Genomic DNA, 72,089 nt, shown 5'->3' with positions numbered 1-72,089 from the left:
TCCTCAGCAATTCTGTATGTTAGCCTATAATATGTTACAAATAAAGACCCCTCAGCTCTTAAAATAACATTTCTCCTGCTATCTCCCATCATAAATACTCAGTTATAAATCATGCACTGCACAAACTGAGCCTCATGTTTGTGTATACTTGTCCCTGTCCTTAGTATTGAGTTACTGATTTCAGCACTAGTGGCTGCAGCTGTGATACTGAGGGAGCAGCAGGAATGAACCTTCAAGGCACAGTCTGTTCTCCCCTTCGTGTTGCACAGAGCAGATAAAGCACACTCCTGTGCTAGCTGTGCAGGAGGAGGGGCAGCTCCTCCAGCCACTCTGTTTGCATTCAGGATAAATGGCAAGGATTCACTCACTCATGGGCCATCACAGTCTATCCTGCTTATCTAGCCTGCATCTTTGAATGCAGAGTATTTACTGGAAAACAATGGATTATAGGTTTTTTGAAACCTTGTTGCCTCATTTTAGAGACTCCAGGTGACACTGCTGCTGCCTTGGGAACTTACCGATATTTAAATGCCACTGTTGTAAGGAAATGGCCTTTTCCATATGTCAAACTGTCCCTTCTAAGCCACTTGGATTGTGATCCTTCCTGGGTAGCCAGGCAGATAAGCTGCCTTCTGCCACACACACCTTTTCAATGTCTAAACATGTAAGAAAGCGATCAAATTACTGCTCAGCTTTCTTCTTGGGTAATCAAATATCTTGAATCCTTGAGACATGCAATATGTTTTTCTAGCCCCTGGATACTCTTTTGTGAAATTTAGACTGCAGCAGAAAGCAATTCACATATTTTAAAAATTGGCATGCATGTAAGATTTTATCATACAAAACAACCAGCAGAGAGATGCTTCTCTCCTAGTGTGGGCTCATCTGTGCTTCACTACTAATAAATTTATATTTCTCTTCACTGATGTATTGCCAAAATGTTGTAAGTGTTGAACATTACATTTATTTAGCCTTAGTGCTGCTCATAAGACTTGTTCTTTCTAGGAATTACTCTGCCATAGTTAGTGGTATGAACAAAGACTTGGATTATGCCTCACATTTCAGTTTCCAGTCAAACCAAGAGGAAATGCATTATTTCACAGGTGTGCCTTCTCTGGGGTTACTAATGCAGACTTGGACCTCAACCTTTTTTACCTGAAAGGTCAGTAATTTAGTAATGCCAGCTAGTTGGCTCTTTTCCTTTTAACTCACTATTATAACAAAAAGCAGCTATATCCAGAATGGTTATTATGGAATATATGTTATGCCCATCTGTTACAGTAGGATATTGAGAGCCTAGAGAGGGTGATTCATAATTCTGAGGCAATGTCCTATGGAAAGCATAGAGCATGGTGGCAGATGGGAAGAGATGTATCTGAGCAGATGGAGCTGGGTGTGGTTCACGTCTCATGCACTGGTTTGCACTGGGACAGAGCACTGGGGCTAATTTCTTGCCGGCAGGAACAGCCTGCAATGTGCACTTGTACCAATCACCAGCAGATACCAAAATAATTCCGCTGAGGAGGCAGGCGTGCTCACAGTGCTGCTTATCCCAGCACGAGCACTGGCACAGCAGCTGCACAGGAATAGCCAAGGGCAGTATTTTGCTTTCAGAATAGAATGCCAGAGTGAGAAACCACATAATGTGTTTAGGTATGACTGCTGATGGTGTCTGAGTGTATTCTGGATTGACTGACAGGGCTTCCCAGATGCCCACAGTTACTAATCAGTGACAGCAAGGTGACAAACACATTGACAGCAGAATGTACTGTACGATATCATCTTCTAAAATGGTGATGAGTACAGGAATGGCAGAATTTGATTGAAGAAGGCAGTTCTTGGTAATGTTAGAGATCATAGTTTGACTTGCAATATAGTGTTTTCAAACAATATAATAATACTTGTGATAGTCCAAAAAAGCAGCCTAAGCAAATGAAATGCAATGATACTGTTCTGGAAAAGTGCATCACACCAATTAAATACTACTTTATATTCAAAATCTGAACTTGCCATTACTAATATCATACATGCTACTCATTTGATGAAATAGGGCATAGCTCAGAGCTCATCAAACTCCCCAGGAATCCTTCCTCATAATCTGATGTTGATGCTTTAGGTTTTAAACTTAATATTTTTCAAATTCTGTACTGCTTGGTGTGTGACTCTGAAGTTTCTTGTAGCCTGTTAATTTCTGCTCTTGTGCTAGGTAGACATAACAAAGCTTCTCTGGATCTGCTCTTCAAGGACACTTAGGCTGTCCTAGGCTCAAAAGTATAAACCAAAGAGCCTCTAAAGCGGGGGTAAACTGCGGGGAAAACTAAAGCTTTAATTGGAGAATTAACCCTGCTATGCAAATGAACCAAACCTATAAAAGAGTGAAGAACTCGTGACCTGGGCTCCAGCTTGGGGTCCATTTTGAGAATAGCTTCAGGCTCCCAGGGTGTACCTTTGAAGGCCTTTCAAATAAATACCTCTTTTAATCCTTTACTCCTGTCTAGTTTCTGTTTCTAGGAGGCCTCTCAAGGCATCAGTTCGAGCTAGCTTATGCCCTTTGTACACTGATACTGATTTTTGGAAAAAAGTTGCTCCATGAAAAAAACATTTACAAGGTGGGACAAGATGAAGAGAAAAAGTAATATACATTACCACAGCTATCATAATTCACTTCTCTAACTTGATTTCTGTTCAATTCACAAATTACACTAAGTCTGAGTTTGAGAAGGGAATATTTCCAATGTACCCTCTGCAGGTGGTTTCAGGCTAAATTCAGTTCTGGGTAATGGTGTAAGCACTCAGTAAGCCCTCAATTAAGTCTTTCCACTGAGAAGTATATTTTTGCTTTTCTTTGATCTGCAGGTGGGAACTATCAGAATTCATCAAGTATATTTTAATCAATAGTGGGGGTTGGCAGTACAAATATGCAAATGGTGATTTTGATAGCCTGTAAGGCCCTGTGAGGTTATTTTTTACCCACCACCATATCTATCTGTAAAGAGATAGCTGGACGAAAGAGAGAAATATATTTGAAATATGACAAAAAGATACCTGTGCACAAAGGATGTCCACAGAAGCCTGTGTTGGGGCCCAGTGGTAGAGCATGATGATCTAAAAGGCATGTTTGGCATGGGGTAGTGCATACTCCACAGCTCTCTCCCTAAGGTGCACGGGAATAACTCACATTTGTGCTTTTCTCAGCAAGAGATTTTGTCTGCCAGGGCTCAAGCGTCTGCTGGGAGCTGAGCAGCCTCCCTTCCCGTTAGCACCATGTTGTCTTGGATCCTGCTCTTCAAAGCTTCTGGATAAGCTACAATTAATGATTTTACAGAATTTTGAGGATCTCTGAGAATCTTGGCATTTGGAGTTCAGGTGGCGAGATGCTCCAAACCATGCTCAGAATCATCATGAAAGACAGTGTTGTAAACCAGGTTATATTTAATAACTGCACACTGCCAACAGCAGTGTAAGGTTCAAGAGAAGCTCTGAAAGCAGAAGGAAGATGTACATTGGTTGTAGAGTCACATTTTGTACCTTCTGCCCTCTCCTTTTGAAGGATTTTTATAGCAACATTTCCCATTCTGTACCTTCTTCCTTATGCATATATTATAATCCCCATTGCCCCAACTTGAAGAAAATAGCCTTGCTTATTTTAGGAAATCTAATCATTTACCTATAAACAGAAAGACACATGTCTGCAAAGTTCATCATAGTAAGCCTTGTGCTTCTAATAAAATATTGCTTTCTTCTCATCAAATAGTTTATTACTTGATTGGGCACCCTGATATTTTTTTCACAAGATACAGCTATCACCAAGGGAATTAAGGACTTTGCAGCATAAGAATTTGCTGTGTTTTGGGTTTGTTTTTTAAGAAAATATATTCCTACACAGCTTTGAGAAGAGTGTTATCACAGATGGATCCCTTCAAGGCAAGCACTGTTGCCATACCCAAGGGAAACAAAATTTTATTTTTACACTTAGCTGAATTAATTTATTGAATTGGTGTATGCTATAGTTAAAGGTCAGCATGTACACGTAATTTCTAATAGCTGCAACTTTTATGTGAATTCTCAAGTTCCATAGATAGAAAAATGAGAGCCACATTGGAGACAAGGGAGTTCTTCCATTCTGTGCTGAGATGATGACTTCTTTAATATCCTCTTTGTAAGAATCTTTGTGGTTTAGCACCTCATATGAAATTTAATACTTTTCTACAAATGGCTGACAGCAAGGAAGAAATACAATTATCTCAGGACAAAGAAGTTATTTTTAGAGCTCTGTATTGTCTGCTTGGCATCAGTTTTTTATAATACTTGACATGACATATATAACACGTATATAATTGGACTACTTTCTGCTCTGTATTCAGACCCTGATCTTATTTATATCTTTGCTGTGGGAAGTTTGTATCCAGGTGCAGTGGCTGACCAGCTCAGCCATAGCCTTTTCTCACTGTCTGGCACAGTCACTGGTAAGGCAAATGCTATTGGTAGTAGCAGTTTGCTAGTAGTAAATACAGGAAAAAAAAGTGTATTTGGAAAATAACAGTTGTTAAATCTCTGCTTTTACATTTATTGGAAAAGAGCGACTGTGCAGGTGACGTGTTTAAGATGACATAATACTGGTTAGGTAGGGGTGGCCATGCGATACAGGATCACAGCTTCCCATAATTCAGGGAAGGGTATTTTCTTGGCTACAGTGATTATCTGCAAAGCCATTTTCCAGCAGTCTTAGATGTCTGTGAGTGCCTGTGTATACCTGCACATATGCTGCTCCCCTGCTGACTGCATGCACTGCGCCCTCAAGGAGAAGTGATGCCCAACACAAGGAAAGAGAAAAACAACATCCCAGGAAGGCAGCGTGGCAGGAGAGGGGAGAGTGTGGGCATAGTGACTCTGGCCTAGCAGACACTCAGCACAGTATCAAGGCTCTATGTTCCTTTAGTATCTGTTTCATATCATGTTCCCACAGAACCAAATCTTTCAGATATCTTCCTTATTGATAAAACTTTCCGGCACATGTTTTCTTGTTCTGTCTTGATCCTCATAGAGTGAAAATTACTGGGAGGTGTTTTCTTTTGCTGAATTACACAACCACTTATTCTTGAAAAAATATTGTGTTAGTGGGAAATTATTATTATTATTGTTATTATTATTATTAGTAGTAGTAGTATTATTAACAACAGTAATAATAATAATAGTGTTGGTGGGAGCTACTGAGAACATTACTGAAATATATTCTAAGATTAAAAACTAAGCCTGTTTCCAACACTTCAACAGCTCTTGAAGTTACAGAGCCTGAAGCTGAAATCATGTTTTCTTGTCAAGGATTTATATTTCCAGCATCTGAACATACCACTAGTCCTTCTGACACATTATTGATTAGTTCACCTTTTGTTGTTGATAAGCATTGTTGGCATTGTTGACACCTTCAGACCACGACAGAGTCAATACTGATTGACTCTACACATTCAGCTCTACACATAATACCTATTCCTAGGTTGCAAAAGGGAAGAATGGAAAGGCTTTTTGTGTGTTTTGTATCAAGCTCCATGGTCAATAGCTAGGAGACCATTTAAATGGGTATAGCTCATACAGTTACTTGAGCACCTCACTGCAATGCTTACACATCTATCTATAAAAACATTTTAAAGCAAAAAAATACATGTAATACTTTTCTCATTGCTACTTATATCTGAGAATATGGAGAAAATTTCTCAACAATGAAATCTGATTACTGATTAGGCAACTTAATGATACAAATTACTTTACATGGGACTTTTGAAATTAGACTAATGAAAAGACAGCAGGGAGCAATTCTGCAGCAGATGATGGAGTCATGAATATATACTTCTATTTTTAAGAGTCTAGCTGTAGATTTCACACTTACATGTTAGAAAAACTTTATTGATTCCTTAATTAGGTTTTCAATGAATTAACTTTTTTTTTTTACCAGAGAATTTAGCTTGTGTGTAATTACCTTGCATTGGTATCCCCACAGCATGATTCATGGCTGAATTTCTACAACATGGTTCCATTTGGTACCCAAGCTTTTATTAAATGTCTTTTACCTTAACTATCACTGCAGTGATGGAATTCCTAAAAATAGTTTGTGAACTGCATGTCAGTCTTTGCTGAGTCTACAGGACTAGTGGAAGACTTGCAGCCCACAAAAATTACACCGAGTAAATAATGCAAGACAAAGAAATTTTTTTTTTTTTTTTTAATTTTAACAAATACAAACTGATCTCATTCTCTGGCAATTCTTCTCTTTTTTCCCTGCCTTTCATTGCAAGAGGAAAAAGTATCTTGTTTAAATGAGTAGCTGTTATTCCTGGCCAACATAGCACTCTACATTTATTCTGTTTTTATTCACATATAATTATTAATATAAGAGATCAGCAAGATTCTTCTCTGATCAAGCTGATTTATCTGGCTGTAGTAATTTCTTGAAATTCAACATGAATTTAGATCATGCTCATTGTATTCTAAGGTAAGGTAAAGACATGATGTTTACTCTTGTAAACAACTTTTAATTTTAAAACTGCCCTTTCAAGTTACTTCACTTCCATCACTTCCATATTAAAGAGCTCTTCAGAGAAGTAACTAAGAGGGACAAAAATAGCCTAAATAAAGGGAAAAGCAAAAAAGGGGGAAAAGCACAGAAGATTGCAGTAACAAGGAACCTGAGTTGCCTGACATCAGTTTATTTTGCCATCACATTCATATGAAATTCCATGGTGGTTGACCCTGAAGTTTATTTAAGCGCTGAGAAAGTTCTCCTGAACCCTGCTTGTGGGTGCCATTGTGGTAAATATGCCCTTTCTGACCCAGCCAAAATACTATTACCTAATGAGTACTTTTTTTCCTTCCCCAACAACATGACAATTCCATATACTGTGCCATGGCTCACAGTTGCTTGTGTTAGTAATAAAGATGTGACGAGTTGAGCAGAGATTTTTTAACAAATATTCTTCAGGACATATAACAGACCAAGGTGGAGCAATATAGGGAAATGAACTCTGGAAAAAGAGAAAAAGAAGGGAATGAACATAAGGACTAGTGAAATGGAGGCAGAAGAAAAAGGAAGAATAGAAAATTAAGGCTTCATATTGGATGGACTTGCACAGCATAACACTGAACATTTTTCTTTGTTAAATATAATGTTTAGATACACTTGACTGAACCAGCAAATGGGAGAAGCTGATGTGTACTACTGTAGACAGCTCTCAAGGCTCACTGTTGGGCCTTTTGTTTTTTGCTCCTGGGTCTGATGACTGACAGCTTGCTGGAGCTCATGGCAGAGGCTGAAAGGACCATAGTGGCTCACGCCAGCCTCATGGGAACTCAGGGCACAGTGGCCAGCTCCATTCCCAAACTTCCTTTCTTTTGTTTAAGAAACAGATTTAAACTAGGGGGGTTTTTATGCTTTTCCATAAAGTCTGCCTGAACGGACCAAAATCGCCACCTAGTGAGGACAGCCTCCCAGCTCACTCATTTTACACAAGTCTTTTGGAAATACAACTGAGATACTTGTAATATTCCACTGCATTTAATTTTGAGTGATAATGATAATACTGTGCAAGAAAAAAACCCAAGAATTTAAGGAAAAATGTATTTGCTGAAGTGACAGGAACACAGGCATTTTCCATTAAATAATATGTATCCAAGCACAGGTGTTCCTACCATCTCTCACTGCAATCATTGAGGTGCTTACTTTAATGTCTTCAGAATGTATTTACAGGAATCTTGAGTGAAGAGCCAGATTTAATGTCTGCACTGGGGATCTTATGCCTCCTGCATAGGTAGTGCTTCAAAAGGTTTCTGAGTTCTTGATCCTGGTTTCTCTGAATGAATTGCTCAAAATAAACAAACTGCCTAATTGGCTAAAACCCAAAGAAGTACCCAGAAGTGGTTTCACTTGTAGTATGTCTGTAATGAATTGAAGTGAATGCACAGCAAAGAAAAGATAAACCTATATGTACCACGTTAGCAAGTTTTTGAAAAGGCTTCTAGCTAAATCCAGTTTGCAGGTTCCTTTTGCTTGATCTGAGTAGTCAAGACACTTTTCTGTTATTTCCACCATGACACAACATATGTAAGTTGTTTCCTGTCACAATGAAGAAATAAACTGACTATTTAGGTTTTAAAATTGCATAGCAAATCACTCTTAAGATTTTATTTAAAAAACAACTACAGTTAAATATACTATATTTTAGATTATTTTTTTCCTGTCCTACATTTCGTCTTTTAAAATTAACATTGTAAAGACTGTGCAGTTATGAACATAAAACACAAGAAAAAGCAAGGGAAAATACACATGAACCTCCAAATACAAGAGCTGTGACTTTCAGATAACTGCATGAAAGAATTCTGAAGAAATCAGGAGTATAAACAACAGTGAAACAGGAAGAATCAGTGGGTGTTTCCCTCAGATAAAGTTATTTTCCTTGACTTGCCTTGGTAGATATAGAGTTATGGTGCTTACTGCTGATGAATTTTTCTAGATCTTCTTGAAACCGTGTATGTCAGGCTTATATAAAATCAAATTTTGAATCTACTAGCAGTGTACTAGGGATCAAAAAAGCTCCAGGATTTTTTTTCCTCTCCAAACAGGTCTAATTTTAAATGCTAAATGCTACTGCCTAAATTTATTTCCTGCTTTCCACAGAAGTAAATCATCCTCTAAGTGTGAACACTAAACTTTGTGATGAAACGTGCTACTCAAACAGAGCACAGGGAATTTTCACAGCTGCAGAATTCAATGCAAAGTTACCCGTGGAGTCACAGGTAATACACAGTACACCTCATAATACACTGTAGTATCTTACTCCTTCTGTTATGTTAAGACGTCTGAGTGATACATGAACGGGGTTGAGACACTGCATTATGAACCAACAGCCATCAGAAGGGGAAGGAAGACTGGCACTGATCACATCAAAACAGGTGTCCAAGAAATTACATCTTGTATTTCACACGTTTCTGGCACAAGCTCTGTAACAAATGTGACTGCAGCATTGTTTCCCTGTACAACATCTCAGTATGAAGCTTTTTCCTAGGTTGGTTGTGCTCCACAGAACCTATATTAGGTTCACATACACTGGGCTGCCAGACAATGACATGCTTGCTCTCTGCATGCCAGGAAGGAGAGCTTGCTTCTGTTTGCATGGGGTTACCATGAATACATCAGCAGTCCTCAGTAATTTGACCTTTTCTGGGCTTTTTTTTTTTCCTGCTGCAATACATTCTGAAAAGGAGCAGAAACTTTGGTTTACTGTGGATTATTTATTGTTGCACTGCATGAGGATAAGCAAAGAAGATAGTGAAGCCATGTGTTTATGCTCTCATTCTGAGAATACAATGAATCTCAGGAATTGCTTCATAGATATTTGGCAGAGTTAAGAGATCCTTTTTTCCTCTAAGAATTAGTGCTTTTTACCTTCCTTCTTGTTTCAAAGTCCTTGAGTCTCCTGTGGTGAAAAGATAACTCAGAAGATGTATTAGCATAAGCCAGACTACTTGTTCAGACACAGGAGACCTGGTGCCTCAAATTAGGATACTCACCTCAGTCTCACCAGTTCATTTCATGTAAGGATGTCAGCCTAAGGATGTGAGTCTAAGGAATTCCTGATTTACAGGATCAACAGCATTTTCCTCACAGTGTTTCCTCACACATATAATCAAGTATGTGAAACAGAACACATGTATGGATCTCTCCTTTAGACTGTAGCTTTCTGGAATTAGTACTTGTTGGGACATCTGCTAAGGTACCAGCTCTCAGATGAAGGAAACTGAGGTGAAAATTTCTTCAATAGTTCAATATATCCCTGAGATATGACTAGGATTGAGATGCAAAAACCTCCATGCTAAAATGCTAGAAATTGGAAATAAGATTGTTCCTGGGTGTAGTTCTTCATGTGTGGTCAGAAAAACAGCCATTACTTTCTTCCCCTGTTGTTAAAAGGGAGGAAGATTTTTAAACAGAGAGAAATGACAGGCAAGGCCAAGATTCTACAAGAAATCAAAACAGAACTGCAGCTGGTATGAAATATAGCACAAATTTAGGGATATTAGGACCATCTCTTGCAAAAAGCTTGTGCAAGTCATTGTTTATGTTAAATGAACTTCAGTAAGTCATTTGAAAGGCAATGTGCCACAACAAAATGCTCTGAAGAATCATCATAGAATCATAGAATGGCTTGCCTGGAAGGGACCTCAAAGATCATCTAGTTCCAACCCCCCTGCCATGGGCAGGGACAGTTTCCACCAGACCAGGTTGCTCCAAGCCCATCCAACCTGGCCTTGAACACCTCCAGGGATGGGGCATCCACCACTTCTTTGGACAACCTGTGCCAGTGCCTCACCACCCTCATGGCAAAGAGTTTCTTCCCAATATCTAATCTAAACCTACTCTCTCTCTGTTTCAAGCCTTTCCCCCTCGTCCTATCTGTACATCTCTTGTAGAAAGTCCCTCTCCATTTTTCTCACAGGCTCCCTTCACGTACTGGAAGGCCACAATTAGGTTGGCCTTAAGCCTTTTCTTTGCCAGGCTGAACAGGCCTTGCTTCATAGGAGATCTTCTCCATCTTTCTAATCATCTTGAAGACCCTCCTCTGGACTCACTCCAACAGGTCCATGTCCTTCCTGTGCTGGGGACTCCAGAGATGGATGCAGCACTGCAGGTGGGGTCTCATCAGAGTAGACCAGAGGGGCAGGATCCCCTCCCTCACCCTGCTGCCCACACTGTTTTGGATGCAGGATAGGATTGGCCTTCTGGGCTGTAAATGCACACTGCAGGGTCACGTCCAGCCTCTCATCCACTGGCAACCCCATGAAGGTCATATGGGTTTGGACACTAGTACACTCTCTGGGTGTGCTTTTACCCAATCTGTCATCAACTCTGTTTTTCATCCAGCAACAGATCTTGACTTTACCAAGAAAATAAAAGAAAAGAAAAGAATATTTTATCCCCGTATTGAACCTGTAGCAGTTGCTATAGAAATAACATTTCTCAAAATGCTAAATTTATAGTAACAGCTACCTTCGCTCTGGAGACATCATCTATTATTTTTTCAATTTCTCTCACACCCTGTTAAAAGAAGCTCTGAGTCAGTGCTCCCATCACCAAAATATTAAAAGTTAATTTTGAAAACAGAACAAAAAAGGGATTGACCTATTTTCCCATGGTTTTTTGCACCTCCCACTGTTTAAGCATTTCCATGCCACATTAGTGATGATGTGCACTCTGATATTCAGTGAGAGATGCTATAGGACATACACTCTGCTGTACAGGGGCTGGATGCAGGCTGTAGGTGATACACTGCTGACAATGCCTCTGAGTTGGCAGATACGAGAATCTGACTCTGTCTTGTGCAGCATCTTTGTAATTCACCTGGATCAGACTTTTTGCATATCATTTGATGCAGTCTCTTCCTTAATGTTTTCTGTTTGGTTTTTGTTGTTGTTGTTGGGGTTTTTTCTTCTTTTTTATTGTTTGGGTTTGTTTCTCTTTTCTGAAGTCCCAGTCCAGAACATACTTTATGTCTTTCTAGGATATTAAAGGATTTAGGTGAAATAGCTTGGTTACCTTTAACTCATAGCCGAACAGCCAAAACGTCCCTGTGTCAGCTTAGGCTAGCAATTTGTTAGTAACACAGCCATTGTGGTGCAGCAATAAAGGAAAAACCTTTATGAAAAACACATGCACAATGTGTTTTGCTCTTTCCTCTTATCAGAGCTAGAGCATCACTTACCAGATGCTGCCTTGGATCAGCCCCATCAGGGACCCTGCAGGTACAGAGGAGTTGGTGGCCTTGGGCAGGGTCAAGCTGCCATCTAGCAGGGCTTGGGGACCAGCAGGAGCTGCTGTCTGAGGCAGAAGGAGAGCCCTGGCAACTGGCAGCAGTGGCCTTTGGGTGCAGCAGCTGCCCCTGCCTCCTCTGAACTCAGAGCCGTGCTTCGCTTTCCTTCCCTGCAGCCTTGTTCTGGGCAAGTTGATTTTATGTTGCTGTGGTTCTGCTAGTCCCAAGCACTCATACTCTCACTCATGTTCTCTCTCTCTCTGCTGTATGGAGGTGGGACCAAATGAATAGTTTGGTTTTTTTCCCACCTTAGAAAGTAGAGAACTAGACTTGATGATGACACTGATGAAACTGGTAGTTACTATGGGAATTGGCACATGACTAAACTATGGCCCACTGCTTCCTTCTCTACTGGCATTTAATCAAGAGTGGAGACTTGTCACTAGATTTATCAGAATGATTTCAGTGGCGTCATTCTGTGTGAATGGAAACAGGACATGGAATATATTAACTTAATAACTCAAATTCATACTTTGTCATTTTCAGTGGTTCTGCAGTTAGATGTGTTAAACACCAAAAAAAAACCCCAAAACCAAAAAAACTACAGGCTAAGAAGGTGTCTCTGTCAGCCTATAACCTTGTGAGTCAGGTCTGGCCACACTGACGTTAATAAAGTGAAGCTTTATCTGTATCTGTAGCTACATCAGAACAGAATAATGATCTGCAGGGATGCAGATTGTGGCTGATAGAGTAGATGATCTTAATGCTCTTTTCCAACCTTAATGATTCTAAGATTCTGAAAAGAAACAGATTAAATGATGTCTGGAATTCCACCAGCTGGGTCACCACAGTTCACTGAAAATCCCTCAACTTAGGAAGCTGGGCTATATATTTGCTGGACTTTTGGCAGACAGATTCTGTTTTAAGAGAACTATTGATAGACAAATTCACTCTTGCTGCTATTAAGCTGACAGCAGTATTCTTTGGCACTGACATTTCATACCCTGTGGATCCTAATTAAATTACCATCACAGCCCTTTTAATTATCCATATTCTTGTTATATTGATTTGAAGTGAGATAGGAACTATGGTGACTCACTGAGACCATATTCTAATGTCTGTAGGCATTGCCTGTGAGGAAAATGGAATTTGAATACATGCCATTCTACTTGCCATTAAATAGACATGTGAATGTCATAAACTCATTTGTGTAAGGAATGTCATTGCTTTGGGAAGAGTTCCTGTGGATTTGCATTGGAACAGTTGGCCAGACCTGCTCTTGTGCCTTGCTGAGATGCCATGGGACTGTGGCTTTTCAGTGACGATGCTGCCCAGGCTGCCTGGCTGTCACCCTCAGCTCCTCGCTCACTGCCCCTTGCAGAGCTGCCAGCTCTCACTACTCCCTGACACAGAGGTTAAATTTGACTCAGTTTTGTTGCTTACCTTCAGTTTTCATTATTCTTTAAATTAATTCTTAAATTCTTTAAATTAAAAGCTGAAATAGAATTAACTTTCCAACCTTTATGGTGTGTGAAAGATTTAAAAATGAACCACTGAGTTCTTTTTTCCATGAAGTTACAGTGAAGTTTGGTTCTGCTTTTATTTCAATGCTGCTGTGAAATTTCACATTCTATTGCAAAATGCATAGGTCAGCACTGGAAAAAATTCATGGTGAAGTAACTTGCACTGCTGCTTGCATAATTCTTCCTTCATAATATATAAGAAGGAACTACAGAAAAAAAAAACCAGAAACACAAAGCCACATGAAAACAAAATCCAGTAAATGAAAACAAAAAAGAGAAGGGAATGTAATTTTCTAGAGAGGACGGCAACAGCCAGAATAGTGACTACCCAGAGGATCACAGGATAATTGGGGTTTGAAGGGACCTCAGGAAATCTCAAGTCCAACCTTCTGCTAAAGGGATGGTCAGCTACAAGGCCAGATGTTGCTCAAGCGTTGTTGAGTTGGGTTTTAAAAACCGCTGAGAATGGAGCACACAGAACATCTTGGTGCAGCCGACTCCGCTGCTTGTCAGCTCTTCACAGCTCAGAACTTCTTCCGTTCGTCAGCCCTGACCCTTCTTGCTTCAAGTTATACACATGATTTCTTGTCCCTCCTTGTCCCGATTTCAGCTCAGGTAGAGTTAATTTCCTTTCAGTAGCTGTTACATTGCTGTGTTTTGAATTCAGAGTGAGAATGGTGTTGATAACACACTGATGTGTTTTGGTTTTGTTACGGCATGTTTATCCTAAGTAAAGGACTTTTTTCTTGTCTCATGCTCTGCCAGTGAGGATGTTTGCAAAAGAAACGGGAGGGGGCATATCTGGGACAGGTGACCTGAACTGGCCAATGTGATATTCCACACAATAGAATGTCATGCCCAGTGTATAATCTGGGGGAAGTTACCCAGAAGGGTGGCTGATCTGGGTTTAGGAAGTGGGCATTGGTCAGTGGGTGGTGAGCAAGTGTGTTGTGCGTCACATGGTTTTTTCCCTTATTATTATCATTATCATTATCATTATTATTATAATTTACCATTATTACTACATTTTAAATTTATTTTTGATTATAAACCTGTTCTTATTTCAACCTACAAGTTTTACTTTGATTCTCCTCTCCATTTCACCTGTCTGTGTGGGGACAGAAGGGGGTTGAGCAAGTGGCTGCATGGTGCTTAATTTCCAGCCAGGCTTAAACCACACCACTCCTGCTATGAGATCTTGTGAACAGCTTGGCTCCATCTTCTCAATACTCTCTTTGCAGGATTGCAAAGCTGCCATTAGGTTCCCCAAAGTCTTCTCTTCTCCAGGCTGAACAAGCCCAGCTTCCACAGCCTGGCAAGTTCCCATTTCAGAAAGTGAAATTAATGGAAAGTACAGACACACACAGCAACTCATGAAAACAGTTAAAATGTTCTTTGCAATGGAGAAATTTTTAATTTACACACAGAGGGATATTCTCATAAAAAATATCTTATTACTTGTGACCACTTTATGCACATCCTCCATACATAATGTCAGACCTAAAAGGGTGCTGAAAAGTGCTGGTAAAAATCTTTCCACAACACAAATTTGCTGGAGGGAGATTTTTTTTTTTGATGGAAAGAAAAATTCTTTCCCCATGCAATCAAAAAACCACCATAACCAAATATTTTTCCTGGGAATTGAGCAAAAGTAAAAAAGGTTGTGAGAGGAGAAAAAAGAGACTTTCCATGTTTTAACTCTTTTCAGAGGGCCAGGTGTCTGGATGGGACAGGGAACTAGGGAGCCAGGCAGCTGTTTCTGGGGCCTACATATGAACAGCTCCCTGGATTAACAGCTGCACTTCTGATCTGTGCTAACATCAACTCTTTCAAAATGTGGGTACTTTTGCTTCTATTCTTACTGTTTTTTGGTACATTCATGTTCAAACACCTGGTTTGTCAGTATTTCTGCCTGGCTTGTTGTTTAATTTTTTAAAACTGGCAGATTGAGAGCCCTGGAACCTCTAGCTGAGGCCTCCATGTGCAGTTAAGTAAATGGATGCAAACTTTGCTCTGTTGAGTCTGAAAATGGAACCACACTCCAGATTTCAGTCATATAAGCAACTCTAAAGGCTGGCTCTTTATGCTGTGGAGATGTGAAACCTCACCTTTCTATCCCTCTCTTCCACCCCTGCATGTATCATGAAAAGTTTCATCCAAGTTAAAACACTGGTGGCTAGAATTTTCTTCTCTATAGGCACTTGAAGTAATGAATCTTCAACTGTCTGAAACCCACTACTGGTACTGTAATGAAAATGCATGACATGCAGTTATACATTAGAACATACATTTTTCAAAGAAAACAAAAGCTTAAGGGCAGGTAAGTACCTGTACACAAAAAGTAAACAATTTTAAGAAGTGGCTGATCTCAGGTGTATGCTGAAGAAGAATTTGAGCCTTTAATGAAACACAGGAACCATCATAGCAGCATAAATTACACCACAAAATTATAGAGAAATTTACCACACTCCCTCTGTCTGCTCCTTTGCCAATCAGGACAAAGAGGACTTCAGCCTTCTTCCAGCTAAGTATATTGCAGCAGGCTGGCTAGCAAGCTGCAACAGGAGACAGTTCTGTGGGGGATCCTCAGTAATTCCGTCAGCATGTCACAGCCATCCTTCCTGACTATGTGTTTTGTTGTTGTCATTGATTTATATACCATACCTGATTGAAAGATATGTGTTGATGCTCCATTGATTACATTGACCCTATATGGCTCCAGCTACTGGTTTCACTTAGATTGGTATGTCTGACTTTTGGGGTATTTCCTAGGTACAGACTGGAGAAGAATTTTTCTTTCTTTTTCTTTTAGGTTCTCCAATTTTCCTTTGCATGTGCTCATTCAGGAATTTTTGACAGTCTGTGTTACACTGGAAGTTCTGTAGGTGATCAGTGCAGTGCTTTTTGTAGCAGAACTACATAGAGCATGTTCTTTCACTTGGTCTTCCTCACGTTTTCGCAGGCACAAGCAATACCTGAGCAAATTCACTATCTCTGTTCGTGCAGTTTCACTCACAAAGCAGTACAGAATGGGATCCGCAATGCAATTCAAACTTGCTAAGGCCTGTGTGATTCTGTAAACCTTATACATCAACAACAAAAGGTGTGGGTCAGACATGGAAGGTTCTTTGATGCTGCGAATAAGCAATACAACATGATAAGGAGTGAAGCAAACAATGAAACTAACGGTGATGTTCAGAATAAGTTTCCTCACTTTTTTCTTTTCTTCATCTACTGTGGCTTGGTTATACCTCACTACTTGGTAAATTCTGTGGTAGCAAAATATGATGATTATCAAAGGGACCAAATACCCTGAGCATATCCGGAATAAATTTATGTTTGCCTGCCACCTTTCCAGGGGGTAATTATCATAGCATAATGTATGATTAGTGAAATTGCAAGGATCATTGAATACTTCTTTGTTCACCAATATGACTGAATTAAAGATGCTTTCCAGAAGCCAAACAATTATGCTGACAATCAATGAAAATCTTCTTGTGCGCAAGTACTGGAACTTCAAGGGGTGAACTAATGCCAGGTACCTGTCAATAGAGATGCAAGCAAGGAATGCGGTGCTGGTGTAGAAATTCATATACATAAGGAAGGCAAAAATCTGACAAAGCAAGGCAGAGAGCCTCCAGTCATCTCCATGCCAGGCATAATCAATCCACAGAGGCAGAATCAAAGAGTACAAAAGGTCAGCCAGGGACAGGCTAAAGATGTAGACTGCTAACTCATTCTTTTTCCTCACCTGAATGCAAGATGCATAGAGGGATATGCAGTTGATGGGAATACTGATCATCATCACAATGCTGTACACAAAGGGAAACAAATATTTATCCAGGGTGTGATCATCATGGCACTCAGTGTTGTTGTCCATTGTCCCCCCCAGTAGTATCCTTGAGATAATTCCAGTCTGGGTGCAATAAAATCCCCTGTGTAGTCTGATCGGTTGTCATCTGTTAGTTCTTCAGGATGTGGTTGACAAGATTCCAGCCTTCTGTTACCAAAAAGGAAAAATGTCAGCTATAACATTTCTGTTTGTTTGTATGGGATTCTTGGTGTGTGTCTTTTTTTTTTTTTTTTTTCAGAAGAAAGAAACTGTGTTTGTAGGACATCAGAGGATGTAAACACTCCTGGAGTTAGGAATGCATAGGAAAAGGAACCCAAAATCTAACGTGGTCAAGGCCAGTTAGATGGAAGCTTTACAGCAGAAGCAGGATGAGTAGTTAAGACACTTCTTCTGGGGGGGGGGGGGTGTCCTGCAATCCTGGGTCTCTCTTGTGGGAAGTTAAAGGAGATCAGAAAGTGGACCACAAATAAAATAATAGATGTGCACTTTCTATTATTCTGGTTAGCATGGTTTTGGGAATATGAATATGGTAGATTTCTTATCACAAATAACCTCCTCCCCTCTAAGGCAATGGAGAGACAAGGATAGAAACACAGGGATTCAGGTACTGCTGGATGTTGGGATCTCCTCAGAAGAGGAAAATCTGTGTCTGGTATGTTTCACTGTTGCAAATCACTCTTGGCTTCTTTGCATCCTCACATATCCCTGCTTCTTCTCTCCTCCTTTGTATGTGATCCCACAAGAACTTGCCATCAACCGAGCTGTCCCAGCAACACTTACTGCATGTACCAGAAACCCTCACGTGAAACCTGGCAGTCTACTGGGTTCCTGCATGCACATGACAATCTGCTGGGTGTCCCTTTGAATGTATGAGGTGGAGACTCTGAGTAAAATTTTTCATTTACACTTCTTCCCTCTATAAATTGTGGCTGCGATGCATGAGCTTATAAAGTCATTAGCAATTAAACTTTTCTTAGTCACTTCCAGGACTGTGGTTATCAACAGCTTCAACATGAAAATATCAGTAAAATGGCAGCCCTGACTTAAGCAGTGAGACTGGAGGAGTTGCATGTGTGAGCCTTAGAAGCACATAGAAGAGCTGACCTTCCAGTAAGAAAGGGTGTACAACTGTAGTTGTGAGACAGATGGTACTCACTGACTGTATCACTGCTCTGACACTCAGCAGCTCCCTTCTCTAAAGACCCAATTGTTACGTTCAGGAAATACGAGAATGGAAAATACTGGTTGCAGTCCAGTTGTACTGCCAAATATACTAACTGCTTGAAAGACTTCTGTGATAACTTGTCTGTGCTTTGAGCCTGGACTGCCAGCAGAGCAGGTAAAGAGGCTGAAGAACACGTAGGCTGCATGATAGCACATCTATAACTGTCCCCACATGGGAAAGAACTTCAATGGAATGCAACTCCTGTGCAGAAACTTTTCCATGTGGTAAGAAAAATTTAGCCTTTTATGGGTTTTATGTGTTTCTGGGTTTATCAGAAAACCCAAACAGGTTTATTGCCTGTGCTGAGAGGTTATTATATGGATCTCTTATCCATAAAAAAGCCCCTTTCATGATTATTCATAAAAAAAAGGAACAATGACAAAACTAGCCAGAAAGCAAATACTCAGTTTTACCTGCCACTGCTTTATTTGATCAAGTTTCCTAACTTATCAGCTAGAGCTAAACTCATTCACAAGCTTGAAAGTAATGGAAAATTCTTGAGAAGGACTTGGTGATTTGGTCCATTGAGGAACTTCACCAACATGATGACTAATTTTAAAAAAATGCAGCATCTATATTTAACACAAACATAAGATGTCTGCATTTCAGCTTGTTTTCATAAAACCACACAGTAAATAGGGCATTGTAAGCTTACCAGTATAGATAAGTATCACAAAATAAATATCTAGCTCTAGAAATTAGATCCCAGGGTTTTGTGACCCACTTCTCACCAAAAAGAAATCAAATGTGTGCAGACAGACCAGATGAATCAAAGATAAAATGCCTACCTCTTCTTCTAATCACACTTTAGCATCTCTTTATGACAGGTCTCTTCCTGTCTACAAGCGAAATAGGCCCTTTCAGAAGCATGTATTAAATGCAGCAAGTGTATGAGGCAGTGTTTGCTAGTCTCATGATGGAGAAACTGGAATTCCTTCTCCCTCCCCTATAAACTCTTTCTCTTTTGTTCGTTAACTTGTATTACAGACTCACCATCCTTATAAACTCCCAGTTTCTCTCGTGTTACTCACAACAGCTTCTTTTGTATCTACTCACAGACCAACATGTCAATTTCCTCATGACACCTGTTTTTCTTCAGCTTTCTCATTTTAGCTCATTGTTTCTAAGAGTTTTGCGGTGTTGATCTCACTGATCATAAGGTAAACCACTTGTCCTTATATTGCTGTTGTCTGAATAAACCATGTCCTTTGGGGAAAGACTTTGCCCTTCTGCCGTCTGCCTTAAGGAACTAGTATCTGAAGGTATAATTGGCTAATGGCAAGCTGGGACACTAAACATGAAATTCAAAGACGTGAGCTGAGACCACATGAAATTTGTCACCTCAGAACATTTGTTCTGCCCTTCATATTCACAGGTCACTGTACCCCATTTCTTCTTAACCAGTATGTTCATTAGTTCCTATGAACACAGCCCTGGAGGCTGTGTAGCATTCATTCCCCAGGTAATCCATGTCCGAACTTTGATGACACATGGATGGTACTTACATGAGGACATGCTTTCAGTGATGGTAATAATGAGAAGTGTGTCTCTCTGGCATGTATTGATGACCTATACTAAAGTGTGTCAAAGAGCCAGCAAATGAAGCTTACCACAATGCAAGCTGCAGTTTCTTGCACAGAAATATAAAAGCAGAAAGCACTACTTTGCCCTGCTTACAACACATTTCACTCAGATTGCGCAGGGCCTTAATTCAGAGCAGGTAGTCCATATCACACCTTCTTGCTGAGTTGTTTTTCTGACAATTAGGACTTTGTAATGCAGGATGATTTTTCTTACCTGAATGCATGATCTGAAGCATTCCCAGGTTTTCTCTCCAATACTGAGCACACTTGCTGGTTTTGCCTAGGAGGATGGTATTGACTTACAGCTATCCTAAAAACAATATTTGATCATTTTCCCCAATGATTGTTATTTTTTTTAACTATCAAGGAATTTCAGTTTAATGATACAGTCTAATGGTTTGACTTTCATGGTCCAAACCTACTGTGACTAATTCCATATACTTGTGATTTATTTTATAGAATTGTTTTGGTATCAGATGTTTCAAATACAAAAATTAAAATTCTTAACATTAATTTTTTCTTTTAGACACATTATTCAATTATTATCATAGTTCTTGCCTCTGTCATTTTGCTACAGAAAACCCACTGTACAAGAATTCTGAAGAGTCAGTAAGATATAAAATTTAGAGAAATGAACTAGCAAATGTTATGCTTCAAGTAGTTTATGCAAACAAACCTGTAAAAGAACCTTGTGAGAGTTTTAGGGAAAAGTAGTCATTATATACTTTATTTGTATCAATGCATTTCTACAGCATCTTCTTCAGGTTCAAAGAGAGCTTCATGTGGTCTTTCCATCTATGACATTTTGAAATTCACGAAGTGTAAAGTTAAAACTTTCATAAGCATAAATAGAAAAGGATATTCCATACTCTTATCTGTAAACAACTTTGTAAGGGGAGAAAGGAACAATGCTGTGTGAGCTAGTGCAGTAGCTGCTGTACTGGTGGTACTGTATATCAATCGTAAGATGGAAAGACAGATGGTTTTCCTTTTTGTCTTCAAGGAATTTCAACAAAGTAGATTGCTTTGTGTTCTCAAAATAAGTTCCATTGCCAAGATGATTCCTTCGAGTACAAGGGACATTCCATAGCCAATTCGAGCAGATCTCAAAACTTAATTCTGAAAAACTTCACAGTTTAGGAGAGTTGAAATACACCTTTCAGAAACATGGCCTTTTTTGCTTAAAATTAACAGCATTTTTCCTCATGCAACATTAAAGTTTACCCACAGGTCTCCATAAGATTCTGTAGAGACTCAAAGAGGTCTAAAAGAGCTCAGCCTTTTTAACTTGGAGATATAATTTATGGACTGTTTCACTGAGCATAAACATTGAGTTAATATGAACAAATACAAAAAAACCTCCAACATGTTTTTTAGGATGTAGGCCATGCAGGCAAGTATTACTTTGCTATATCATTATGTGCATCATATTTTCCTCTATGCATACAGAAAAATGTACAAAATATTTTCATATACATGATACCTGGCATTCCAAGAAGCTACTTTTACCAGAGCTTATTTTTCTGCTAAGTTTTAAGCATTCTGCATATTCATATAAATAGCACTGGGTATCTTGTTAGTGTCTGAAAATACTGAAGAACACTAATAGAAAGAGTTACTGGAACCTTTGGGGAGGCCTGAGGCACTTTTTGCAGTGATGGGACAGCTCAGAATGTTGAAAATTCACCCCCAAATACAGTTCTTCTCCATCTTCCCCCCTTTCATAATCAACAGTATTTTGATTGTGGCAATGCCATTAGAGCAAACAATGAATCAAGCTTTCTTTGCTAATCCTAGGTATGTCTTTCCTAATTCGATCTTTTGATGTCTTTTGCCTTAGTCTCACGTTTTGGTTGTGTTGGGACTGAAATAATCCTTCTCCCAAAGCAATCTTTTCCAGCCCCTTTTGTGTCCCTTCTTTCTATTGTCTGATGTCAGCATCCCATTAGGGACAGCTAGGTTGAAACCTGTCCCAGAATGTAGCTGTGTCCCTGGCTCCTTGGATCCTGAGCACTTACCTTGGCAGCCACGTGTCCCCGTGCAGCGGTTCCTGTTATGCCATTGGCAGTGTAACCCGTGTCTGCTTCTAAGAAAAGCGTCTGCTTCTACTTGATCAGATAAAGAAACAGGAAGCTGCTCTTAGATAAACAGGCAGCAGTTCACACATCTCTTGGTTTTGCTTCCTTTTTTTTTTTTCTTCTTTCCCCAATTCCTTGTTAATCTAAGCTTGACCATGAGAAAAAAAATAATATAATTACAAAGATAATGAAAAAAGGATGGAAGCAACCTCGGTAGGTATAGGAATACTTTTGGAGACTTTATAGAAGTTTAATTTAAAATATTGCCTAATTATATGAGCGTAGTATATTTACACCCCTTATCTAGGAGACATTACATTCTGCAGAGAAACCACCCAGAGAAATAAAATGCTGTTTTATTTGTGTTTAGCTGTATAAGTTCAAAATATGTATGTTTTTTGTTGACTGAAGGACCTCACTTGCTTTTCCCTACAAGTTTATCACAGAATCAAAAAGAATCCACCTAAGTAGAGCACAAAAATGTATGACTTTAGTAGTTTGTAGAAAAACAATTAAGTATTTTCAGAATTTATGAGAAGTTTGTGAATAGTTCTAGTTAACAAAGGATAACAGTATGTTATGCACTGTGACAGGTTACATATTAATGTATTTTTATATAAACTGAATCTGAGGTTGGATGCTGTTTTCATAGGAGTGATTCTTTTAACAGACAATTCTTTCAATTAGACAGGTGAGCACAGTTCTCCTCTCTCCCCGTGATCAAAATAATTTATTGCGTGTATTTTCTCCTAAATTGTTTGAAACAATGTAATTCTGCTTTAAGAAAGTGGGTACAATTTCACTTGAAACGCCCATTTGTTGGGTAACACCAAAACTGTCCAGTTTGACGATTCAGATGCTGAGGAGAAATGAAACAAAAAAAATTCAAAAGTTCTAAAATAGGGTCATACTGACTTTCTTGAGAATACCAGGCAGCTCTGTAATATTTAACCACTGGATGCACAGATTTGGTTCCTTTTTTTTCAGTCAGAGCGTGACTTTTTCATCCACAGTTTTTTACTGATCTGACTGTTACATGAAGCCTAAATTATCAACTACTTGTGGCCATTCTCAAACTGTTGTAAGAGCCCCTTCCAGTTTGGTAAATGGAAGACCACTTGCTTACACAAATCTCTGAAATAAATTTCAGTCACACTCTCATTTTTATTGAGACAAAATTCATTAGACAAAGACTTGTTTCATCACTTTCCACATGCCTATTCCTAACAAGAATACCAAATAAGAACAGTGTCACGTTTGCTGGTTCTGCTGCTATTTTGTTGAGCATTCCTATAATTTGCTGAAGAAAAAATGGTTATCATTATTAGAAATAGAGAAACATAATTGAAACATTTCTACAGTTCTTTGCTGTGACAATACAAGGACTGAAGATCAAAGGAAGCCAAGAGAGGAGACAATGCCTTTCATGCATTCTCGAAGAAAAGCTGTATGTAAAAATAAATGGTTAACTGTGTCCACATGCAACAATTTAATTTCTCATGTAAGCAGCACAATTTTCCACAGGTTTTTTGAGATCTGGACATACACCGTATCTCAGATCAGTCATCTTGGAACAGGTGTTCTTAGTGTTTGCTGTGATTAATCAACTATCAATAAAAAATTAAAAAAAAAAAGACCTCAAATAGAAAAGTATTAACAGTGGAAAACAGTCTTATCTAGAAAAGAAGCAGAGTAAGTCCTTAGTAAGTTTATTGGCTAAATTCGGGCATACAAAGGGGCCATGAATAAAAGTGTAAAGAAAAAAAGGTTCAACACAAGGTCAAGATTCTTATTGCAGAATAAAAGTTCACAGAGTCACAGTAAAATATCCTTTTCCTTCCACCAAACCAGATTGTGAGAATGTTTTTCTGTACCAACTGAAAAGGGTGGGCACTCAGCACATCACAGGATTGCAAATATGGGTTTTGAAAACTGACAATTTTAGGATCTTATCAGTGCATAAGAGACTGAATTTCACAGCTGAAGCCTTTTACATGGAATAAATTGATACATTAATCAATGAAACTATAAAAATGAATCAATTAATAATTCATGATTGTTTTGCAAACCTTCCAGGTGTGCAAAGCCGTACAGTCTGCTGGAATGAATGTGAAATAGGACCAGGAGCATAATTCTACCTCTGGCACTGACTCACTGTAGCCCTGAGGAAGTCACTCTGTCCTTCTGCATGTCATAATGGTATCATATAGCTCATTTGGGTGTGAGCAGGTTCATTAGTTAATGCTTGATATTGCTGTAAAGTGCAAAATGTTTTGTGAGTGCTTGGTATTGCTATTTAAAAAGAAATAAACAGGAAACGTCAGTCAGGTAATGTCATCACTGAGACATTAGATCAATGACAAGAGTGCCAGAGGCTCGAATAACAGCATTCTTTATGTTTAGAAATGTGCAAAACCTGAGCTTTTTCACAGCTCTTACTCGACGCAGGACATCAGCCACTGCATCGCCTCATGCTTCATTCCACCTTTAGGCACATGAAGCATCTCCTCTATGAAATACTGAGGTCAATAGAAAAGACAGTTCCCCATTATGAATTTTTATAGGATTATCAAGCTGATCGCCGATCTCCAGGTTACTTTTCCTCCGAGCCGAATGCTTCCATGAGGCGGAGTCTGAGGGAATACCCCGGCAAACCTCACGGAAATTTCTGGCGTGCGGCTCAGCTGCTCACATTTTGATGGGGCTGCCCACAGCGTACCCCTGAAGGCGTAAACAGGCTCGTTCCGCCAATCATAACTTAAACCCCACTTTCAGCATCCCTCTCTGGTGACCTGCTGACGCAGCTGCGGATCTAACTGGGGACCACTGGGATTCCCCGGGAAGGGCGCAGGGCTGCCAGCAACCTCTGCGGGGCAGGGCTTCTGCGGGGCCCGGGGCCGCTCCCAGCCTCTGCCCCTGCGGCGATCAAAGGTCCTTCTCAAGGTGCTCTGGAATGTGCTCCTTCAAAGCGCCGCCTTGTGCCGACTCGTCAGGGGATTTGGAGGCAGCCCGAGAGCGGCGCAAACCCAGGACACTGGCTGCGAGGTGCAGGGAGGGCCTGGGAATGACGCACTAGGAAACGCCGTTCCTCGCCCGGGACAAGTATCAGAGGCCCCAAAAAGGAGAGGCAGAGGCCCCGAAAAAGAGGGTCAGCTTGACTCAGCCCCTCCGCGCGGCTGCTCACGCTACACTGAACGCCATTCCTGTCGCGCTCCCACACAAACCCCTCCTCGCCTCACAGCCATGCAGCTTTCCCAGACCCAGGCTGGCCCCGCCATAGCTTCGGTCGCTGCTCAGTGCCCAACTCCGGCATGGCGGCACAGGCCGCAGCGGCCTGCCTTGCCCTTTCTCAAAATGGCAACTGCTGCCTTCAGCCGGGCGGGGCTGCCCGTAAAGGCTGAGAGCCTTCCGCACCCCTCCTTTCCCTTGAGCAAGATGGCGGCGCCGGGCGCCACCGCCCCGCCCCGGGGCGGGCAGGCGGCGCGCTCACGTGCCGCGCGTTGCCGGGCAGTGCGGAGGCGCGGCAGGGTCAGGACGGCCGCAGGACACGGCGGGAGCGGAGCTGGAGCGGGATGGGCTGCGCGGCTCTGCTCTGGGGCACGATCTTGCTTGGCTGTAGCTGCGGCCCGGGGCCCCCCAGGGTCGGTGCCGCTCCTCTCTTGGCGGCCACCTACGTGCTGGACGATGCCGACGGGCTGGGCAGGGAGTTCGACGGGATCGGGGCTGTCAGCGGCGGCGGGGTGAGCGGCTCCTCCAGCGCTGCGATGCTGGTATCCTCCTCGGCGCGGCAAGGGACGCCTGGGCTGGGCATCCCGTCAGTGGGAGCCTGTGGTGGCTTCGGCCGAGCCTGGGCCGGGGGTGTCGCGGAGCGGAGCCCTGAGGACTGACGGGGAGTGGGGACACCCACACGATGTGAGCGGGGCTCGGCGGGCGAGGCCTGGAGGCGCTGAGGGGAGCGGTGCGGCCAGTGGTTCGGCTGCGGGGGTGATGGAGCCGGGCTCCGCTTTGAGCCAGCCCTCCGGCCGCCTGTGCAGTGGCTTTTCGGGGTGCCATGTCCTGGGTGCCGGTGGAGGAGAGCTAAGCCAGGGTGGGTTTTTATGTAGAGGGTCTTAATAGTCCCTGCGTTTTGAAATGCTGGACGAGCCACAGCCGCTCGTTGTCTTTCCTGTGGTCCAGGCAGCAGAGCCGTGAGATTCCCGGAGCTTTTAACCACTCTTCGACCTGCTGAGATGCTTGCTTTGGCCTCCTGCCTCTGTGCCTGCGAGCTCCCCTTGCTTTTGGTGTATGGTGAGCCAAAGCAGGGAGAGTTGAATGAGAAATAGTGCTGGGTCGGAGCTGCCTTTTGCTTGTCCTAAGGCCGTGTGATCTCTTTCTCTGTTCTCTGGACTCTGTTTGCAGTAAATTCCAGGTAACTGGAGTACAAGGCAGTTGCAACCTGTGAAACCAGAAATGCACATCTGAAGGATTAGAAACGAGTTTATGCAGAGGCTTAGCAGAGTTCCAGGTGCTATAATTATTTTTGTGAAAATTATTAGCTCTGTGAGAGGCCTAGCCTGAAAAGCTGGGATGTAGTAAAATCTTTGAAAGTTGTGTTTTCATATTGTCATGTTTTCTTTCCATTTTAGGCCACATCTAGACTCCTGGTGAACTACCAAGAACCTTATCGCTCCCAGATTTTAGATTACCTGTTCAAGGTAAGGTTGGTTTCACTGCTACAATAATGTTTAATTTCATGCAGAATTTCTTAGTGTGTAATGTTGGAACTCCTGTAGTATATTCAGTGCTACTTGAAAGTAGACAAAAATCTCATCTTCTAAAGCATCTACTTTAATATTGATTGTTATCAGAACCTTAAATTTTAGGTGTTGTTTTTGACAACCAGGATTTTGTTCAGGGCTGTCCCTTCATATTGTTAAGAAAATTCCTTTCATGTTGTCACAATATGTTTTGAAAATATGTTTTTGAAAATGTGTTTAACCATGTATTTGATCATTCATGTGGGCTAAATGAGAAGTTGTTTCTGTGGCTAAAGTGGAGGGTTTAGCTGTTCATAGTGATTGAAGTAAGGGGGTCTAACATAGCATAAAAATGTGCAGACTGCACGTTTGTAACAGCATATCTATTCCAAACTAGTTTCAAGTACAACTGCAGTGACTCTAGAAGGTGTAGGAATGTCATTGGTTTGTAAGCTGTGTTAGTTAGCAAGTGTAACCCGTGGAGTTACCCAACTTAATGTATGGTAAGATTATTGCACTGGACATTAATAGCTTGTTTTGCTTTTGGCACTGTAAATTACTCTGCTGGAAGAGGATGTCATGTCACTTTCAAGTAATGTAATCCAGATGGCTGGAGGGGAATAATTTACCATGCAGTTTAAAGAATTAATTTTCAAGGTAGAATAAGGCATAATATGTGCCTGGGGAATCAAACCTGATGGTTTTTTTTGAGACTACAGCTGTGTGTTACTAATATGAGTGTTCTGAATAGGCATGTGGTAAAAGAAAATCTAGCTGAGAGATCATGATTTTCAAACAATTTTTGATGTGTTCTTTTACTAAAACCTCTTAAACTGTCATATCTGGGAGTGGTATACCTTGCCTCATTCTCCTTATCTTTTAGTGTCAGTCAACTTTCATGATGGGAATGGGAGAACAAATGTGTTAGAAGTTTAAAAAATGTCAAAAAGAGAAATGGTAAATTGGACATACTTACTTTGCTGTTAAAAGCAAACAAAAATCCCAAACTTGTAAGCCAAAAGACATGTCATCTATGCAGCATTTTTTAAAAATCAAATTGTATTCTTATGTCTTAAAACATTCTTTTAGATACCAATATTATGCTTGGGTAATTCCATGGAGGAGGGCAACTTATTAGTGGTCATTAAAATAATGATTAATTGTAACTTCTGGCTTGAGTAACTCTTAAGCCACTAATGGCTGGAAGAAGTAGAATCGCCTGTATGAACTTGAATTTTATATTTGGCTCCACCAGTCATATGCCAGGGGAGGGGGATAGTGGACTAGACAATTGTTTTCCAGTGTGGTGGGTTCTTGCCTATCTGCCTGTAGTTAACAGATTATTTACGACCTCTTTCACATGAACAGGGTAACGCTTTACAACAAATAATAAATTATTTACAAAAATACCAACTTAAATAATTTGATTTTAAAAGAAAACAAATTGACTTCTAATAACATTAAAATACTGCTGTGTTCCTCATATATTCTGTGTTCTACTTTAATAGTGCTTTAGTATTTTTTGAGCATAACCTATTTAAAATCTGCACTGTTGTGGAGAAGGGTTGTTAATGGTGCAAGAGTCAATGAAACTGTTTAAAGATCAGTGTGCTATTTATCCTGCTGGATTTTCTTGAAAATGTATATAATCTCTCATTACATCTGTATGGGTGTTTAAAAAAGTAAGAATATTGCATTTTCAGCATGCTCTGAATTGTACACTTACCTCATTCTTCTTATTAACAGCAGGACTCTGTCTGTTTTTCTGTCTCTTTTTTTCCCCTAGCCAAATTTTGGTGCTTCTTTACATATTCTCAAGGTAGAGATTGGAGGTGATGCACAGTCAACAGGTATGGATTTTGCATGAACAACATTTAATTTCTTGTTTCAGTGATGCTGTGAGTAACACGTGCTGCACAGGGAGCTGAGGCATGGAGACAGTTGTACCGAAGTTGCAAAAAAGCATAATGGCTGCTAACTTGTACAAGAGAGATTTACACCAACATTCTGGAAGCAGCTCTCATATCATATGGTTAATAGGTTGCATTCTAGAGCAAATGAGTTCTTTTTTTTCCCCCTGTCGAAGGTTTCTGAGTTGCAGAGCATTTCCCCCAACACCAGTTTTGCAATACTAGGTAGTTTATTTCTTAAAAGCACGAAATGCGAGAACATCTGATCATAAGCAGTTACATTTCTTTGGTTTAATTAGCTGCAACATTTCACTGGAGTGCCATTGGCTGGCAGTAGGCAGTATTTTTTTTCTTCCTGGGAAGAGTTGCAAATGAAAATGTCTTGATGTAATTTGCCTAGCCTACCTACTACTACATTTACATACAGGAGCAACTATTTAGTAACTGTTTGTGACCAAAAGCTGAGAAGCAGAGACTACAGGTAGTATGGTAGGTTTTTTTGTTTGGTTGGTTGTTTTTTTTTTTTTTTTTTTTTTTTTGTATTATTCTCAGATCTGGCTACGTCAGGAATAGACTTAAAACCAGTCACAGTTAATAAATAAAAAGCATAGAATCTGGTGTTTTGGCCTTATACATGTATATATGTGTATATGTTTGTATGTATATATGTTTGTGTATATATGCTTGTATGTATATATATATTTGTATATATGCATTTTTATCTCGTAATATCTGTGTTTTTTATCATTAGATATTGTTTTTCATTCTTGGGTTTACTTCACAAAAGTTAACCTGCTGAAAAGTGTTATACTGGGTTTAAGAGCTTGGTAATGAATTGCTGGTTGGGGGGGAATGGAGTCTTTAGGCATGCACAGACCTCCTCCTCAGACACTCTTACTGCTGGCTAAAGGGAATGTCACATACTTGTGTGATGGCTTCCCAGGTTTTGAAAGGAGAACAATAAGGTGCATGTATCTCAATGCACTAGACTGCAGCTCTTCTTCTGGACTCAGTGGTGTGATCAGGAATTAATCTGAAATGTAATGTGAAGCCTACATATGGAATCCTATTGTTCCATGTCCCTGACAAATTTACATATAGGCGTGTGTTAGTAAGGTAGAAAAATCAATCCTATTTTCTGTGATGAAATATGCTGTTTCAGCAGGCTTCATTTAAAACAAAGTCTCGTTAGAAGAGGTCTCTGCATATAATTTAACGTAAGTTGCATAATTGTTGAGGTCATGTACGCAAGTTATTACTTGACTTTTGTGTGTAATGACTTCCCATGCAACACTGATTCTTTTGCACCTTTTTAGTTTGTTTACCTTTGCCTGAGGAGATTCAATACATAGCATTCAGTTCCAAAACCTTTTCTTGCAGTCACAGAACACCGTGAAAGTTATAAAGTAGATATTTTACTGTAAAAAAAACAAACCAACCCAACCTCTTTCCTGTAATTGAAAAAAATCGTGGTGGTTCCTTTCTTTTCTCTCCCTGGACTTGCCTTGCACAAAAGAAACAAACTATAACCTTCTTTTGTTTGTTTTGTGGTTTAGAGATAACTTGCTTGTGTAATTATTTTTTTTCCTCTTAATCTTAATGCTGTAACTTTCCTAGTGGTTGTTAAGATCAAGAGATGAGACAATAGTGAATATAGATTTAGTGTTATCATTATTAGGGATAAAAAATGCCTAATAGTTAACCACATCTGATGTTAAAAGCAGGCAAAGACCCTTCAAAATAAAAATATGAAAGTCATGCTAAATTAATATGCTAAGAACGAAGGGTGGCAAATCTTGCATTTACCTCTCACTATTCCTTTTGCTTTGAAATACATACCAAAGAACTTGTGAACCATGTTGGAGATACGTGCTTACATACTATGGCAATGAACAATACAGCAAACCTTATGGTGTGTAACAGCTTATGACACACAAGATAATTATGAGCTACCTGTCTCTTTCCTTCCTAGATGGTACTGAACCCTCCCATATGCACTATGAAAATGATGAGAACTACTTCCGGGGCTATGAATGGTGGCTGATGAAAGAAGCTAAAAAGAGGAACCCCAAAATTAAACTGATTGGTAAAGTGCTTTAAAGCTTTTAGATTTAAATGCCTTTTTATTTCCCTGAGTTTTTATTTCCTATCTGACCCTTAATTAACATTTAATGGGGAGCTGTTTTGATGTTGCAGTAGACAAAGTAGAATCTCCAATATTTGTTAAGCTTGTCTTGATGCTTACCATTTTTTATCTTGTTACACTAGCACAACATCCTGATGTTGTGCTACTGTAACAAGAAGCATAGGATAAAAAATCTCTAATAATTTGCTTATATTAAGTAACTGTAGTGCTTTTAGTGTATCGCAGCAATGAACGAGTGATTTATCGTGAGAGATGAATTTCTGAATAATTGAGTAAAAAAATCAGGAGGGATAAAGTTACTGCAAACATAAATATGTAAATCTTATACACAGTTCTTTTGATTATATGTTCTTATTACAAACCAGTCACCCATCCCTTCTCCACTATAGTGGTTCATGTCTTCTGATTTGTCCTACATGTGTAGTTGAGTTGTAAGAGGAGTTTCCTGTCTTCCTGTTTGGATCGTGAGTTGTGTGTGTGCTGTGGCAAAAAGAATGTGGAACCCTAGGTTGTATTTTTGTATTTTGGAAATACAAAATGTATTTCATATGAAACAAGGTAAGAAATCTGTTGGTTAAAAGGTGTCTAATTCCCCCATCTTCCAGGGGGCTTTACCATATCCAGCCACAAAGCAAGGCTTGGTGCAGGATTTGCCAGTCAGATTCTGTTAAGCCTATTATTTATGACTAATTACGATTATTAATAATATCTCTCTTCCCTCAGATCAAGATCTCAACAAAGAAGGAGGGTTTACTTTTAAATTAGCCTATGGTATCTTATACAAGATGGCTGGAAACTTAGCAGCATCTGGTTAGATTAATTTTTCTCATTTACTACAGAGAAGTGTGACAGCTGAGACTTGGAAATGCTTTTTCATGATCCTAGTCTTCCTTCTTCTGTTATAATCAGATCATCGTGTCTTCTGAAATTCATATTCAGGCGATAAACAATTTTTTATGTTCTGTATTTATATTGTATATATGACCCTTTGTCTTCAGCTTTGTAAATTTTTATCCTAAAATCTTTGGATTTTTAAACCTATTAGAGCTAATACCATAAAATTTACAGATTGTATGTAGTCAGTTTTTCTCTAGTAATGAATGCTTCCTAGCTCATAAAAAAAAAAAAGCAGATATTAATTGCTTGATCATAATTTGTATTAGAGCATACGCTGCAGTTAGATAAATTATGTTTCATTGTCTTCACCGGAACCAAGCAAGTTTGAAGTGCATAGCTGCTCCTTCATTTTAGGTAGAGCAAATTACAGCTTGCTAAATTTCAGAATTTTCAGAAAGGCTGAAAATCACTTCAGCAGTCCAGAACTTATTGAATAATGTAGGCCAGCCACTTAACTTATTCATTTGTTTTTCTTCTCTCTTTCCAGGATTACCTTGGGCATTTCCAGGATGGATAGGGAAGGGTGAAAACTGGCCCTATGACTATCCAGATATCACTGCTTACTATATTGTTTCTTGGATATTAGGAGCAAAACAGTATCATGATTTGGACATTGATTATATTGGGGTCAGTAAAGCAAAATCTCCTGTATATTTTAAGTATATTTTATCTCTCTTCACTCCTAAGATCTTGGTCTTGCCTCTGTTTGTTGGTGACTGGAGGAAGAAGAGGAGGGTGTCAAGACAAATTTATATTTTTTTGTAATTGCAGTTTTGGCTGGTGCTGTTGCCAGGGGAAAGGCAGTAGTTGTGTTACTTTAGAGTCTTCCTGAAATCATGGCTGTTAAAGCAGAACCAGTGTCAAATGGTTTCTACCTTCCCAATTCTAGGAAAAAGTTACCAAAAATTTGAGAGTTCTAAAATACTTTCCTTGTTTGTTCTGCTTGTGTTTCAGCAGTTACCAGATAACAAAAAGCATCAGTTAACACAGTTTGTGAAAGTCAGCTAACATGACTAAGCATAAAATATGGTTATTATTTTGCAGAGGAGTAATCCTCTTCAACTTCTTCCGTTTTTTCCTGCATTATTTATAGTAGATAAAGGTGCATGTTTTATAGTACAACTACTGTATTGTGCTATTGTGCAATATATGAAAGTAGTGAATGAATGTCTGTGATAAAATGTCATAATTGGAGATGAGAGAGAGAAGCAGACAATCTGAAAAAAACCTTCAAGTTAATTATTTGATCAATAAAGTGTGTCTAGGATTCCTCTAAAATCAATCCTATACTTACTAGACACTTATTTTGAACTCTTGAGTGTTTTGATACGAGAAGTTTAACTGCAGAAAAGCTGAAAATCACTTCAGCAGTCCAGAACAAAGCTTCTAAAACTGTGGTTCCCATCCCTCAGAAGTCTGACCTTTCTTCTGTAATGTGGGAAGGTGTATCTCACCTGTATCTCCTCTGGAATGCATCCTGCTTGATGTTGCTGACTTACTTCATTTGGGTCAGTCTTGCACTGTGGGTAACATAGTGATACTTCAGCAATTCAGTTGTGGGGACAGGGAGAACAATTGCTGTTACATTTTTCTCTGCCCTATGCCCTTGGAGTAGAAGGTAAATTCTGCACTTCATGTGTTTGAGTAATGTTCACTTCTGTGTTGTTACTTCACAGTGATTGGCCTTCTAAATACTCTCCTAAGAAAAGGGAATTTCTGCTTCTCCAGGCAGTGTGGTGATATTGCATATTGTGTGATTTCTTTGTGGGTATAATGTGAAATACAGGAAATCAGTGAGAGGTTTGTGAAGGCTCAGAAACTGTCAAAACAATGTTAATGGTGTTACAATTGTACATGGCTAGCCTTTACCACTCTTTTTGCTGTAAGTACATGTTCTGTATCACTATTTGCTTTATGATAGATGCGCTTTTCAGTAAGTAATGTTTAGATTGGCTAATTTCTGAAGTGACATGTTAACATTTATAGAAAAATGTAGAAATATCGAAATCAATTGTACTTACCCCATCTGCAGGAAAGTGTCTGCTTGTACATCATTGGGTAATCTATACCTTTAGAGGTGAGTCACAGTGTTCATATTGTGGTTAGAAAAAAAAGAAAGAAACAAGGTTTCTTGCCTATGTGTTTTATGGGCCAGGGGGTTTGGTAGAAAGGAAGACCAGCGTTCCTGCTTTTGAATTTTTAGCTCCTTCCATGAAAGATGGAGATTTACAAATTAGCACATTTTATATCTGTTTACTTAAAATCTGCTGGACCTCTTTTGTGTTCAAGCTTGGATGTAGTCTTGTGTAAAATAGAAAGAATGTAAGCTTCATTGATTTCTTCAACATGTCAGTTATTCTCTCTTACGTCTGTGTATTGCAACAGGGGCTCATTCATTAGGCCACACCTTAAAGCCACAATGTGTTTTTCAGTAATTCCTAGCAAACTGTAGAGCCATTGGTAATGTAACACTGCTGCCATTGTAGAACTCAAGCAGCTCTAGCATTCTTGTCAGTGAGAAGGCAATCAGGGGACCTTAGAGAAAGATAAAAAAGCGGCTACTATGAACTTTCATACAGAATTTTCCCCAGAAAAGCCGATAACAAAACCAACCTGCACTTTCCTCTAGCACACGGAAACCATGGAGTTGATTAATGGATTCTATAATCTTACATATATATAAATAAAATCTTTAATTCTGCATTGACATATCCTGATTTTTCTAAATGGATTTTACTTTTCCTTTATAGATATGGAATGAAAGGGCATTTAGTAGCAAATACATTAAGGTATGTATTCTTTTCTTATTTCTGTGAAGTGAAATGCTTGTCTCACCATATGCAAATAATTAGCTTTTCTGAATTTCTGCATAGGAAAGGGACTTTAATTTTGCAACTATATTGCTTACTCTGTTTCTTGTAGTTGCATGCATGGAGCGATAACATGGTCAGATATCTAGATTGTTTATTTTGTGTGTCTGAAACTGTTATTTTGAACTTTAAGCATGTCAGTGTATGCTAAATGTTAGGATTTGTAAATTTTAATGGAAGCTTCAGTTGATGCTGCTATCATAGAAACTTGTATCATCTTTATACCAGCCTGGATATAGCTAGAAGTCCAAGATCTGGGATTGCTTAAAATTCTGTAGCTAGGTTCTGTGATTATAGTACCCTTAAATATTGATATAAAACCACTATAAAAGCTCTGTTTTTAACTTTGCAAAATTCAGTACCTTTTGTTCTAAAAAGCTGGAGGAATACGGTATTTCACATAACCAACCTTGAGAGAGCTCTGATATTTCTCACTGCTGAGTGCTCCTTGCAGCCCCACCCTGCCCTGCTTTGAAAACTGTCTTCGGTTTGTTACATGGTCTTGCAGTGGAATCTTAAGCCCAAGCTCCTGCTTTGTTCCTTTCCTTGTTGTTGCTTTGAGGCTAAAACACAATAGCATTACCTCTTCTTAAAAGCAAGTAAGACTTAGAGAATCATAGAATGGCTTATGTTGGAAGGGACTTTAAAGATTGTCCAGTTCCATTCCCCCCACCATGGGCAGGGACACCTTCCTCTAGACCACGTTGCTCAAAACCTCATCCAGCCTGACCCTGAACACTTCCAGGGATGGGGCATTCCCATCCATTTCCCCTTGTCCTATCACTGCATGCTATTGTAAAAAGTCCCTCTCCATCTTTTCTTGTAGGCTCCCTTTAGGTACTGGAAGGCAGCAGCTAGGTCCCCCAAAACCTCTTCTCCAGGCTGAACAATCCCTAATCTATGTCATGTTGCCTGGAGACTTTCTCATCTCTTTGTCTTGGCTTCCTCATATGGGGAGAAAGAATATGGAAAATAAACTATTGAGTCTAGGTGCAACATTCTGCTTTATAGCTTTTCGAATGCTGTTGAATTGAGACTGAGCTTTTGGCTTCTAGAGCTGAACATTCAGTTTAAAATTTTACCTTAAAATCACCCAAATACTTACTGAAGAGTTTTGGCCTTCCTTCTACTGTATGTTAACTGATGAGAGGTTTTTTATTGAACACCTGTTTTACCATTCATTCTCTTACAGTGTTGCTTGGCACCTCTTCTCTTATCAGCACGACAGTTCTATTTGCAGTCGGCCATTTCACAAGAGGTCAATTTACTGAAGTGTGCTGCTGCACACCAAACATTTTCTGTAACTCCTATTAAATACATCACAGTTAAGCTCTTAGTTATCTGGCTAAATTTTTACTTGTAAGACATTATTCTAGATACTGCATCCACTAAGGCACTAGTTACGTTTCTTATTAAGTAGAAAAAAGAAAAAAGACATGGGGATTCTAATGCTTATAAATTCTTGTTCAGGAAGACCCTGTTCTTTCAGTTATATGAATACTAGGTGTGGGGGAACTGTTCTGCATATGTTATTGTGGAGTACATTTTGGGTGCATGCAGTTCTGTGTCTTGGTACTTCTCTTTCAGCATGGAAATTCTGCAACCATTCGTTTTGTTATTCTGATCTGTCTCTGTGGTTAGGCAATTTTTCTGAATGTCTAGGTAGCTAGACAGCTTTAAATTGCAAGGACTTTCTAGTATTATGAATTTTTCTGCTGGTATACTTTGTGTTTTAGAGGTTTAAAACAGCTGAACTGAACTTCCATTTCTGCTTTTCTTCTTCTTAATAAGTTTTATGTCTTAAATAGTTTTAGATTTAGGCTTTGATTGTCATCAACCCTTAGACTTTGATTTCTGTCCTTATTTGACTACATGAAAAATAGAAATGTTCATATTCTTCTTCACATTGCTAGAGTGCTATTACAAGAAATTATTTAAGGATTCATGCCTACTGATCTTAGAATCAAGTTGCAAAATCTCTCTCATGCATGCACACAGCACACAGTGCGTAATTTCTTTATAGCTGAGATTGAAAAAAGCATTTTAGACTGTGGAGTGATGTGGGTATTTTTCAGATGCAGCTGTATGTGCAAGCTGCAGAAAATATGTTTTTAAATTTTTTTTTTAATTTCTGATTTGAGTTTTCAGATAATACCAGCCCTCTCTTAAGTATGGTTCATTCTTAACTCTTAAGGCTGAGTATATTTTGCATGGGTGTATTTTTACCTAAGAAATTCCACAGACAAATGTGAGCTGTTTATCATCTTTAACAGTGAAATAGTAAGGAGAAGCTGGAAAGACAGAATAGGAGTTCTTTTCTGCTGGTGTGTTTGAATTAAAAGTTGGTTGCCTGCAGTTTTGTTGTAAATATGTAATTCTAGTTTTATTCATTACTTTCCATGAAAGTTAGTGAAACATGAGAACCAAGAAATGTTTAAACTTAAATATTAAACACTTAAAACATAAAGGTTTTTTTGTTCAGTAAAATGGGCAGTGAAAAGAATGTTTAGGTGCTCTTCACTTCAACAGGACAGGTGTTTGGCAAAGATTTCTGTTTTCTTAGAGAGCTGCATGGATAGAAGGTCTTTTCTGTTTTAAAACTTCAATCCCTGTTTTTTCAATACAGTTTTTTTTTGGATCAGGTTAACTTTCACTTCTGATCACTTGGGGAGGTATGTCCACTTCCACATTTCAGCCAGCTGCATTTTTAGATCAGCTTAACATGACTGACTTTATGATAAATCCATTAGTTTTGTTTAATGAATTACATGCATGCAATGGAGTCAGTATGTTGACAGTGTCCAAGTGGAGTATATGTATGCACATGTGGTGTCAAAAGTTATCCAAGTGATGAGAAGCCCATTTTTGTGTAATGACTGTCTCAGTGTCAATGATAATCCTTCAGTTTTAAAAATACTTACCATTAACTTTGTCTTAGTTGCCACTATAGCTTTTGTTTGAGAAGTGAGAACTTTCCTTATCCATCCTGGTCTGAAAATAGGCTTCCACTGACTCTTTTTACAGTTCTTGTTTTCAGTCTGAAATTTTCATGTTGCCTCATTGATGAAGGCTGTACTTTAAGTGGTGTTATCTGTTACTAAGGTGCTTCGACATTCTTTGGACAGACTGGGTCTATGGAACATTGGCATCATCGCCGCGGATGGAGATTGGAACGTCTCAAAAGAGATGATAGTTGATCCCTATCTTAATGATGCTATTGAGGTAGTTGGGTAAGTGTGGGAGAAGGGAAGCATTTTAAACATTGCTATTGCTTCCTTTCTGTAAGTCTCCATCTCCATTTTCAAGAGTCATATATTCTTTTTTATACTTCCTAGCTGTTTCCATTTTTTTCATCATTGTGTACAGTGGTGATGGATTATTCTTTCTTGTCTTTCTCTCTTCTTTCAGTTTAGTACGTGTAAGCTGACCTTATCACTCTTCCATCCTTTCTTTCAAGTGTCCAGTTTAGAGCTGTGTTTTAGGCTTCTTAGCACTAGCAAATGACAGGAAACTTCTAACTAATCTGCATGTGCATCTTCCAAGTCAGAAAAACCTTAGGACTGATTTCTTGGTCTGCAACTGGTTTTAATTTCAGGTGAACTTGAACTTTCACAGTGGAACTTACCATCCTGGGACTTTCTGTGGCTGCAGCTGAGATTTTTCTGGTCATATCCTAGAGCTAGAACTTTCTATTTCTTGCTTTTATCTGATAACAGATAGTATTAGAAATGCATGCACTGACAGTAACATAGAAGTAGAAACAAACACCCAAAGTTTGTAAACTAATACAGCCTTTCTCAATTTCAGCAGCTGGGAATGCCTTCTGTTGGAGTATCAGCAAATGTCAGCTCAGTTGTTTGCCTTCACTCTTGTTCCATAACACACTTTCTTACTAGCTCGCTTCTGGCAACTGGCTTGGTGCTTATTCTGCTGCTCTTGCTTTCTTTGTTATCTCTGTTTTCTCTAAATTACACATAGTTTTTTAAAGAATTACATGTTCCCAGTGGAAATTACCTATTCAGATATGAATTGCTCACGTGTGTTACATTTGGTAACTTGTTTATCTGTTGTTAACCTTACTGTGATAAGAACATTCTTGTGGTCACTCATGTACCATTTATCCTGTAATGTAAGAGAGTATGATATGCTCATCATAGTTTAAATTAATGGATGGTTCAAGGGTTATAGCACAAGTCAGTTAAGCAGGGATTTTACAAAGAAACTGCTTTCATATGTGTTGAGCTTGTAAACACCAGTTGCCTGAAGGTGGCTGCCTGAGAAATACCTGTTGTAGTGTCAGCATTGAGTAACCCATTTGGTTTGAAAAAAACTTAAAAAAAACTTTCTTAGGTTAGGCAAGAACTTGGCAGCTCAGCAAGTTACAGAGCCTGAGGAAATGTTTTAGTAATGGTTTCCATGACAATACAGCTTGAAGAATGAATGCACTGACTGTGTATGGCTCTTGTTTCTTTAGGAGTTTAACAGAATCAAGGGTAGGAGTAGTTGTTTTTGTTTGTGCCTTTAGAACACAGACATGTTTTATTTGTTCTTTAAAATGAAGGTGCTTTTTGTCAGAGATTTTTCTTGAATGTCGTACAGATTTTTCCCCAACTCCCCCACCACCAGTGATCACAAAAAACGATGAGTTAGGTCTTCCTGTGCAGTGTTTTTGTTATCTGTCAAGAAATTAGGGCTAGTACACAATGAGAACACCATGTTTCTCAACCAATGCTGACTTAAGGGTACTAACTACTAAAGAGAATTCTTGCTGACCTAGTGAAAGATAATAGTATTTACGTGTCTGTCCTTCAGGTTCAGAAAGTTGCTGAAAGTACACTTATCTTTATGTCTCTTAGATAAATGTGTCTAGTTGTTTGCAAAATCTACTAGTCTGTTTTCCTAAATAGTCTTTAATTCTTTCCTCAGAAATCCTTTTCAGCATATTCTTCTGTAATGTCTTTTCAGGTATAACCCTCTCTGTGACTTTTTTTAGTTCTTTTAGTGTGGAATGGAAACGTGGGATTAAATTTATATTGTTTTATTTAGAAATTTTCAAAATAGTTGAAATTATTGCTTTGGCATCCATACACAAAAAATAACTGCCCTTTCCCTTTCTTTGTGTTTCAGTTAATTTTCTGTTTTCCTTTTTTTTTTCTTTTTGGCATCAGGTAATTTTTACCTTGATACCATTGCTCCCCATGGAACTTTATCCCTGCCTAAAATGCCATTTGTAATCTGAAGGATATCTGTGGTAGATTAAAGGTTAATGGGATGTGGGAAGAATCAGAAAGGTGGAAGTGAGAAAACTCATGGGTTAAGTTAGACAGCTTAACAGAGAAAGTAAAAGTTGTATCTGCAAGCAAAGCACAATGTAAACTTCCAGTTTTACTAAAGACATAAACAATGTTGGTCCTAATATCAGCCTATGGGGGCATTGCTAGCAATCTGCTCCCTGACAGCACTTCTCTATCCACCTTGGTGGAAGACTTTGCTGAAGTCAAGGTATATGACATCCACTGATTTCACTCTGCCTGTACAGATAATCACCATGTAGAAAGCAGTCATGTTTGTAAGCATGATTTGCCCTTGTTAAATTCATGCTGCTGTTCCCAGTTATCCTCCTATCCCTTCTAGTGCTTTGACATGGCTTCCAGGAAGACATATTCTGTAACCTTCCTGGGGACTGTGGCTAGATTGATGGCTCTGTAGTTTTACAGATCCTCCTTCTTGAAGACGAACGTTAAAACTTCTCTAGTCAGCAGGAACCTCCCCTAATTGCTAAATACATTAACCTTTATGTATGAGTCTGCAAGCCAAATGCTTTTTCTAATGCAAGATGTATTGGGAAAGTAAAACACAGAAGTATACTGTTAGTAATGTTAGTAGTACCAACGTGTTCAGCTGAAGTCCTTAAAACTTGAGGGGAGAAAATCTTTATGTTTCAGGCTGATGTCTGACTGTACATAACCTAGTTCAGATTCCAGTCTGTGGAAGAAAAATCGTGCAGTACTGTTTTTTGCAGATAGTGTGGCCTGTTAGAGAAGACTATATCTGGTAGAAATAGACAGAATGATTTGAAGATAGTTAGGTGTTTGATGTTACATGAATTACAAGTACAGCAATTACAGGACCTCTGGACTTCAAGAAACTGCATTGTTAGACTTGATGTTATGTGACATTCTAGATTTGTTTCATTGACTTTCAAGGCCTCAAAAATCTCTAGGGAAGTGTACATTAGTTGCAATTTTAAAGATTGAAATAAACACAGTTGGGTAATAAAGTGTATATGTGTCTGGTGTTTTTCTTGTTTGTTTTGTTACTTGTGTTTAGGAAGAGCTCATCTAATTTGTGGTTCCTTCACTGTTAAATTGTAATAGTTGATTAGCAGAGAGAGTAGGGGGAATCAACTCCTCTTTTTAATGAAATGTTTACTGTGCTTTTGCAAGGTTTATAAATTATAGTTCAATTGTCCTTGCCCTGTATGTGGTCCTTTTATGTGGTAGTTTAACCATCAGCGCTGTAACATCTATGTGGCTGATCTGCAAATAGAGTATTTTGCATGAAATGTGATATGCTATGTCTTTATTGATACTTTGTGTTTGCAAGAAGAACAAAACATTTTTAATTTTTCCTTTTCTAATGTATTTTGGGATTCAGTATGGTAGAGAAAGAAGGTGTCATTTGAAGTCACTTTGTGCTTGACAGTCTTGTTTTGTTTGGTGTAACAGTTGTCCAAGTCACAAAAGCATGAATTGAAGCATAGTAGTTTTTGCAGCTAGTGCTGAAGAAGATGCTGCCTTTCTCAATATAAAATTTTGACAATTTGAAAAACTTTTTTTTTATTTGTCCTTTCTCTCTGTTCTTTGCTCTCCTTTTTTTTCCAAGCTGTTGAGGTACACATTGGATAAGCATGGTCTGGAGCAGGTGAGGATCATAGCCAGCGATAGACTGTGGGAGCCCATTTCCTTTGTCATGCTGATTGACTCTGAGCTCCACGGAGTGGTCGATGTGATTGGGTAGGGGGTTCTCTGTTCTTCTTTCTTGGTGGTTTGGTTATAGTTTGTCTTCATCTTATTTGTAACTAACACAGCCAAAGCTTTACCTTTCTGTACTCTTACCTGCAGGGAAAGGATTGATACTACAAAACTTTCTTTACTAACCCACATCAAATCACACAGCTCTTGTCCCAGTAACAGCCTCAACTTTTAATTGAATCAGGAGTCTTATATCATGTTGAAGATTCCTGTTGGGCGAGGTTGCACTTCTGATGGATTGAAGGTTTTTTGGACAGCACTGTTTATTCTGAGAGTTGTTTTGGTTACTCCAATTGGTTTGCAAAAGGTGCTTTAGCTTTACAACTTTGTACACAGCCTTGTGTTACTAACTTTGTTACTTTGTTACTGGTTTGCTACTGAAATGTTTGTGATCCAGAAATGAATTTGGGCTGTGATTCCTCTTTGAGTTAACAGTGGCTTGATTCTTAGTTCCCATTTTGTTTTGATGGCAAAGTTGTATTTGGAAAACATGCAACTGGCTGAGTTGTTTTACTGGTTCTGGGTTTAGTCATTATAATAGTAGACTAAATTTGGGATTGATTACTGACTTGATGGCTGAATGGAAATGTGTGTATGAAATGTTCATTAACTTTTCTTTTTACAGTAGCTCTAAACTTTACTTACTAGGTGCCATTAACTTCCCTGACCCAATTACATGCTTCAAATGTGGCCGTTCCTTGCTTCAACTTGAGTCTTTTCCATTCATGTTTATATATCTGAACCATAGGAGGTGTAGAAATGAAGGCTTTTTTTCTCCAAATACAGATAGGCAGTCAGTGTCATCTACCCTTCCAATCAGTCCCTCCCCCCATTCTGAACATGAACAGTATCCTGGCAGTTTTTCTTAGGTGGAGTTTTGGATCATGTCTGGATGAAGCTCAGCAGTTTTTACACTGTCTAAGTAAGCTGTATTTGCTTAACTCTTTACAAGTGTAAGTTTACATCCCTGCTCTGATTCAGTCTTAACAGGGAGATTAAATACTCTTCTGTATTTTAGCTTTTATTTGGCAGGGATATTGATACTTAAGAAACACCTTTTCCAGAGTGTGGAAAGACAAATTATTCCTTTTCTGCTTTGTTTTTACAAGCTATGCACTTTATGCCGTTACAAAACCCTTTTGCTTGGTACTAAGGCAATACTTATGTTCCCAAGCCAATATAGTAATCTATATGGCAGAGAAGAATGTAGCTAAAATCCCTACTATCTGATACATTACCATTAGTGAAGCTACGTATGAAGGACTACAACACTGGGAAATGGCTCATTGTCCAATAGAGGGAAAATAATGAAAAAACCCCAACAGTCAGCCTAGAAAAACTGGTGTTTCTTGTATTCCTGCCACAGATGTATCAATTTGTCAAGTTGCAGACTAATAGTAAAGGAAATATTTATGCTTACCTTTCCAGTGCTGATAGTTTCATTTTAGTGTACATGTGTAGTGTGTCCAGTGAATGTGCTAAGTGAGGAAAATCACAACCCTGTTTTCTGCAAGTGATTTTATTTCAGTCAGACCAACCTTGCATGGTGGATCAGTGCTGTGATTGAATATAATCAGTCTCCATTGGGAGAAAGGATCTCTCCTCATACTAAGGAAGATCTTGAAAAGAAAATGAGCTATCGCTATATGTTTCAACTATTAGCAGTTTATACCTCTGTACCTTCTGTAGTCCAGCTAGTATGCTTTTTTGAAACCTGAGTTTATTAAAAAAGATGTACAAAATCAGTGAAGTTTATGCTTAGTTCTAAGACATTCATGCAGCTAAGTTCTCAGCATAATGCCTAGTGCTGTATCTTATTGTTGGTTTTACATTATTTATGGTTTTGTTTAAAATAGTATGAGTTAGTATGTATTTTCTCTATTCAGCACATTACAGTAATGAACATCTTCAAACTCAATTTCAGCTTGCTTTAGCAAGCTGTGGAAGTTGCATGGTATTTTTAAATCCAAGTTTATCTATATGCTGTCATGTAGCAGAACAAATAATCTACTGATGCAAATACAATAAGCTCTGTAATGTTACAGCTCCCCCTTGTTAAATTTTCTTCTATTCCACTTGTAGTATTCCAAAGAAATTTTATTTTTCATTATCAGTTTGAAGGAGGTGAATCATTGCTGCTGTATGTACTTCCAAACTTTGATTTTCTCTTTGTACTAAGTCCTCTTTCTTTTTAAAATACTGTGTAGGGCTCACTATCCTGGGACAAAAACAGTGCAAAATGCCATATTAACTGGGAAGAAACTGTGGTCTTCAGAAGATTACAGTACTTTCAATAATGATGTTGGTGCAGGCTGCTGGGCTCGGATCCTGAACCAAAACTACGTGAACGGAAACATGACCGCGTAAGTGTTGGGCACTGTTGCTCGCTTTCACAACTTGGGGTGTAAGAATTATTTAAAGTACTGTGTAACACGTCCATCTGCTATGGTGAGAAAACAGGTAGACTGAAAGTCACCCCAGTATAGTCTGAATTCAAACATATGAAGGATATGAAGTCTGCTGTTCTTACCTCTTTCTGGGGTAGAAGTACCACAACTTTCAATTCTTGTTCCCCAGCACCCAGTGGTTTATGCAGTTAATTTCAGATGCCTTTGAGACTGATGGTAATTATTAAAAAGAGAATGTTCTTAAGAAGAGCTAACAATAAAAAATATTGTAGGAAAATAACAATAAAACTAGTTTATTGTGTTTTTCTTAAGGTCTTTATCACATTTTGTCTTCAATTACAGATGTAATTATCTAGTTTTTCCCTACAGCTTCTTCCTCAGAATCCATTCTTAAACATGCTGTAGTCTTTTGATGCATTTACTGTTCTCTGCACATTTTCTTTCCAAACTGAAAGCTAATAAAAATGTTCTCTTTAATGGGATAATACATAACTCAGTTTTAGAAAATAATAGAAAATATAGTTTGATGTTTCATGTGCAACAACTGCTAATCTGAAAGAAGGAGAGAAGTTTGAGTAAAGAAAATGTAGGCATCAAGATGTAAGCAAAATTGTTAAAAGCTTTTAGATTCTATGTAACTTCATTTTGGAAAATAAAGAGAAATATTCTTGTCTGTTGCCTCAAGTGGACTGCAGGAAAAATCACTGATACTTGTAAAGGGAAGTTTCTTGAATCACCTGGTTTCTAAAAATCTTTTGTTTTCTCTGCAAGCTGAAATTTTCAACCAGATGAATATTTCCTGCATGAATTCCTCATCATTTTTCTTGCTTCTTAATCCTCATATGCTTTGATATCTTAATTTGGGGTCTTTCTTTTCCCATTGTTTTTCGATTTTTACAAGCCCTTTTGAATTATATATGCCCCATTTTTTTTCACAGCCTAACAGCCAGGCATATGTGTTGTATTTATAAATTATTGTAGAATAGTTCCAAGTCCAGATGTCCAGCACTGAAGTTATCTTGGCTTTTATGCTGAAAACAGAATCTTTCTGACTAAAGGCAGCTTATCTTTCTGCTAAGCTTGTTTCCTTTGAAGTTGAGTTTCCTACCTTTTTTTCTAAGTTTGAAATCAGCAGAACGAGTTTGATGTGAGCAAGCTGAATTTACAATTCAAGAGTTGTTTATTTTATGATCACGTTTTTGTAGAATTCCGGGATCTCTTCTGTATGTATTTATAGTGTGATAAGTCTGTGGCAGTGACTTTAGAATGAGGCCTTTGTACTCACCTGTATTCAACAGCAAAACAGATTGACAGCTTTTGCCTTCTGAGTAACTGCTCTGTTAAGCTGTATTTCCATACTTAAGGCCCAGAGGTCTTAAGTTTAAAGCCCTTGCAAAACATTTTCAGTGAAGCGCAAATCAAAGGGCGTGAAGTGATTATCCTTCTCAGTATCCTGACAACGTCTTGAAAGAGCAACAGCTCCTGGAGGATGACTGGTTAAAGTTGTTTGCTGTTTGTTACTTATATAGATAAAGATAAGATCTTTTTTTTTGGTGGTACTTAACTGCTCCCCTAAAAAACTCCATCCAAAACAGCTACCACCATGCACAGCAATAACCAAGCAATCAAAAAAACCTCAACTAAACAACATCAGGCAACAAGCTGTAGACTTTGCTAACAAAATTTTTTCCCTTCAGAATGCGAAAAAGCCCCAAACAGATGGAGTCTTTACCCTCAGTACATATTTCCTTTAATGTACAACTTTTTATGGTGCTATAACCAGAGAATTTATCACCAGTTTTGGAAGAAGTACTCCACAGTGGAAGCTGATTTGCTTAATTTTTCTCTCCTGTAGGGTTTTTTTTTCCTTTTAGCTGGAAAGATATTCCCTCCACAACCACCCCTCAAATTGTTTTCATTATATGCTGGAGAAAAAGGAGGAGTGGATTCTTGTACTGTTAAATCTAATACCATCCATATGAATAGAGCAGACACCTGTTTTTCTTCCAGAACAATTGCATGGAACCTGGTGGCTAGTTATTATGAGCAGTTGCCCTTTGGTCGATGTGGATTAATGACAGCACAGGAGCCATGGAGCGGCCACTATAAAGTTGAATCTCCTATCTGGATTACAGGTGAAAATTTTGCAGCTAAAAGTTTGGTGATCTGACACCAAGCATCACTGTATTTTCTGAGGCCTTTATTTATTTAGTGTTTTTATGTGTATTATTTTTTTGCACCAAATTAAGATAGATTTGTGGAAAGTTTTGTGAATACATTAAGAAAGAAGAATACAATCTCATTTCAATAGAAAGCAGAAAAATATAATAAAATATAGTATTTGTACTTGGTCTTTAGCTGTATCAGAAATGAATGAGGTACTGCCTTTATAGCTGTTACTATTAAAATATTTTGATCTGAAGTGCCTATAAAGGTTAATGTGCTTTCCTGTTTCCTTTCCTTTTTCTATTTTTAATCCTTGGGTATCAATCAATTCCATTTGGTAGTTCTCAATTTAAGATAAATGGAACAAAGAACTTCTTGTCCTGCTGGACATTCTTGGCTTGTGTAAATCAGCATTTCCTTGAGCTTGGGAAAAGGGAAGCATGTTCATGTAGTGTCTGTGGACACGGATTCACTAGCTAGTCTGTAGTCCTTCTGTAATATTTTACTGTCTTTGCCACAGTTCTGTAGAGCAACTATGCAGTGCCATGAAGGAGGAACAAGACAAATGCTTTAATTTCTGTTCTTCTGCTAGTTACCTATATATGGAAAAGCATTAAAGGAAAAATGGCCATAGTGTCGCATGAAGAACAGCTGAGCAGTTGTTCCTGTGTCCGTGTTGCTCAGGATTTTCATGATCTGCGTCATATTCTTCTTTGATAGTTTCACTTACTTGCTGAAAACCCTACTTAGTTATTCCTCATGGAGTTGCCCATCTGTGCTTTCCCTGGCTCAAATGTTTACTTTATTTAAAGAAAAAGAAAGAGATTTGGGAAAATCTAAACTGTGATAAATATTCAGATTGAATGGGCATGATTACCTTGTATAGTTTGTACTTCATGTCTAAATAATTGCTATCATTTTAACTGTTTTGTCTGCCACAGAGTTGATATTTTTAATTTTGCTGTAGTATAATTCTTTAATCTTTTGTCTGACATAGGTAAAATTTGTTTTGGAAGTTCTATTACTTTCTTCCCCAAATCAGGTTTCTGTTTTGTCAGCATGTATGAGAGAGAGACTTAATTGAGCCTACAAATGGTACCATTTTTTATTAAGTCTTAATGATTATATTCTGATTTTTGTCTCAGCACACACCACACAATTTACTCAGCCAGGGTGGTCATACTTGCAAGTGGATGGACACTTAGAAGGAGGTGGCAGTTTTGTAGCTCTGACAGATGGCCTAGGGAACCTTACCATCATCATTGAAACTATGGTATGTGCATCAGGAATTCCAGTGGACTAGAAAAGTTAAAGGAAATGTTTTGTTATGAAGAACCTGTCTTGATTTACATAGTTCAGTATCTGTGAATGTTCTTTGATACTTGTAGCTTTATTAGTGACTTCACTAGAGGCTGTTTTTTCTATCTGAACTTTAAATACCTAGTTGAGACTTCCTGGAGGCCAATATATATGCCATCTTTATCTTTTTATTACACGTTTAATTGGATGACACACTGGGAGGAAGTTACATCATGTGCTTTCTTAAAATCTGTATTCAAAATAAAATTATTAAGCAAGTGTAATTGCAGCTATTAAGATAACAGTGAAATAAATTATTGCTTTTTAAATTTCAATTCTATGCTGTATGTTTTTAATGAATGTTTCCATTCCAGTAATGTGTGTTTCTTGTGTTACATTTTTTTTTTCCTTCAGAGTCATAATCACTCTAAATGTATCAGGCCTCCATTGCCAAATTTCAGTGTCATACCTCAGAGAGCAACTTTCTACCTCAGAGGGTCATTTGTAAGTAGATCTTGAATACATTTGATCAGCCTTGTAAAATGAATTGCCATTTGTATTCAAATACATGCAAATCAGTATCACAGGTTAACAAGAAATTAACAGTCTCCAGTATAGGAGGCTGTTACACCCCAGCAAAGCATTCTACTTCTGTTTTACCATGAGATGCAATGTCATAACTGCAAGTGTAGAATTGCTGCCTCCCAGTCTAATCATCTCTATATTGAAGAAGAAATGTCACAGAAGGGAAATGCAGCTAAATTTTTCTTTAGAATTTATCCCAAGGCTGGGTACTCTGACATGCTGACACAGTTTGTCGCGCCAGCATGGCCATGGCCTTTCTAGTTATCAGTTAATTTCCAGGGGAATAGCTCTAGTTGATTTTATACTGTAGGTTTTGTTGTTGCATCCTGTGAAGAGATATTCTGAGAATCTGCCAGTTGTTGATTTGTTTATTCTCTTTTTTAATCTCACTAAAGTAAATTTCCCTCTGAAATGTGAACAATACTTTCACAGTGTAAACTGGAGGGAGTCATTGTTAGTTGATTTGGATGATTCCTTCTCAGAAGTTGACAGTCACTTATTTGGAATTGGATTTTGATTTTTTTGGCAGCATTAGTTTTCTTTAGGAGGAGATAATTTGTACAATAGTTTTGGCAATAATGTGGTTCACTTAGGAAAAGTAGTTGAGTGTCAGTTTGGATACACAGCTCCCTTTTGGGGAAGTATTAGGTGGCTTATCCAAACCAAGCTCTAGGTCGCTTGCTTTGTTGTTGGTAACTGAAAAGAAATTATAGGGGTTAGGTGTGATTAAAATCTGATAACTAATATAGTTGATATGCTGTAGAATTCTGGAGACATGTAAACAAAATACTTTGCTCAAAAATTATTATCAAAGAACTAGCAACTAGACTGAAGGTCTCACAAAAGTGAAACCAGCAGGATATTATTTCAGTCTAGTTACTTCTAGGAAGAGAGCTTGTATCCAAGCTTGTATCTATCACCAATAGATGAGAAGCTAAAGATTGTGAGAGAGAAGCTAAAGATTGTGTTTGCAGTGCTTTCTAAGCAACATTAGTGCATGTTAGGACAATGTCTTATTGATGTATAATCTATAGAAACGTAAGGCATATGTAATGGCTAGCTGAATAGAATTGTGGCCTCTAATGTGATCAACAGCTTTAAAATAACAAAAATTAGACATCCATAGAGTACTGGTATTTCTCAAGTTGAATATTCCAGGTTGTTTATTTTGCTGTTGTTGTGTTTTAAATTGTACGGTGTTTTCTGTTGTAGTATATGGTGGAAACCCTTCAAGTGTGGCATTCTAGACTTGATTTTGAATCTGGAAAGTCCAGTCTTTTCCAGCAACTTCTTCCTGTAAAGGTAAGTTGATCAGTTCTAATTACAATCCCTCTGCAGTTTCAGGTGTGTCTTTCCCTTTTGCTGAAACTCCTTGACCTTCATGCTTAAGCTGCATATTTAGGGCATATTTTATTAAGGCTGTTTGACTGCAGTTTCACTGGCTATATATGAGCTTAACTGGAGGTAATAAAGAATGTGGGGAAAAGGAGTTTTCAAAGCAGCCCAGAGATACTTAAATGCTGAGGCAAGAAGATGGGATTTTTGCCTTAAATCAGGACTTCAGAGGATCTTCTTTACCTCTGGAATTTGGGTATTTTGTCATTTAGTTGTTAATTTTTGCAGCTTGAGCTTTCTTAAATTCCAGGTATGGAGGGGAAGATTTTCTTTAGATCTAAATGTGGATGAAGTCTACACTTTAACCACACTCAAGACAGGACGGAAATGCGATTACCCGGAGCCGCCTCCTCCTCAGCCCTTTCCTTCAAGTTACAAAGATGATTTCAATATACGTAAGCCAGAATTCTCTTATCCGAAAACTTAATTCATATGCAGATACAATTTGTGATGTAGGAAGGCAGTAAGTTATGTTATTTGAATTGTCTGCATGAGGTAGCTTGAAGATCTGTTTTGTTTTTGTTTATTTATATGTGTTTTTCTGACAACTTACACCTGTATGAGTGTACACCTTACGCCTGCAATGAGATGTATTTAATTTTATGTCTTAACTGGTAGTCACTAGCACCAATTCTTGATTCAGTTGGTATAGCTCATAACTACAGTGAACTAGTTTTTGGAAGGCAGATTGGGAAGAAAATAATTTACTTTGCTCATGTGTTTGCAAAACCGCTGTCTGCTTAAAAACTTCCATTTTGGGGATTGCTTTGATATAGCAAGTCAAAAATGTGGAGAAAAATTTTCAGGGAAAATTTCTGAAAACAAGTACACAGAAGAAAAACAATGTTTTAGAGTTGATGTGTATTTTATTTTCTGAACAGGTAATCCACCTTTCAGTGAAGCCCCAAATTTTGCAGATCAGACAGGTGTATTTGAGTACTTTGTAAATGCTTCTGACCCAGGAGATCATGTGTTCACACTCCGCCAGGTGGTGGTTCAGCGGCCCATCACTTGGGTTTCTGATGCAGACCAGACCATCAGTGTCATAGGAAATTTTAAGTGGTATGTAAATACTATTTTGTAGTGTCATTTGGGGAAATGTCCTCCTCACCAGTGTGAGTTATGATCAGTTAATCTGTCTCAAGCCTCATTTCTCTTAGAGGGCTTTTGCTTTTGCCTTCAGAGTCACTGTAGACATGTAGGAATGATGATTCAGGGACTTCTAAAAGTCTTTGAGCCCTGCTTAGGGCCAAAGATCAACTGTATCTGTCTAAATGACTCTTAAAGGATGGGGAGTCCACCACATTTCTTGGTTGTTTAGCCCACCGCTGCACTATCTTAGAATGTCTTTTTTTGTTTATGTCCTGCTGGGCGTATTTGTTCAAGCTACTTTTTTAGAATCATGGATCCGAGTTGGCATACTAGAAAGACCAACATGTGCCCTCAGTTTCAATATTTCTTAAATTGGACCAAAAAAAGGATTAATTTTAAACTACGTAATTTTGAGTTGTCTGTCTTATTTGTTAGCAATTTGATCAGTTTCATAACTCTCAGACTATTTAATTGATAATTTGATTGTATTTGTTGCAGTCTGCCATCTTCTGAGCAGTTCCTGGAATTGTGTGGATTTGATGCCAATGCTGCTTAAACCACTTTTATTGCTGGGTGAAAGTAACTGAGGTTTACTGCTTTGACAAAAGTATGGTTACAATTGCAATTCTTTCTAGGAGCTATAAATTTGCTAGGAGCTACAATGATGGTAATTCAGAATTAAGCGGCATATTTTAGAATAATGTTTGTTTAAAATTAATAAGCATTTGGGAAAGAGCCTGTTAACTAATTATGCTTTTAATAGTAATCATAAACTTCGTGCTTAAAATTTTCTCTTCTGCTTAGAAGTCTAGCCTAAACTCTTTTGATGCATTCTTTAAAATAGCCATTCTGTCAGGTTTTTTTCACTTTGATTAGGTCATTGATCTCACAAATGGTTTTTCAGAACATGCGTCACACTTCTATTTTCAGGCGTGGAGGTGTGATTGAATCACTTTGGTCCAAAGCCTGAAAGAATATGACCCTCTTGTACTTGGAGGTTGTTCTTCAGTTATCTGATGTTTTCTTTTGCAGCCCTCTGTTACGAAAAATCTCATATTCCCCCTATAATCAACTTTCCCTCATTGAGTAAATTGTATTCAGTGATTCCTATAACAGCTACGCAGGATGTATTCTTAAATTACTGTACTGAGGTTCCTAAAACCTTTCTATTACTTTATTTTGGTTCAATTTCTTTCTGAGTCTTCATCTTGTTTTCAGAACCAAGGTTGCTTCCTGAATATTCAGTTTATTATTCAAGTTTTACTGGTCTGTAACTTTTCATAATGCTAGTTCTCAATTTCAGGCCCTCAAGTTTGTTTGTTTCATCCCCAGTTTAAGACTCAGCTTGTCCCTAGCAGGTATTTTGAACAGTGAGCGCCTGCTATTGAAATTCTGAATCAATCTTGCATTAAATTTCTCTGTGGGATGATACTTTACTTCAGTCATCAATGGCAATTTATCATGATTCAAATTCAGGATTGTTTAGTTGGTTGTAGTTTGGATTTTAAACCTGTACATGTGAAAGCTTTTTGTTCTCTTGTCCTGAATTTGTTAGTGTTTTTCTCTGATGTTTTTATTGAATCTAGGTATATTCTGAAGGTATTACTATGTAATTAATTCTGTATTGCTTTGAGTCTCTTTATAATGGCTTAAGGAATATGTGGGGGGTCTCTTTTTTAATACATGGGGAGGCAAGAAAGTAATCTTGTTTGTGTAATGACTATATATTCAAGAATCTGGTACGTCTAATAGCATTACATTAGAATGAAAACTCAGGTAATTCTTACCATTACATTAGAAATTAGCAGAAAAGTTGCTAGAATAGATATTCTCTGAATCAGTTATCAGCTGAGCAGCTGTCAGAGTCTTTTCACATTCTGTAAATAATTATGGATAATTTTTACTTCTTAAGTATGTGAACTTTTGGATGTATCTGTATTACAAGTGCTTTCAGACATGGAATGTAGATTTTTAGTTTGAATATCCACTAATAGAAGTAAAGAATGCTTTTATTTTTTTATGGTTAAGAACCTTGTAGTGCAAGTTCGGCAACGAGGAAGTTGTGTTAATTTTCTAGGTGCTATTTGATGGTTCTGGTATTACTTTGCTTTATTTGCCTTTACAGCTCTCATTGCGTGCATAACACAGTGCTTTACTGTTGAGCTGGGGTGTCATCTCAGGAAAATCAAATAATTTCTACATACTGCCTGCTCAAAAAAATGGATTCCTTTCTTGTTGAAACACTAAACTTCTCTTACAGGGTAAACCTGACAGTCACTTGTGACATCTACATAGAAAAACCACGTGATGGGGGCGTGTTTATTGCAGGAAGAGTTGACAATGGTGGGATATATGTGCGACGTACCAAAGGAGTTTTCTTCTGGGTTTTTGCAGATGGCACCTACAGAGTCACTGGTGACCTAGGTAAGCAGCTCTTTGCAAAAGTGGATGCTGGCATATGGACATGTCATTTTGAGAACTTTGAATAAAAATTCATCATCACTATGAATTTAACCTGTTGTGTTCTAATGATGGCCACTTTTCATATGTGGAGAAAGCATTTGAAGGCTACTGGGCTGGCCCATTTCTCAGGCTCAGCTTTCTGGAGTTTTTGTTTTTCCACTGACAAAACCTGTTTTACGTTATTTTGCTTATCATAAATACTCTGATACAATATTAATTACAGAAAGATTTGATCTGTGTTCTAAACTACACATTAAAAAAAATCCTGATTGACATGAAGTGGGCTTTTCTTAAGAGAGCGGTTCAAGTCACTGTATTTACATATGGCTTAAGTGGTGATGATAAGTGGCCTCCTGTTTCCTCAAATTGTGCATTCTCCTGTTAATGTAGCTCAATGGAGTGAGCACGTGTTCTACTTGTGATGCTAACATTCATGTGTGTTCATCTGTAGAGCACTTGACAGGCACATGGAAGAGTGTATGATAATACTTCATCAATAGCTAAAAGTTATTTTCAATTTGCTTTGAAATAGTGGCATATTTAGTTGTTTAAATGCATTTCCTATCACTTCATGAGTATAAATTAAAATTTTCAATAGTTTCTGATGAGTCAAATGTAGCTTCTAGACCTACAGTATATCTGATAAAATATATTTTTTGTGTGTGGGTGTCTGTATTCCTTTCCACTTTTACCATGGATGGGTAGCATAAAGAAGGTTTTACATAGCTTCCCTTAACAGACCAGTGCTCCCTTGCAGAGGAAGTTAGACATTGCAAGACAGACCTTGCAATGTCTAACTCAATATAAACTTAAGTTTCAGCTGTATGGAAATGCATACTTGTGTTTAGGATCGACTCCATTTTTAATTTGTAATAAGAACTAGCAACATTACCTGATTAGTTTCTCAGGCTGCCAGAAATGATTTTTCCTAGATGAAATGAGTGGATTTTGATTAACCACCCAATTATTTCAGGCTGAGACTCTTGTTACACAATATGATAATTTTTTCTGAACAGCTATTTTCAGTCATCTTTATATTTTTCTAGAAGGGAGCCTGAATGTTAAATTATCTTGCAGCAAAAACTGTCTACTGAATAATTGAAGACTTGTAGCACGCTAATTTTTTTCAGATCTTCATCTTCCCTCCAGGTGTCATTCACACCCCATTTTTTCTTAGCTTAAATTTTGAGTAGAACTAAGCAACATGATAGTGTGACAACTCAAACCCTGTGATTTAAAGTAGTTACACACAATACAGAAACAAGAAGATCTATAGAGCAAGCAGAGCGATAGCTGCTGTCACTCTTTGTGAACCCATACTCTCCATAGAGTGAATCCTCATCTCATGCCAAATTGCCAAGAGCATTGGAGATTACAATGAGAAAACAGTTCTGGCAAAACAGGAGAGTGCACTGATAATGCAGCATCCAGGTTTGCATATTAAGCCTTCCATGCTGCAACTGAAATTGATGAAATGTCAATCCTAAACACTTCTGAAAAATAGATATTCTTATCTTTTTGCTGGCTTGGTATTTATCAGTTTCAGCAAAGGGCTGAAGTAACACTTCACTAACTTAAGTACGTTTTGCAGCTGGAGAAGAAATATTAATGAAAGGACTTTCCGGTGTCCGGGATAATGCATGGCACACACTTACTCTCAACATTCAGGTAAGGACATGGACAAATAGCTAGAAAACCAGTTATGAAACTTTCAGTCCTAAATGGCTTGGGCAAAACTGTGCTATGCTATTGGTGGTGTACTTGCATTAGTTTACCCTATTTAAAACATAAATAATGTCTGTTATTTTAAACCAATATTAAAATACCATACCGAGTTCTGCTGCCTGTAGTTTCAGAGAGATCTTGAGAAACTGTAGAAGGTACAGAAAATGATTGGAAAGCTGAATTGAAAGCTGGAGGTAGAAGGGTCAGAGAGGCAAGTCTCTTGTTTAATCTGACAGAAAGATGATGATGTGACTTCCTATTCTTAAAACAGTCAGTAAACTACTAAAGTAGCCTGTGTTAAAAATCTGTGTCACACCAGTTCCCTTTGCAGGCTAAAGCCTTGTATGTGGAGCTAGTAAAGGTCTGGGGAACTCAGATAAGCTGAGTTCCTTCTCTGCTGTGGTGGAAGAGCACGGGCATTGTGTTACTGTATAAAGGGGCTGCAGTTAGTGAGAAGCCTGTCCACATTTTTTTCCTTCCCTCCAACTCCACCCTTTTTGACCATAGTGACTTGGTGAGGAAGGTAGCCCCAAACTGTACTTTAAATATCCCCGTGTACTTCAACGGGTGTGATATTGGTGCAAGTATCTAAAAAGCTTTAAGTTCTTCTTCTGAATGCCTAATCCCTTTGTCTAACATAACCTTTGCAACTGCAATTGGCCTGAAAGGCAGGGAAGCTTGAATGCTAGTTTACCTTTCAGGTTCTACACTGAGTTAGCAAAGCTGTGAGTTGGGGAAGAGGAGCCTTTTATATATTCACTGTAAAGGCATTAGATCTGTTTCACAGAGCTGATAGACACCAGAGGATTCTATGCACTATTTAGATGCATCTCTGCATGAAAAATGTGTGAAATGTGGTTGAAAGTTGACTTGACATCTTTCTGCTTTGTCTTGTCTCCCATGTGAGCAGGCTCAGTGTCTACATAGACTGTGGATTTTACAAAGCTAACATTTTTCTTTTTCTGACAGGGCAATTCTGCCTCAGGACTGTTAAATGGTTATCCACTCTGGGAGAATGTCACCGTTTCGAAACCGAAGAACGGCTGGGCTGCTCTCGGAACTCGCTCGTTTGAGTTTGCACAGTTTGACAATTTTCATGTTGAAGCTTCCTGAGGTGGCTTTGGCATTTGGAGAACCTGATTCTCATGTTACTTTGAATAAGAGCCAAGTCAAACTTGGAGGAGAGCTGAGTGCTAAACTGTGATTGATCTGTTGGCAAAGAGTCTGTATTTGGCCCTTATTATTTGTTAAAAGTTTATTTGAGTAGGTATCAACATGACAGTACCTTTATCCCCTGCTATGGGATTTTTGCCCTTCAGTTTTTGGGGGTAAATTTTAGTTCAAGGTAATGATGAAAACAAATTCATGGATTTAAATATTGTTAATAACAACATCTTAACTTACCAGCTCACTTCTGAGGTAACTTTAGAAGTTAACAGTAGACAGATGCATCTTAAGCTGCATTTTTTAACACTTCGACTATTATGTCCATTGCTTTCACTGTGAAAGAAAGAATTAAATGCCAGTAAGCCTTACGAGCCAGTGGGCCCCATACTTTTGTAGGTCTATCATTCTCAAATTTCATTTGGATAAGGTACCTAGATTTCCTAGAGTAAAAAAAGATGTTTTGTCTGTGTTTTGCTACAGTCTGTGACTAGACATTACAGTACCCCAAGTGCATTTGATTACTTCCAACTTTCACTGCCAGCCCTAAAATATATCCCATTTTCAGTGGAATGGAAATGTGCCTTATGACTTAGCAGGGAGTGCAGGATGTGGCTTACTTTTAATCTACCTCCTCTTTCCAATGAAGGGGTTGAAATGGATGAAAAGATACAATAACTTACAGTTTGTTGATGATAATATTGTGGGGTTTTTTTGCGTAGTGCAAAGAGTAAATACATTGCATCATGGATATTTTCATGTCAGGTCACATGTGGAAACTGACCTTTTGTTCCTAGAAACTTGGGCAAACATCTCTCACTTCTGATGGATTTAGAGCTTTGAACAGAAAATAATTAAAGCTTAACAATGATATTTATTTTATTATATTACTGTGGCACAGAGGAGATATGCATAGTAGCACTTCCTGATACAAAAGAAATTAAAAAAAAAAAATCAGTCTTTGCCCATAAGAGTTTGCAATGTGATCATAAGGTAAGTGACAGTAGGTGGACACAGAAGGAATTGTTTAGTGTGCTGAGCAGTGCTAATGACACTACAGTGTATGTTTTTAAACTTTTCCTAGCTATCGTGAAGTTCAGAGGTTAATTCAGAACTTTGGGAATGGAGGGATTCTGTTTTGCTGTTGCTTCATTTTTTTTCCCCCCAAGTTACTGTGTTATAAAAAACCAAATAATTGAGAATACGAGGTACAGAATGGGTTTTTCCTCACAGACGTTTGCAGTTCAATTGGCTCCAGAACTTTTCTTGTTTGTTGTTGGTCAGTTTGAATGAAGGTGATGTCTGTTCCTCTAATGAAATGTGCCTCCTGTGTCCGTCTACTTTTCACATTCACATGCTGTTTAATTGACAAGCAGGTCGTTCCTCATACTTGATAAGGCTCTAGCAGCTATATGAGGCCATTTGTAGCGGGCAACATCTGGAGAAAAAGATTTGCAGTGTACTTTGATTTACAGAGATTATTCTTCTGATCCCCTTTATTTTGAAGTCTGATTCCAGTAATTGTTAACTTCAGTCTTTGAAGTTGTCATCAAATATAAAGTTAGTGTAATACGAATCATTCCTGGAAAATTTTTATAAAGCTGATCTTCCATTTTCCTTTTTGGAAAAGAGTGTTTAAAATTCCATCTCTAGTAAGTAAAAATGTTGTGTCTTTTAGCTATTAGATTGATACTGCTTATTCATACTTGGAAATTTCATACATGCCAGTAACCTTGAAAAATGGTTTAAACCACTAAACTTTAAAACTCTAGTAGAAGGCTTCCAAGTGTTAAGTAAATGTTTACTTAAGTGGGTGGAAAATGAAAGGCATTTTTTCCACATAATTTTCAGGTATGGATGCAGATCTGTTCATTACTTGCTTGATTTCCTCAGGAATGTCCCTGGTCACTCCCCATGCGAAGGAATCTGATTTTGGGTCCTCATATTCAAGTAATATGAGTATGATAATCTCAGAATAAATTTATTTTAGCTGTGATAAATTTTCGTAGTTGGATGCTTCTTGGAGACTTCCTGGTAGCTTCTGTGGCTACAAGCAGTGTTTGTGTAAGAGAGAGATCAGCAATGATGGAGTTATTCCAAAGGAGCTGTCCATTTTTTTAAACTTTTAATGCACTAGTGTAATAAACTGTACTGTTATATTGTGTACTAAACACAATGTATTTTATCACTGGAAATGTTGATTTTTTTTTTCTAATCTTAATTTACAATGTTTGAGGATTAAAGTGTTATGAACAGAGTAAGTGATTTAATGGTGACATAATGTTATTCATCTTTATATGTCTGTAATTCTTCACCCTTCAGTAGACTGTAGTATGTTTGGCAATAACCAGCTGTTGGGTTTTTCACTGAGGGGTGGATTTATGTTGTTGATTATAAATGCTAATCATTCCAAATGGACAAATAAAACACTTAAAAACGCTTTATTTGTGCAGAATGCTTCTGTAAATGGGCCTTGGTTTGCTCCAGTAAGAAAGCTGACAATTCTTCCATTGTGATTTCTGATAAATATGCTTGGCATTAAATTAATTGGATTGGAAGAGTATAGCCAACCAGTCCTTATTAAAAATATCTCAAAATCCATATGCAGTAGGACTTGTGCTATTGATAAAATGATTTTCTTATAGCACTCGATACACATTTCGCTTTTTTCTGTTTTTTTTTGGTTTGGATTTTTTTTTTTTAATTTAGTGAAGGGAATGAAATTGTATTTGAGGACCAGTGATGCAAAACTGCTCAGTACTAAGGTCTTGTGAGATTTAGCTGAAGGTAAGTTTCTAGATGTGGAGGCAGACAGTTTTGTAAGGATGTACTTTTAAAGTTTAAAGGCTTTTTTATTTTGAATATCCTTTTGAATCTAGCTTCAAACACACTAGTTTTTTTTTCCTTTAAGCTAAACTTTAGGATTTGATTTTACAAGGAAGGGAGAAATTCCATAGAACTAGTTATATTTCCCAGTCCATCATGCCAGTAGATACAACTTACCCTGGAATTACTGCCTTCCAGTAACCAGCTATGTGCTACCACCTACACAAAACACTGCATCAAAATCAATTCTGTCCCTTCTCTGCCCACCCCACCTTTGAGGTTAGACACGAGCAGTTCTTGGGGATTTCAAACTCCTGCAAAACACAGGGACTCCTTTGCTTTAAAATGACAGGAGACTTACTTTAGGCTTCCCATGATGGTTCCTTTTGCAGCTGCTTGCTTGTATCTCTGTATCAAAAATAAATTTCTACTTTCAGATTTGATTTGGAGTGGTAGTGGTTTGCTTTTTCCTTATAGAATCAGTTTTACTGCATTGTAGCAGCAGGTCTGTTGTTTTCACTTAATAAATTTTCATTGTTTTACTTGGAGTTTCTATCCAGAGTCCATTTTCTGGAGGGGTGTGGGTATTATGAAACCAACCATCATAATTACAGCTGTCTTTGATGATTTTAGCAGTATGGCCAAAGAGGGATAATGCTTGGGGACTTTATTATCCTCTCTTTGATGTTTTGGTCTTTTTGATTTTTTTTTTTTTTTGTTTGTTTGTTTGTGGGGGAGGTTTTTGTTTGTATTTTGGGTTTGTTTTTAAACCCTTCGTAAGTACTACATTCATACGTGTCTAGCACATGCTGGGAGTGGCAGACAGGCAGGTTGTAAAAACCCTCTAATTTTGAAGACTCCCATGTCTGGTAGTGGAATCATCAGGTAGCTTTTTTAGAATTCTGAGAGTAGTGTGCATGGAAAAGTCAGCAGGAGCAAGTTCCTCTTGCTGTGTTCCTTCCATTTATGCCCAAGTGTCGCTGAAACAATAAGGGTTGTGTTTCTAGAACTTGTGTTCTAAAAAAAAACCCCAAAACACCCACTAGTAATAGAGCAGAGGAAAATGTGTGCTGCAGCAGTGTTGCCAAGCTTTTACTGTGTGCCAAGATACTTCTCTGTGGTTTTCATAGTGGCTAAGACAAACAACTGTGAAACGGTGTTTTTCCTCTCATGGAATTATGTTTGGATAAGGTTAGAAACAGACAGAGAATCCAACACCAGTTTTGTCAGGGGCTCCCAGCAACTTTGCAATGAGTGCATTAAACCTGACTCCTACTTTTGTATACCCCAGGCTAAACCTAGACATACTTTCATCTGCTTTCCAGAGGTATCCTGAAAGTATTTGCTGGTGTGTTGACTTAAATTTTTTTTAGTGCCTTTTCTGTTGGTATCAAGTGTACCTGATTGAGTTTAAACTTCACTTAGGGCAGGAAAACAGTAATTTTTGGTTTTACCGTGCTCACAGATGTATTTCAAAGACAGTACTGTCGTAGTGTGTGGCTCAGTACAGAATTAACTTGAGGCTATGTAAGAGGAAACTGAACCCAGTGTGTAGTATTAGTATAATGTTATGCAGCCATTGTCTGGGGATCCTTCATGGTCTAAGACAGAGAAGGTAACACCAAAATGACTATTAAAAAACCAAAAAAACAACACCAACAAAAAACCTCCAAACTGCACACATATTACCAAATAGTACTGGGAAAAGCAAAGAACAGTCTGGGTTTAGCTTGGCTTCCTTTGTTCAGTTTCTCCTGGAAAATACAGCTGTCTTCTTTAATGTGCTCCATAAACAGTGATTCAGTTACAATGCCTACAGAGAGTACAAGACTTCGTTGTTGCTAAAAAGCAAATGTTTAGCTAATTACAGACACTGGTATTTCCCAAGAACACGAGAATCAGAAAAGGTAAGAAACCACGAGAACAGGTTATGCAGCTGAAAGGTATGTCTGTGATGTGTGAATCAGTCCTGCTCCTGGTTGCAGAAGATTCCTCCCCTGTGGGCATAGCAGCAGAGCTGTATGAAAGGGGCAAATATTTCTCTGCTACTGCCACCCCCCTTCCAAGGTTTTGGGAAGCTTCATGTACACTGGCCAATCTGAGATCATGCAGGTGTGACTGTAGCCTCTTAGCTTTGTTATATAGTGTTAACAGAGTCACAGAAGGAGCAGCTGGCAATGGCTAACAGCAAATCCTGTTAAGGATATCCATTTTCCCTTCTGATGTGATTGCTCTTGTAGTGGTAGCAATAAATGGTAGTGTTCACTGGCAGGAGATCAGGCAGGCTCTGTGCTGAACAGAGGTGCACACAAATGTCTTGGTGCAGAGATCTATAAAGCTTCACTGGGATGCACAATGTCTCTGGCAAAAGATGCCTATTTCCTGTTTGGTCTAAGATGGCTGTTTAATGGTTCAACTTAGTTTTTTTATTGCTGCTCAGCTGCTACTTTATCCTAAATAAATTGTTCTGCCAGTATTTTATGAAACATGCTCATTGCAGCAGGGCAAGCCTATACCAAAAGGAGGAGGCTGAGGATACCCTGTTGATCATTCAGCCCATCTCCTTGCTAGATAGATTGTACATTTTTAGGGCCTGCCTTAGTTGAGTGCTGAGACAAAAGTGGGGGAGAGCTTCCACTTTTATTTGTAGGTGGCTATTTTGCAATGGATTTTGAAACAAACAACATCATTGCTTCTATTTATGATCTGTGTAAGGGGTGTAGGGAGATCATTCAACTTTTCTTCCCAATTCATAATAAAAGCAAGGTTGATACTGCAGAATGTATCTTATATTTATTGAGCTCTGGTAATTAGTTGTGGAATGCAATGAGTCCTTCATGAAACACCTGTGATTCTACCTTGAGAGACAAAAGACTTTGATTAGATGAATGCTTTCATACAGATACATCAACTGTGAACACCCACTTCCCAAGACAGTGGGAGTTTCTGTTATGGTCTTACTCCATGTGGGAGACTCATTTCAAATACAATAGAGAGGAAGATATAAATATTTTTTTCTAAATATTAGTTGTAGTAGATCTCCACAACAAAAATTCCAGCCTCCCCAAATACATTCAGTACTTACCTTGGTTTCACCCTCCTTTCCTGTTTGCACTTTTAAAATGGTGCATACTTAGACACATCTGTCACCCTTCTCAATCAAATACTTAGCCACACAAAAATGCAATAATCTTCATCTTTTGAAGAGATGAATCTTTTTAGCTCTGTATTGCGGCTAATTATATTTTTCTTGTGCTGAATCTGAATATTGTCATTTCAATTGATTTTTATAATAAATAAAATTAATCTATACCAGGCTCTGGAAGGAGGCATCAGAGAGGTGGTGTAGTCATCTAAAATTTCTTGGGGTGTTTTAGCCCCCAAGCCACAACTCAGCTGTATTTTTCCTTTCCCCCACACATTCTCCAGTGCCATATAGGGTGGCTACTTGGGTAACATCCTCAGTATGTAGCATTAATGGTAGTATTAAGGATTGAAGGTGGGTGTTTTTCTTGTGTACATTCTTTGTAGAACTCAACCTCCTAGATGTCAGGCAAGTTTTTTGTTCACTTTTATTATACAATCAGGAACTGGAATATAATAGTCTGGAGGATTTTCTTTCTTTTCCTTTGAACCATATTTCTTTGGTTTTTTTTTTATTTTTCCTCAAGAAGCCTGATGCAGGAAGGATTCTTGGTTGCTTTTATTACATCAAAACCTGATTACAGTAATTCTGTGTTTAGCAACCTCCCTGATGAGCACATACTGCATCCTCAGATGCCTTTGAAGACTTTTGCTGGGGGTACTTATCCATATTAAGTCATTTCAGAAGGCAGTTTCTCTGAAAAAGTAGCTAGTTTCCTCTACAGTAATATGCTAAGTGTGGTGGTGTTTTCTGCCCTGTTATCTTTTAGCCTTGCATTGTCTAACTGAAATGTCTTTTTCTCCCTGTTTCTACCACTTCAAAAGAGAGTGGGCCACATCCTGCTTTAATCTGCAAGGATCTCAGCACCATGCAAATGAGAGAAATGTGCGTTGCATGCTGCATTTTTCTGATGCTCTAGAGATTCCCTGTCTAGGTTTCTCTCTGTTGGGACAGTGCTCTGAAATCAGAATAGAATGAATTTGCATATGAACCTGTACTGAGTTTTCAAAATGTACTCTTCTGGTTTTAAGTGATTACGGGACACTGTGTAGAGTCCTGGATTTTTTATTAACTTTTAAATCCACTACACTTACCAGAGCTTTAAATGAGTGGTGGATGGAGGTCAGGAGTGCATCCTGACGTTCCTGGGTTCACTTCATGCCTCAGTTTCCTCATGAGGAAACACACAACACAGGGATATCATGGCTCTGAACACTCTTTCTTAGTAGACCTGAAACAGAGCTGCTGCTTCAACTTCCTTCCTACAAGGACTAAAAGCAATAGTGGGGACAACACTGATTAAAAGCTCAGTGTCACCTTCTGTCGAAATGGTGAGAAAATAACTGTCCTGAGAACAAGCCACTGCGGGTGTGCCTCAGCTCTGTGTTAGAGGTGGTGGAAGGGATGACTTTATTTTCATTTGAATCTGCCACTGAACATGCTGCCTTTTTTATTCTTCATGTCTGCATAGAACGGTGATAATGCTCTACCTCTAATGATAGTCACACTATGACTCACAAAGTTTTGGAAAGGACTCCATTGATTTGTGTATATTGGAATCCTGTGGTTTCACAGTCCAACAGTCTCACAGTAGAGAAAAACAAGACAAAAGTGGTGGTCAGTGAGCTGAAACATCACTAACAGCTACCTACTACCCGCAAGGAAATCTTCTGGAAATCTGTGCTTCACAGAGTTGCCTTTCTAGTGGAGCCAGTAGAATGGAGATGAGTAGGATAGGTTGGAAATGGCTTTATTTGGTATAGAAACACATAGTGGAATGATGTAAAGCTTACCTAGTGTCTTCTCAGAGTTGGATTCGTCCCTGTGTATTTAACATGAGTTTACAAAGTAGGAGGAGTGTTAATGCATCTGTAAAAGCCTGAGTCTATACTATGCTCTCATGTCCAGGCTCTCTCTTTTTTTTTCACTGAAAAAAATGATGTAATTTGTACCTAGCAAAGGAGCAGAATGGTATGGGAGGAAAACAAGGCCGAGTCCACTTTTCTATCTGCAGTCACTTTTCCTCAGTGTTGTTTTCCTGGAGCTAATGAACACTGCTCACATTATTGCGTGACTATAGCTACTTCTTTTCCTCTGTAGACCCAATTCCCTGTGAAAAGTCTCTCAGTCCTAACCAAAACCAGATAAACAGCAATGCTGTTCCAGTTCACTGAGTGTGACTGACATGGTACTTGAAATCACCACTCAGTCCAGACAGTCAGGAGGGGTAGCTCATACTTCAGGCTGCAAAAAACCCCCACCTCATTACAGCAAGTCTGATCTGTTCTCAGAAAAAAAAAGAAAATCTATAGTGGTATCACAAAGATTGGTTTCCGAATGAAAAATTGAGGTTTGACATGAATACCTTAGGACTTTTTATCTTTTGTGACAAGTTCGTAAAGCAAAAGAGGCCCTTGCAGTCTGTGCCGGAGGCACTAGATGGCAGTGGAAGCATGGCTAAGAAAATAGCTGTCTTGCTGGCTTTGGGGCCAGCTTCTCTGTGCCGTGAAAAACAAGAAATGAAGGCAGCTTTACTTGAGAGGAAAGATAAGATGAGACTACGGGCGGCCTTCTGTGCGCAAAACTCAAGGCTTCCCTTGCAAGGAATACTAATTCCTCCTTTAATAATTTTGCACGTCCTTAAAGCAGATTAACCTATAAACCCCCAAATTCTTTGTAAAACATCTATTACCTACAGTGGTTTGTCTGGAACAAAGCCATTAAATGAAGAAAAAACCAATTTCCAATTGCTGCCAGTGGCACAGCTTTTTTGTGAGTCTTGGTAATTTTTAACTCGTGTGTTCAAGCTAAGAAAGGATCTGCAGTGATTATTTTTAGAGTACAATGAATTTGCTCTTCAGTGCTACAGCCTATATCCTAAAAGCTTTTGACATGCCACAGCCCCACTATCAGAAGGTCTCCCTGCGAGCTGTGTGCAGCTGTGTGTGCTCTGAGACTCTGTCTGGGAGAGCTGTGCCCGTGCACAGGTGGGATCACAGGGAGAAAACCCGGACTCGAGCAAATGAGAATGCTGTGCAGGAGCTTTTTACAGTGTACAGCTGCAAGATGGTTATTTCCCAGCAGTTTGAGGTTTTCTGAGGTGTGGGGCTCATGTGTTCTCCTTAAGTTTTAAAATATGAAATTGATAGTTTGGGCAGCTGCAAGGGACAGAGACACTGTGAGAAAGCAGCAGCATATTTGCACTGACAGAGGAATTGTCATCCAGCTTACGCTTGAGCGAGGCAGTTCTTTGCTCAAAAGGGTCTGGACAAGGAAGGGCAGCAGCCCTGTAAACATGTGAAGGGGGAACACAAACAGCACATCTGAAATGAACTGGCTGACTTTGAGGTGATTGAGAAACTTATGAAAAGAAAGAGGTCAACTGTGTGAAAGCAGAAAGGGAGGATGGGTTTGGCCATTATCAAGTGTCTCAGAACAGCATAATCAGAAATATGGGAGAGGTAAATGAGCAGTGATTACCGGGAAAGCAATTCACTCCCTCATGCCAGGTTTTCAAAAGCTTTATGTGCTGTAGGTTAAGAGCCAGCTATTTGCTTTCACTCTGGATTAAGCCCCCGGCTTCCTGAGGTGATGTCTTTCCCTGTCCCTGACAGACCCCCATGGTCAGGCAGCTCAACTCTGCACATCAGTACGGGCTATCTCAGCTCAGCCTCTATGCCTTACTCAAGGAAATCATTGGCTATGGGTTCCCTGGTTTTCTTTCTGTACCTTTTGCATTATCCTAAAAGGGCCTGCCTGGATGCATGTAGGGACTGCGAAGCAGGTCTTTGTGTAAATTAAAACAAAGATACAAGATCCTAACATGACAAAGTATCACTATGCCTTGTCTTCTGGAAAGCAAAGCAAGAAATGTTTCTGATTTTGACAGAGATTATTGCAATACCTAGAGGATCTGTGAAACTGAAGTGGGGGCTGCTCTTTAGTCCTGCTTTTATGTAAGGCATCCATGAGGTTTGCTTCTTTAAAGGGTGGATGTATCATTTGTGTGGTGGGGAGAATGCACAAGGAGAGGAACTTAGTGCTTATTTGTCTTATGTGGCTCTTAAGACCAGTATTTCACATGAATTTCTGTGGGAGAAGATGTTTTCTGTGGGGGTGTCATGCCCTTTGTCTAATGAGAGGTGATGTCTTTTTTGAAAAACTATAGAAATTTTATTATTGGTTTATAATCTTAATACTGTCTGTGTATTTTTTTGTCTGTTTTCTTTATGAAATTCCTCCAATTGCTGGTTATTTTTACAGGCCTTTAGGTGCTCTGTGCTTCTGGGTCATGGGTCTTCCTTGTTTGCTCTGACAGAAAGTGATCTTCAGGAACATCTCAGGGTTTTGTTTTGCCTTTCCTTGCTATAACTTTAGTCTGTTGTGCAACAGTGAGAAAGAAATGTGGTTACTGAATTTTGACAGTTTTCTCTTTCATCCACAGTGCTTTGAAGGCAAATTGCTTACCAAAAATGTGCTTGGATAAGTAAAGAATATACAGGAAATGAGAAGAGAGATCCCAAGATATCATGTGGCCTGTAGAGGACAGTGGTTATTTGCAAGTATCTTTGGAGCAGGTGAGTAATATGGCCCCGTCTCAGCCAGCAGGATAACACCAGGATGACTGTGCTTTGTATAACCAGTGCAGGCATGCAGCTTGGCAGCCTGTTAGCAATGTTTTGAGTAATTTTGAGAAGCTCCTTCTGCATTATTTAGTGAGTGAATTTTTTAAGACAGAGCCTTTAGCTCCTGAGAGAGGAGGAAGAGCCTGGAGAGATGCTGTTGTAAATCTGTTCCTGCCAGTTGCCAGTGAGAGCTCCTGCTGCTGGTTTCCCCATCAGTAATGACAAACCAGCTGTTTGGGCTCAGTGCTGCGGCGCTGGTGGGCGCTTGGGCTGCCCTGTGCTGTAATACAGAGCACAGAGCAGTGAAGTTGAGGGGGAGGAGTTCTGGTAAGAGAACAGAGCTATAATCTGATGCCTCAGAGATCCGTACGCAATGCTCGGCAGAGCAGAGGCTGTAATGTGAAAAACACCACACCAAGGATAGGGCTCGTGTCAGCCCCTGGGCCAAGGCAGTGAGGCAGGGTTCCTGGGAATAGCTGGCTGTAGGATGTTTGAAGTGAGGGAATGGAGCTAACTCCCAGAGGGAGAGAATACAGGGATGACCTTCATCAGGAGCTGAGGGTAGTGAGCCCTTCTGCAGATCAGTTCCATGATTTCTGCTTAGGCTTCATGTATGTGATCTGTCCTTACAACTCACTTGGTGAAGAATTCAGATTGAGAAGCCACACTAGATTCATTACGTTCACAAAAAAATGTGCAAAAGTGAGATGAAAGGTCTAATAATTTTCCTGGATTTTCTTATGCTTGAGGAGCACAAGAACTTAAAAAGAGGAAACTTTTTCAGTGTGATTCTTTCTTGAATGCACTAGGTGCATCTTGCACATCTCCCTGTCTTAAGTTCAACCAAAAGCACCAAAACAAGTGACTTCAAGCTTGACTTCCTATGTGTATTTCATGGTAGACATGGGCAGCCCCTCGTAATGCTAATTTTAGAAGGATATATTACCATTCCAGAGCAGAGCAGGATTTTTCAGATAGAGGAAAGAAGAGCTCACACCAGAGCAACACACAGCCTGGCAGTTGAGTTGGTGGGTCTGGATCTGGACCCTTCTTCTCTGTGCTTTAGTCCTGGCAATTAAACTGACAGTCTGTTTTTCCTTAATGATTGCTATTTTGGGGGGATACATGAGGCTTTATTCACGACTCAGCCTCATCTTATGCTGGTTTACAATTGTTGTCAGATGAGTTACGATATTTGAGATGAGTTGTTGTAAAAACATATGTATGTTCTTAGCTGGCAACAAATTTTAGTATTTTAATGATGCTTAAGACAGCTCCAGCACAGAGAAGACACCCTATTAAAAACAGTAAATCAAGCTCTGCAAGCATGATAGCTGAATTAGAGTTTGAGCTATTCCAACGTCTTTGCATTCTGCTCTGTTGCGGATATGTACACACACAGACATATAAACTATTTGCAGTTATAGTTTTGCAATTCAGTGTGTTGCTTACAGCAACAATACATTTTAAGCAAACAGCACAATATTGGATCAGCTATCACCAATAAAGCTAGTTTTGCTTCATAAAATCCTCCTCAGTGCATCCTTTCATTCATTCTAAACTATCTTCATAAGCCAAAATTGAGAGAAGCATCTTGTAGAAAGACTAAATACCTGAATAATGGAAAAATATGTTTCTCTTTTACCACTGTCTGACATGGCTGGAGCAGGGAGGAACGTGGGGTAGTAAAGGGTAAAACTCTTTCCTGGTCCTGCACTGAATGGTTGTAGCAGTATCCACATCTTAATAGACTGGACAAGGGAGAAATCTAAGGCACTCTGACATGAGAAGGAATCTTGAACTGTGCTCAACCTTAAATTCTTCCTTTACAGAATATGAATATTAAACACCAACCCTAGCTTACTCTGACAGATGAGATTTAACTTATGGGCTCTCTGCTCTCTGTGTCGGAGATATAAACCTGTGTTATCTCTGGCTTCAGAACAAGCTCAGTAGCTACTTCTCCACTTTCAGCTTCTCATATTTTCTTTGCATCTCAGACTACAGGTAAACGAAGTCCTTCCATCTTTTGCCTTTCACCTACAAAAGGCAACACTGCTTAAAATTCCGGTCTTTCATATTCCGTGAGCTCAGGGAAGCCAATAAATGTCAAAGAAATGTTGGATTATTTATGTATTTATTACGTCTATGCTACATTTCTGGGAAGGTCTTGTGGCATTTGGTCATCACATTCTTAGAAGACATATCATAGGGTAACAGCACTGTACAGATATCAAAAGAGTTTAGATGTTTCCCACACTATGATGAATCTGTGTTGTTCTTGAGGCACTACTGTTTTGGAAAAGCACTTCCCTCTTCATTATATCTGTTGCCAAATTACTTACTCAGCTCTCCTTTATTTATTTTTTGGTGTGTTTTTTTGAAAGATTCATAAGCAAATTTTAGTGCAAGAAGGAAGCAGGCTGGTCTTAGAATTTGTGCATTGCACACAATAATTTTTCTCTGAATCAGTTCCAAGTCATGAGTGCTCTCTCATAGCAAAGGCAAAAAGAAGAATCTTATCAGGATGGTGCTTAAACCTTTTGGTAGGATTCAGGTAAAGATTTATGGCTCTAGCATTGGCAATAGCCTCTTTCTGGCTGCATGGTTGGTAGCCTGTGATGACTTGCAGTCCCCACTTACACAGTTTGACCAGGCATACTCTGGCACTCAGATTTGGCTAGTTACAGATAGGCTCAGCACTGCCTGCCCCACTGAGTTTAAATCAGATGGTGCAGACAGCAGCTTTCTCTTAAATGTGGATGTCCCACCCATGGATGTGGTGAGCACTCTGTTGTCATACCCTGCTGTAGTCTCTCTGAAAATCACATAGCATCAACAGCCTTTGAACTAGAAGTTATTTGTAGAGACTAGAGAATCCAACCAAGGTGGCAGAGGATCCTAGGGGCTCCTCTCTCCCCTTCCCACTCCACTCCACCCCATCATTTCTGTGTGTCCCTTGTTTTGACTGTGGGATATATTTTAGAATTCAGCTGAATTTGGCTTACAGCTCATCTTTTGATTTGGATGGCAATAGCAAACAAACTGTCTCCATTAGTGATGTTAGTAGTGGACAATCAGAACCTGTAGCTTCTGTGGTCTGCACTAAGCTTTCAGAGCACTGTGACAAGGTAAGGGACTACACAGAAACAGAAATGTGTGATTTGTGTAAAATAAAAACCCACTGTCCAAAGCTTTGCAATGAACAGAACAGAAAGATGTGAGTCATACATAGCATGCTCGTGCTGGACTTGAGAAGATCAGCCATGGACACTGTTGACTAATTACTTTCCTTTAATGAAAAGCTAATATGTGATTGTTATTATCCCAGCAGTGGATTCTAAGTCTTATCTGCATTCAGTAAACACCCAATATGCAGCCTATCATCCATAAAAGGACAAAATGCTATGCCTTATGCCTGGATTCAAACCAGTAGTTCAGGGGAATTTGAGTACTTCAAATACATTGTGCTCAGACTACTGAGCCATGTCTTCTGAAATCTGTCATTTGCTGCGGTGTGATAGTTAAAGCTGGTAAACTGGTAATGCTTATTTAATGAATTCTAATAGCTTGTTTTTATGAGTAATCTGTCAGGAGGCCCCATTCTCTTTGTGCATTTGTCCATTGATCTGTTTATGTGAACAGCTTTTGCTCTCTTATTTACAAATTACTCTCAGATTGTGTTGTTCTCCATTTAGAAAGTGCTGACTGTCGAGTGGACAAGATGATGTTTTTGATCAGATAATCGATGTCCAGATCATTTATGACTAACAGGAAGTAAATCAAAGCCCTTTCAAAATGGTCCAATGGAAATTACTAGCCATTGGCATGTGTGGTGGCATGTTTTTTCTCCCAAATCCCCCATGTACACAAATACATCATTCATGGCTACTTTTAAAAATAATAGGAAAAGCTGACATCGTGCTAAAAGTAGAACAAATATCAGCTAATGCTTTATTGCTGTTTGGTATTTTTTTTAAACCTTATGGGTGTGTGTTGTTTATTTTTAGGCCAGGCAGGGACATGAGAACAGATTCCCCAGGTGATTCTGCAATAAGACAAAGTGTAAGTTACATCTGGGGCAGCAAGGAAGAGAAAAGTAAAGGAGAACAAAGGTTACCTCCAAGATATTAAATACAGGCAGATCCACATCTTGATGGCATACTCACTTAGATGGAAACACATTCACCTAAGTGTGCATAAAATATTATTACTTTTTTAATGGGTCAATTTAGGAGTAAGCCCAAGAAATCCAAGGTCAATTATTTGTATTTTTCATTACTGTAGATAATAAATAATATGTCTGCCAATGTCATTGGGGTACCATTTTACTGAGTAAGAAGGTGGAGTGCTATAGAACCTGCAAGGAGGTGATAATTTTTGGCAACACAAGTCTGCAGTCAACTGGGAAAGGACTTTATTACTGACAGAATTTTTACTATGCTGGCTGTAAGTTTATTAAGCAGTATACTGCATAATTTCTGTCAGCATATTGTGTCATTTTCTGAGCTATATAATAATATTGCTTTGAACTTCTAAGTGCCTTCCATTTCTGTAGCTTCCTAAAAAGTTATACCCATATTAATTGCCATGGCACCTCAGAGAGGCAAAGAAATATTTTCCTCCTCCTGGGAGAATCAATACTACTTTCAGCAGTGAAAGTGAAGTGAAATGAAAGGCTCAAAATCAAGCTAAAGGTTTGGCAGGACTGGGCTCGCAAAGGAAGCAGCATCTTGTGTCTTAGATGTTGGAATGACAGGTATCAAAGCAGCTGCTCTTGGCCCCAGACTTTCTGCACAACACTTAAGTAAATTCCTTTTGCTTCACTTCTGCAGATGTGACTGTATTTCCTGCTCCTAGTCTTGGCCTTTGTAGGAATGGGTTCTTAGGGGCAGTATGCTTTCTGGAGTGTGCTTTGCTCAGTGAAATGGCTGCATTCTTCAGACACTAATCACCAAAAACACCCTCCCAAAATAACAATGTATATTTACAGGAGGGCCATTTTTCCTCAGACGGTGATAGAACGGCTTTCCTTGTATAGTGCAGCACAACCACAGTTCCTCCTGTGACAGCTGGTTGAGTCATCTGAGGATGAAAGCAGGTGCCTTTGACTATCTCAGAACATGCCTAGAGCACAATCTCTTGGGCACCCTCAGGTCGTCAGTGTTCATAAGCTGGCCAGAACTTGGACAGGAAGCCTCTGAGGGAAGCCCAGGATGCTGCAGGCTACTGAGTGGGAGATTTCTCTCAATGGCCTATGTGCCTGCCAAAGGTACACAGAGATGTTAGCATGCAAGGTACCCTCAGTAACTATCTGTCAGATTTGGCATTAGAGAAGTCCTCATTAATTGTAGGACTTGATTAGGCACTGCCAGACTTCGCAACACTAAGGCTCTGAGCCCTGTAACCTATAATAATGTTCACTGTGCTCTGTTTACCTGCTCTGATTCTTGATGGTGGGTACAGAATCTTTGTCGTTATCTCTGTGCTGTGGCTGGGTACCAGCAGTGGGTGTGGTGAGCAGGGCTTCTTTCATATGGAGTACT

The 72,089-nt window shown here is 38.9% G+C and overlaps 2 protein-coding genes across 2 annotated transcripts; one reads left to right on the top strand and one right to left on the bottom strand.

Annotated features, from left to right (window-relative positions):
• Positions 1-16,160: 16,160 nt before the first annotated feature.
• GPR65 (G protein-coupled receptor 65) lies at positions 16,161-17,198 on the bottom strand (the record flags this gene model as incomplete). Its single annotated transcript, XM_082283008.1, has 1 exon — positions 16,161-17,198. The coding sequence occupies one exon, from the start codon at positions 17,196-17,198 to the stop codon at positions 16,161-16,163; it is 1,038 nt and encodes a 345-aa protein (XP_082139134.1).
• Positions 17,199-25,595: 8,397 nt separating this feature from the next.
• Positions 25,596-58,251, top strand: GALC (galactosylceramidase). The gene is made up of 17 exons (XM_082284119.1): positions 25,596-25,797; positions 26,683-26,751; positions 28,580-28,643; positions 30,676-30,789; positions 32,234-32,373; positions 34,497-34,535; positions 41,502-41,632; positions 43,858-44,013; positions 46,069-46,193; positions 47,370-47,497; positions 47,938-48,027; positions 49,321-49,410; positions 49,754-49,898; positions 50,385-50,565; positions 52,856-53,019; positions 54,650-54,726; positions 55,753-58,251. Exons 1-17 carry the CDS (start codon positions 25,630-25,632, stop codon positions 55,894-55,896), a joined length of 2,025 nt encoding a protein of 674 aa, XP_082140245.1. The 5' UTR covers positions 25,596-25,629; the 3' UTR covers positions 55,897-58,251.
• Positions 58,252-72,089: the final 13,838 nt, after the last annotated feature.

Source organism: Coloeus monedula, assembly GCF_965178545.1.
Source record: "Coloeus monedula genome assembly, chromosome: 6".
NCBI lineage: Eukaryota > Metazoa > Chordata > Aves > Passeriformes > Corvidae > Coloeus > Coloeus monedula.
Note: the sequence above shows the minus strand (reverse complement) of the source record. Positions and strands in the feature narration are given on the sequence as shown.

Coding starts and splice junctions, on each gene's coding strand:
- GALC (XM_082284119.1), top strand. CDS start 25,630: ATGGGCTGCGCGGCTCTGCTCTGGGGCACGATCTTGCTTGGCTGTAGC. Junction 28,644..30,675: donor AGGTGATGCACAGTCAACAG/GTATGGATTTTG, acceptor TTTCCTTCCTAG/ATGGTACTGAACCCTCCCAT. Junction 48,028..49,320: donor TCTACCTCAGAGGGTCATTT/GTAAGTAGATCT, acceptor TTTCTGTTGTAG/TATATGGTGGAAACCCTTCA.